We start from the raw sequence: 72,089 nt of genomic DNA on the forward strand, positions 1-72,089 counted from the left end.
AATAGTGTGAATGCCTACAGCATTCACACAATAAAGAATAAAGAGAAACAGGATCTCAATAGTGTGAATGCCTACAGCATTCACACAATAAAGAATAAAGGAAACAGGATCTCAATTATGTGAATGCCTACAGCATTCACACAATAAAGAATAAAGAGAAACAGGATCTCAATAGTGTGAATGCCTACAGCATTCACACAATAAAGAGAAACAGAAAAACAATAAGTGGGAATGCATAAGCATTCACACTTGATAATAATCAAGTGGGAATGCTTATGCATTCCCACTTATTGTTGTTCACTTTAAATTTTTCTGACTCTAACTAGTCCCGCAGTTTTCAACCGATTTCAACAATTTTGGTATCAAAACGTTCAGCTCGTTCAGGAGAATTCTGCTATGTCTTTTGGTAAAGATATTTTCTGTAGTTTTCGCGTTATTCAGCTTTTTCTGCGTTTTTTTTGTCCCATATAAATGCATGTAGAATTCTTAGATTTCAGCATAATTCAGCTAAACCTTCATCATCTTTGACCTTTAACTACTTCAGCATACTTTCAGCTAGAAACACCATTCAACTATTAAAATGTTTCCGTATCTTTCTGCTATTACTGTTTAACTCGGCTTTCTGCTAAGTTTTACAGTTTTGCTTCAGTGAAGCTTCAAACCTTAAAAGAAATTTTTAAGATTTTCAGATTTATAATGGAAGTCTATGGACGGAATTCTTCAACTGCTAGAGTGCGTGCTCTAGCTTTTGAGCTGTTCTGTTTTTTCCGAACAAATTCTTCTCAGTCCCTCATTTTTAACTCAATTGAAATAAATTATACATCAAAACGTAGGGATTTTTGTCAGGATTCAGGAAATATAACCCTCATCTGTGTGGCATTTACGGTTTTCCGACAGTTTGGCCCAGACCATGAAGAAGTCCACACTTCCCCAATAGAAATCCAATAAGAGATTTTCCAAAAATCACAGACAAAATCCAAAACGATACATATTTTCGTATCGCTCCCATTTCTTAACTATTTGATGTACTAACATGAAACTTGGTATACAACATCTTCAAAACCTTCTAGCACTCACCTTGAATGAATTTCTTCAATATCATTTATGGTTTAGCTTTTTAGCTGACTTGTTCGGGCATAGGAAAACGCTGATTCTGAGAAAAATCCTCAAACTCAGAAAATGCAAATTTTTACATTGTCACCGTGGCCAAATAGTTTTTAGTAGAAACATGAAAGTTGGCACATTCGAAGCCGAAGGATGGCTGACGCCAACGGTGAAAGAATTTTTTGAATACCTTTTACGGTTTTGGCTCACCACTCGTTTGTTCGCAGGGAAAGTTTTGCTTTTGAGCGTTCTGCTCTACCATTGAGCTGCATGTTATTTAATGAGACCAGCAGGATTTATAAACCTTTATATTTCTCCTTCCCATTAAGGCTGAGAATGAGCTACAGCCATGAAAGTTACCCCAATTGGAGACAAAGGATAGCTGTCGCTTAGACTGAAAGAATTTTTTAGATACCATTTACGGTTTGTCTTCAGCAGTCTGATATTCTGATATTCCCATTCAAAAAAGCCTGAGAGGAAAGGAACGAAAGTGAAGCGCGTTTCTCTCTCTCACTGACAGGCTCGTTAAGCGTTGTCAAGGTAACCGAGCTTCAAAGGGATTTTACCTCTGCCACTTTAAACAGCACATTTTAATCTAATGGAGGGAGACAACACTGATTTAACATTAGGAAGTGGATACAATATGACTACTGGCCATGACCCTTCCCTTCACACGCAACCCTGATAGACTTTCAAAATAAGACTCCGGGGACCCTTCAAAATAAAAGCCCCTAAATTAAACTCATATTTTTTTCCCAGCATATGGCTCAACATTATGACCCAAACTCAACCAATTTTTTAAAAATGAGACTCTAGGGGGTTTTCAAAACACACCCCACAGAAAATTTCAAAATAAAAGCCTCCCATTGCCACTTTATCTACTGCCCTAATAACAAGGGAAAAGAGTGATTTAACGATGGGAAAATCATCAAGTATCACTGCTGGGTCTGAGCCTTTTCTCAACACACAACCCTGCTAGACTTTCAAAATAAGACTCCAGTGACCCTACACAATAAAAGCCTCTATATTATACTTGCGTATTAATTGATGGAAATGGCTCAGCATTATGACCCAAACTCTAGCAGCTTGTTTCTATTTGACTCTAGGGACCTTTTCAAAACATACCCCAGAGCAAATTTCACAATAAAAGTCTCCCATTTACGCTCTAATACAGCATCTATTCACCCAATAACATGGAAAACCAGTGATTTCATATTTAGAAATGGATTCTATATCACTGCTGGGCATGACCCTTCCCTTGACACACATCCATGATAGACTTCCGAAATAAGACTAAAGGGACTCTACAAAATAAAAGCCTCTTCCTTACGCACACTCATTCATTGTGCCGTATGGCTTGTAGCTATGACCCAAAGTCAACCAATTTCTTCAAATTACACTACCAAGGCCTGTTGACCACACACCTCAGTGCATATTTCTTAATCAGGATCTAAGATTTACACTGTAATAAAGCATCTGCTAACCTTGTAACATGCAGCCTAAGCCTGCCAACGGTGCTTTCATTACCACAGCGGCTCGTAACATGCAGGTTCAATTTTTTGATAAATTCAGCTCCTTAAGTGGTATTAGCTCTCTTTCTATAAGCTTCTCTCTCTGTCCTTCCTCTGCTTCTCATGGTCAGTCTTGCACATAGGTTTGTAGATTTTCAATCCTCTAAGGATGACACTGTTTTCTTTATGCTGATCAACCAACACATTTTAAATCATTTCAAATTGTTTTGCCAAGTCTTGACATTTCCACAATTTCAAAATTTTGATACTTATTCAATACCATCTTCCTCAACATTTTACTTCCCATCCTTGAGCTACTCATATTTTCTTCAACCAGATAAGATTCAATTTTTTCTTTTTAATTTCTTCTCTGATTCAGCTAATTTAATATTTTTCAGCCTATGCTGTGAACCTTGGCTTAATTTTGCTCTTTTTCTGGACAGGAATTAAGCTTTTCTGTTTGCTGCTAATTCATAACATGCCTGACATGTTTCTGGGCAGTAGGTGGCCCCCCTTCAAAATTTCTTTAGAAATTTTTCTAGAAACTTGATAGACATTATATTAAGACCCTTCTAGTACACATATTAAAGACATTTTTTGATATTATGCATAGTTTTGCTGTGCAGCTTTTAAGATGAGTTTGTTTCTGCCATTTTACTGCCAAATGATTCTACCCTACAGAATCTTCAGATGATTCAATTGTTTTCTGCAGTTTGAAGCTTCTTATGACTTCCTTTCACATTTTCATATGTTCCTCAGCTAATTTGTGCTTCTTTTCCTTCTCACAGTTTCTTAAACAAATTTTTCTCTTTTCATTCAGCAGAAAAAAGCATTCCCACTTTGCTGTTTCTGCGAAACAGCTTTTTCTAGTAATAATAATAATAATAAAGAGAAACAGAAAAACAATAAGTGGGAATGCATAAGCATTCCCACTTGACTACGCAGGAGATAAAAAGTAACTCCTAGAAGTCTGCTTACGCACTGGCATGAGAGGAAAGGGAAACAAAACAAAACGGAAGAAAACAAAACACAACCAAATATTAAAGTAGCATCAAGAGCAGCGACTATGCGATTCAGTATGTACCCAGTCAGTACATGTGCATTGAAAGCAGAACCTTGATTACATAAAATTATTCAGGGTTGTATATATCTGAAGCTACAACTTAGTATTTAGTATAAGTGTCTATCTATGAACACCTGGAACCAAACATCTGTGCACAAGCTTGCTCATACTGTAGAGGAAGGGTTCCTAAAGCTTCTTCAGAATGGAAAATATGCTCAATAAAAGGAGTGGATGGCCACAGATTTGCCCTGGAGGGCCCTTGACTAGGGGTTTAGACATCTAAAGGAACTCTGTATTCACAGGCCCGCAGGAAGAGCAGACAGAGTTGCTTCTCTGGTGAGCTTTAGTGGGTTTACACTAAAGCTTTCATTGTGTTCAATGACACCATGCAAACTCAAATTATATCCAGTTAACTGGATCAATGTGAACTTGACACCTAGACAGTTGGAGGGTATTAACAAATATGCCATCACTCTTTATACACCTGATCTCTTCAGTGCTGGATAGCATCAATGCCATAGTTTGTCAAGTCATCTAATTTGTTCACTGCTTAAACAAATTGTGACTGCAAACTTGATAGCAGGTGTGGTGCAAGTTCAAGATAAGGTAAATAAGTTCCAACTTGTAAATTCCAGTCTTTGAACCAAGTGGACTTACTGGCTCGCAGCAATTATGTTAATCAAAAGTGGTGATGAAAAATTGTTCTTGAACAATGGATGTGTCTTGCATAATCCTCTCAAACACATGCTGAATTGCATCAATCACTCTGCACTGTCATTCTAGCACGGACTGTAAAATGTATTTGTTCTTTCTGACCTCCTGTCATTGACAAAGTTTAATTGACTGTTAACGCTTGAGTCTGCCTCGCCATCCTCTGCAACTCCAAACCTAATTTTTGTCCTCTGGCGATTGATAGATTTTACTTTGTTTTTTCCCCCCAAAGTGAATGGAGTTGACTTTGTTATCTTGTCTGCCTACCTGTCAGATCCATTAATAATGTTTACGAATTCTGCCAAAAGTCCACACGTAATAAATGCACATATGATCAGTTTTATGTAAAATCACGACCACTATCCATGCACATTTTGAATGTTCTGATTGTAGATTTAATACTATGAGACCCTAAACATGAGTGGAGGCTCATTTTCTGCACTTGTGGTTTGCTTTATAGGTGCCTATAGATTATCTCCTCCTCAAGTGTGGACCTGTTTTTAAAGTGGAAAAAGGTGTATATGAGAGCACAGAAGCAGGACCAAACCTGAGTAAGAGAGAATCTATAGGTGCATAAAAAGCAAACCAAGAGCCATGGTCCTCTATTTGCGCATGTATCATGTTAAACATGCACGTGATGAGTAGTTTATGAGTGTCTGTTTCAAGGGCGTAGGTTTGATTTGAACTTTGGTAGGGACACTATTGGTCGGGTGTCATTGGTGCTATGCAATATTCATGCCCTTTTTTATGCTCGATGTGAGCATCCGTACTGATAAGAGGAATTCATTGTTAAAAGAGAAAAGCATCATTTTGCTAAATTAATAACATTTTTAAAAGCACTACACTCATTAGATGCTGTTTATTAATGTTTGAAGTATCACCAGCTCTGATGAATGTGGAATTAGGACTGTTTTCCACTTTGAAAATCTTTTCATTTGAACGACTAAGAGAGAAGGTAAATACAGGATTATCCTTTGAAGATATAGAATTGTGCAGAGGTAAACCCCACTCTTATATTTTACCTACTATGCTCTTTCTGTATCAAGCAAAAATAATACATTCATTAAAATATTAACTTCACTATAAAAGTTGAACATCTGGGCTGTAGTTACTCTGTGTAGCCCATTTCATGTATTTTATCCTGGGCTGAAAAAAATTAAATATATTATTGATTATTTCAATAATCGTCAACTAATTTAGTATGTAATTTATTTCATTAACTGGAGTATAGAGACTTTAAAACATACAGTAATATAAATGTAAAATGTGCCTTTCCCCGACAGAGTAACCCACTTAGATCAGTAATTATACCAAAATTGTAAAAATACAATATATATATATGTATGTATATATATATACACACATATATATACATATATATGTATATATATGTATATATGTGTATGTATATGATTTAAAGCCGTAGAATAAGTGTATTCAAATATAAAATCACGTTTAACAATTATAAAAGACAATATAACAATATCTTATCTGTAATTTAATAATATACAAAATAAACAGCCAGATTCAAGCATTTTTACCAGACATTATTGTTTGTACTAATTTACTTATAGAATGTGTGGAAATCTATGTAAGATGAAATAAATATTAATATTCTTCTTCTGTTTGTTCTTGTCTTTACTCCTGGCTGACTCAGAATATTTCGTTTTATAACAGGAAAAAAAAAGGTTTTTGTTTTTTAGTGTACATGATATTCATTTTTTTTTAATTGGGACTAGTTTTGTAGCCTAATATTAATTGTAGTAACCGCAGAATTCTAGTGTGAATAAATTTTCAATGTTGTGCTCCAAGCACAAGCAGACTAGAAAACAGCCAATCAGAGAGAGGGAAGGCGGAACTTAAGGCAGAACAACCAATGAGAGTTGAGTTAAACAGCGCAGCACAGCTCCATGCGCTGCTACATGAAAGGGACAGGAGAGACCAGGCAGAGGAGCTGCGAGAGGAAAAGAAGCCACTGCTGCAACAACTACTGCTGTAAATTATAAACATGTTGCTCACATCCAATTATTGGTAGGGACAATTAAGTCGGTTCAAAATTTTGGTAGGGACATGTCCCTATGGTCCCTATGCAAACCTACGCCCATGGTCTGTTTACAGTAAAGCTGCTTGTAGGATTATTTATTGTGTCTCCCCACTTTTGTCAGACTTTTGTCACTGTACATTAAAATGCTGCTGGACTGATCCATAGTCTGGCTAAAACAGACCTGGGGTCTATCAGTCGTAGCTATACAAGCCCCCCTTGCAGAAATCGGGTCGTGTGTGTTCATCCCCATTTACTCTAAAAAGTGCTAAAGTCACTACCTCATGAAATGATCAGAATCAGAATCAAAAATTCTGATTCTGATTCTGAGTAAAGGCGCCACTTAGTTTTTGAATGGACTTTGGACTACTTCACTTAAAGTAGTAGTACTTTTGGGGTCCCTTTGGACGTCCGGGGCTTTGGGTCCCCCGGCGCTTGCCTCTGTGCTCTAGAGGCCACATCTTCGGCTCTTCACAACCACTATTGAGCCCTTTTCATTTGGATAAGCTTTACATGCATAAGTACACTCTCAGAAACAACTACAGGTTCTTGGTTCCAGGTACTTAGAGATTCACTTCCATACAGAAAGCCCATATTCTGATCTTCAGGTAACACAGTCTACATGTCAGATTAAATAATATGACTTATACTTCAGCGATGGTATCAAGGTGTTACTTTATTGTATCTCTTATATTATTTCCGTTTGTTTTGCTGTTCTTTTTACATCTCTTTGCAGGTGATGAAGCAGACTGAAGATGTTTTATCGTTATCTACCTTTTATCTCCTCTTTCTTTTTTTCATCTGTTCTCCTTTTTTTCCTGTTTCTCCTTTCCTGTCTATTTACATTGCAGTGTCCATATAATCTGTAATACTCCCTGCATGAATTATAATAGAGGTATTTATATGCATAAAACATGTGGAACACTATGACGATAGCCCTACTGCTCCACTTGTGAAAGCAAAATCTGTTGGGCTCTTTTTGCCATCAAGACAAATATTCTTATTGCCAAATAGCCAGACAGGATACTTAAAAAAAAAAAAAAAAAAAAAAGAAAACTAAATGGTTCTTCTGGAATTTTCAAGTTAGGTCATCTTTGATGACATTTTAGTTATCACAGTTTATTGATAAGTTCATATTTTCGACAAAATGTTTGCATTCACGTTAAAAAGCCAAGATAGTTATTGCTCTCCATTAGGGCTCCATACAGTCTGTCTGTGTGTCTGTCTGTGTGTCTGTCTGTGTGTCTGTCTGTGTGTCTGTCTGTCTGTCTGTCTGTCTGTCCATCTGTCCGTCTGTCCGTCCATCCGTCCGTCCTCTTTAGAAATATCCTCTACTTTGTTTTGGCCTGTCAAATATTCTGGTTGGAACACTGCCTGCCTTCCTCCTTCTGGATCACGAACTGGTAAAGCTTCACAATCTGTCTTACCATCCCCTGCAGCCTGCCTTCTTCTCTCTAACTCAGCACACTCCTGAGTAAACTGTGTTCAAATGTCACTGATCTGTCTTGGTTGTATTTACGTCCAGCCTTTGTTTCCTACACAGGGAGCTACAAAATGCCTCACAGTAATTTGTCATTTTTGGTGACAACCAGTCTAGACAAAATTTCATATTTTGAAAACAGCATAAAGACACAACCAACAAAGATAAGAGAATATTTATGTGTAGAAGATGCCAAAATATTTTTAGACTTCTGTTACAATCCAGTAATCCATTAACTGACACAAAGTTAAAATGTCAAACTGGTAAAAAACATTGAACTTTAAGGGGGAAATAAAAGTGTAAGGGGCTTTTGTGTCCTGATAAAAGTTGTTCCTCCACTCTCTTGATCCCCTGTGTTTTATGAGACTTATCTTTCCTTATCTGTGTTAATCTTATTAATTAATTTATGATCAGTTAATAAACTCAGCTAAATCAAACAAATAAAACTTTACATCCCAGAGATAAGAAATGAAGTTCAAAAGCCAAAGGAAGAAACTGGTCGGGTTTCCCTGCCTGGTCGCATTTGTGAGGAATTTTCATTTTCTTACAGTTTCAGTGGTTAGACAAATGAGTTAATCAACTTTGTGAATCAACTCCTATATCATGTAGTCATGTCTTGGGTCCTAAGAGACTCCACCAATGTGCTGCAGACAAGCAGTTCTGAAGGAAGCACATAACTTTTACAGGGCTGAGCTCAGCGAGACAGTGCGTGACAGAGTGAGACATGTTAGAGTAATTAACATTATGAAGTGCTGCTGTGACCCAGTTCACCCATTAAATGAGCATAATGGATCAAAGAACTGCTGGGCCTGGTTCCGAATTAGTCTTTTTGTTGTTTCCAGTTTTTGTCCCTCTCAATTTAAAAAAAGACTAACATGTTGGAGTATGAGATGAGAATATATCTCAAGTTTAATGCTTGCATATTGAAGCGAAATTTGTTGGTGAATAATGATGCAGGTTTCTGTGAAGATTCTCATTATCATCAAGGTCATGGTCAAGCTTAAAGAGTTCAGTTTAGGCAACTGGACATGAAGTTTTCTAGAAGATGCTTAGCCTCTCATCCAAGAGGCTTCTTCTAGTGGTGGGTACCACTGAGATTATTATACTCTAGATGTAACAGTAATTAGGGTAAACAAAAGGTAGCTCTGATCCTTCCCACTGGATTGGAAATGGAGGTCACCTGGGGGGATGTAAATGGTCGACCATTAATATCCCCCAGGTAAGCTACAATATATATTGGTGACCTCCAATATAGAAACTACTCTCTCACCCAGTCCTTGCCTGGGTAAGCGAGACTAATGTTCCATTAGTCTAAACGGGCCATTCATTCTGAACCTGGAGAACAAAAAAAGAAAGGGAAACCCAAACCCTGTTTTTCCATGAGCATGTGTGTTACTGAAATGCATTTCAGGAGTGGATATCAAGAATGGGGAAAAGGTATTTAAATCCTGATATATATTATAGCATAGAAAACATGACAGCGTTCCCCTTGAAATACATTATATCTACATATTAAATATTTATGATTATCTCAACTTTAATTAGTAGTCATAAATGGAGTTGTTATGGACATTAAGAAAAAAAACCTCACTGAAATTAGATCTTTGCTAAAAAATTATGGAAGTTTAAAAAAAAAAAAACTAAATCCCTTTACATAATCTTTCAGGCAACAATTTTTTACAAGCAAACTATTCTCAACCTGGTCCTTGGGTACCGCTGTCCTTTATGTTTTAGATGTGTCTCTTGTCAAGCACACTCATTTCAGATTATTGTATTACCTCCTTGGCAGCCATCAAATGCTGCAAAAGCCTGTTAAACATCTCTTTTTCAGCTCAGGTGTGTGGAGGCAGGGAAACACCTAAAACATGAAGGACGCCGGGCCCTGAGGACTGGGGTTAAAACCCTGTCTTACAGAATAAGAAACCAGTTTTTAACAATTTAAATTCAGAACTTCACTGCAATTTATAATACAGACAGGGCACTTTCCTCAGAGGTATGATGAAGATATTACCCCTTACAAACAGATATCAAGAGTAAAGGACCTTCAAAAGTAAAACCTATCAAGAGGAATAGAGCAAGACCATTGTTGCCATGACAACTAATCAAAAAGCATCAGAAGAAAACATCTTTATTTCAGCCCTCCATTAGTTTTACTCTCATGCCATCTCATGGTTAAAATATTTTACTTCCAAAACTTATATGTAAAAATTCACAGTTTGTATAACTAAAAAGCATTCAATGGACTTATTTCACGAAGGAAAACACAGTAGGTCAACAAAGGTAAGCTAGTCTTCAGCTGTGAGGAACAGGGTATAACCCAAAAATCTATCAAATCCCCCTGTCTCAATTTGTTAGAAATTAATTAGCATTTTATTACATGATATACAGTAGATATATGATGCTGTACTGATGACTGGCTTAATTACTAATTCTATTCACCTGTCTAACTCTGCCTCTTTGCTCTTTACCTCTCATCTGATCCACCTGATCCTGCCTCTATTTAAGGTGCTTGAATCCAGTCCTCAGGGCCAGATGATCTTGTGGTCTCTAGCCAGTGGTGAGATTGTTTTTAGAGTTCCTTGGTGTTTCTGATTTCCTGATCCTGACCTGTTCTGCTTCTTAACCACTGACCTGCCTGTTCCCATCTGATTTCAGTGGTGAGAGTGTTTTTAGCATTACCTTAGTGTTTCTGATTACCTGATCCTGACCTGTTCTGCCTCTCATTCTGTTCCCATTTGAACGGTGCCTGAGCTGTCTTTGAACTCCTGGACCTCTGAGCCTGCTGTTCCTGTTCTGATCCTTTTGCCTGACCTTGCTTCAGACTCCTGCATGTTCTACGGGGCTGCAGCATTTGGGACACTCTGGGCAGTGCCACCGGCTGGATCCTACCTCGTTCTCTGAATATGAACTGAACTGTTAAACCAGAGGTTAATGCCCTACATGCCTTAGCCACTGTAAATCTGCCTGTTTTTAATAAATGCTTTTTAAAGTGCTACTGTCTGTGTTGCCTTGAATACTGGGTCCTCTGTTGTAAGCCATGACATGTACGTTTGGAAAAGAAGCTAAATGTTTGGTACAGAAATAACCACTTCCTGTGGTTCTTGATTAGGTTTGCACACACTCCAAGGAAATTTTGGACCACATTGCTGTACAATTTCCGATCCTTCTGGTTTTCTGTGCTGTGACTGGGTAGAACTGACTATTAGTTGCCTCAAAAGATTTTCAAACTGGGTTCAGGTCTAGACACTGGCTAGACCACTCAAAGGCCTTGAGATGCCTATTACAGAGCAGTTCCTTAGTTGCCCTGGCAGTGTGCTTTGGATTGCCATGCTGGAGGACCCAGCCAAGACTCATCCAGGGGTGATGCTGAGAAACTAGTCCATGTATTTGTTACTTCAAGGCAAGACTATTGTAAAATCTTTACAATCAAGAAGTCCACAAGCTGTAGTTAAAAGCCTTCCGCTGATCCAAAAGGCTGCAGCAAGAAAATTAAAAAGAGTGATCATATTTTTGCTGGTCTAACTTTGCTTCATTTGCTTCCTGTTAAATCCAGAATGGAATTTAAAATCTTCTTTCTTACATATAAAGCCTTAAGTGGCCAATCTCTATCTTAAATTAGAGATCCGATTGTACCCTCTGTTCGTGAGAGAGCGCTTCGCTCTCAATCTGCAGGTTTACTAGTGGTTCCTAGAACTTCTAAAAGAAGAATGGGAGCCAGATCTTTTAGTTATCAGGCTCCTCTCCTGTCAAACCAACTAGTTTTGATTAGGGCAGATACCCTGTCTTTGAGATTAGGCTTAAAACTTTCCTTTTTGATGAAGCTTATAGTTAGAGTGGCTAAGGTTATCCTGAGCTTTGCTTATAGTTATGATGCTATAGACTTAGACTGTGGCAGGACAAAAGGAAACCTTTTTATAATTCTTCCTCATTTTATCTCTATTCTCTTGTTCTGCAGTATTTATCAGTTCCATCTCTAATAGTATGCTCTCTCTGCTTTTTCTCATCATAGTAGCTTCAATTGGTCTGCTCCTGTCCGGCTGTGACACCATCCTGGAGAGAAATATCAGCTATGCTGCTGCCATCAACACCTTGGTTTAAGAACGCTGAAGTTGGCCTGTTTTTAATTCTAATCCTGTTTCTCTTACTGTAGCTAACTGTATTCTCTCTCTTCCATCCTTGTCTGCCTGGCTGTGTCTTTCCTGTATGGGACCACATGTGGAACTGATTGACAGTTACCTTTTAAATCTCTGCTTCTTTCTGTTTTTCTGATTCAGTATCCTTGATCCTCAGTCGGCCTCGGCAGATGGTCGCTCACACCAAACCTGATAGAGGTTATTTCCATTTAAAAGGGAATTTTCCTCTCCATTGTCACTACAGGCATACTTGTTGTGAGAGATTGCTGTCCAGTCAATGCAATCAACTGGTATTCCTTAGGAAACTTTGAACCAATCTGACTGGATGATCTGGTTGAATTGTCTCTGTAAAGTGCCTTGAGATGACGTGTTGTGAATTTTAGCTGTATAAATAAACTGAATTGAAAGGAATTGTAACAACAGCCAACAGGTGCCTTCTCACAGAGCTGGTTTCCTATTTTCATGTAGCTCATCTCAGCCTTGTGCAGGTTTGTATTACTGCATACCTGATGTTCTTACACATTTCTCTGGTCTGGGTCATTGCATAAAGGTTTGCAAAAGATTGCAGATCACCTCTTAGATATGATACGATAAGAGGTGTTGTAACTTAATGTTATTTAATATTCATTCAAATACCTTTTGGGCTGACGTGTTGCTCTGTGAAGACATGTCAAAGTGGCTGTGCCTTAGAGCAACAGAACAAAATTCAGATTAAAGCTCAAATCATGGTCATTTAACTCTGCATACTTATAGAATTGATGTACATAAAGAAGAGAGAAGGCAAATGGAAATATTTAAAAACCATTACTAATAAAATTATGCAAAATCATGTTTCTGCAGGGACCAATGAAGCTTTCCCCTTAAAAAATAGAATTATTGGACTCTCTTCTCTTCTCTTCTCTTCTCTTCTCTTCTCTTCTCTTCTCTTCTCTTCTCTTCTCTTCTCTTCTCTTCTCTTCTTAATTATTACTGTAAACCAAAGAAAGAATAATAACTGCTATCCAATGGTTCCATCTAGTGGTCATTGTACAAACACCTGATTTAAACTTCAATGCCTCTATGATCGATAGGTGGTTATTTTTGCGTTACACTACCTAAAGACCAAAAACACACAAGTATATATAACTAGAAAATATTGTTTCACAGATTTGGATTAAGATTAAATGGATCAACCAAGAGTTTTTTTTTTTTTTTTTTGGACAAAGAGGTCTCTAAGAATGTATTCAACAATGTAAACAGAGAATCTTTAGAAAATCCTATATTTCTTAAATTGCTTAAAAAAACAGTAAAGTATTTGTTTCCCTATTTCTTTCAAAGGGGAATGCTTTCTTCACAAGCTAACAAACCCAACACTTACCAGCTTTCTGCATGTTTTATCTAGTGGTGAGCTCTAAAGCTTTGAGATTGGAAGGTCTACCTGCCACCGCCCTAATCTTGATTCTCCATCAGATTCAAGTCAGTCTTGTTAAGAAATGTTAAATTAAAAAACTAATTATTACTAAAAACTAATTAGAACATTAGGCTATACCTAAATCTTCCGGAGATGTGAACAATTCTTGGCTAATGTCTGCACTCATTTTTCTTTTTCAAGAATTATGATGTCATTACACTGTCATAAGTACAGAGAAACAAAATGACCTCTCTGCATTTAAGCCGTCCCCTTAGGGAGCAGTGTGCTGCCATTGTGCAGTGCCCGGGAAGCAGTGTGGGGCTAAGTGTCTTGCTCAGGGACCCAGAGTGGCAGTCTGTGAGAGTGGGGCTTGAACTCAGAATGTCATGGTCTTGGTTCTGCTGTTCTTTACTTTGCTCCTTGTTTTCCAGATTTATTGGTTTAATTCCAGTTTTGTTGTAATTTCTATGTTAGTTCTCATGTTTTTCTGTTGTCCTCTGTTGCCCTCTTGTGTAGGCCTATGTACAGGTGCTGGTCATAAAATTAGAATATCATGAAAAAGTAGATTGATTTCAGTAATTCCATTTAAAAAGTGAAACTTTTATATTATATTCATACATTACATACAAACTCATATATTTCAGATGTTTATTTTGTTTAATTTTGATGATTACAAATGACAACAAATGAAAATCTCAAATTCATCATATCAGAAAATTAGAATATTGTGAAAAGGTTCAAAATTGATGGCCCCTGGTGCCACACTCTAATCAGCTAATTAACTCAAACCACCTGCAAAAGCCTTTAAATGGTCTTTCAGTCTAGTTCTATAGGCTACACAATCATGGGGAAGACTGCTGACTTGACAGTTGTCCAAAAGACGACCATCGACACCTTGCACAAGGAGGGCAAGACACAAAAGGTCATCGCTAAAGAGGCTGGCTGTTCACAGAGCTCAGTGTCCAAGCACATTAATAGAGAGGCGAAGGGAAGGAAAAGATGTGGTCGAAAAAAGTGTACAAGCAAGAGAGATAACCGCACCCTGGAGAGGATTGTGAAACAAAACCCCTTCAAAAATGTGGGGGAGATTCACAAAGAGTGGACTGCAGCTGGAGTGAGTGCTTCAAGAACCACCACACACAGACGTATGAAAGACATGGGTTTCTGCTGTCGCATTCCTTGTGTCAAGCCACTCTTGAACCACAGACAGCGTCAGAAGCGTCTTGCCTGGGCTAAAGAGAAACAGGACTGGACTGCTGGTGAGTGGTCCAAAGTCATGTTCTCTGATGAAAGTAAATTTTGCATTTCCTTTGGAAATCAAGGTCCCAGAGTCTGGAGGAAAAGAAGAGAGGCACTTCATCCACGTTGCTTGAAGTCCAGTGTAAAGTTTCCACAGTCAGTGATGGTTTGGGGTGCCATGTCATCTGCTGGTGTTGGTCCATTGTGTTTTCTGAGGTCCAGGGTCAACGCAGCCACATACCAGGAAGTTTTAGAGCACTTCATGCTTCCTGCAGCTGACCAACTTTTTGGAGATGCAGATTTCATTTTCCAACAGGACTTGGCACCTGCACACAGTGCCAAAGCTACCAGTACCTGGTTGAAGGACCATGGTATCCCTGTTCTTAATTGGCCAGCAAACTCTCCTGACCTTAACCCCATAGAAAATCTATGGGGTATTGTGAAGAAGAAGATGCAGTACACCAGACCCAACAATTCAGAAGAGCTAAAAGCCACTATTAGAGCAACCTGGGCTATCATAACACCTGAGCAGTGCCACAGACTGATCGACTCCATGCCACGCCGCATTGCTGCAGTAATACAGGCCAAAGGAGGCCCAACTAAATACTGAGTGCTGTACATGCTCATACTTTTCATGTTCATACTTTTCAGTTGGCCAACATTTCTATAAATCCTTTGTTTTTATTGGTCTTCAGTAATATTCTAATTTTCTGATATGATGAATTTGAGATTTTCATTTGTTGTCATTTGTAATCATCAAAATTAAACAAAATAAACATCTGAAATATATGAGTTTGTATGTAATGTATGAATATAATATACAAGTTTCACTTTTTAAATGGAATTACTGAAATCAATCTACTTTTTCATGATATTCTAATTTTATGACCAGCACCTGTATGTTCCTTTCCCCTTGGCTCCCTCGTTGTCTCCTCTCACACCCAGAGGCGCACCTTGTCAACAGGCAAACCAAGCAACTGCTTGGAGCCCCGAGCCGCTGGGGGGCCCCCGAGAGCCAGCTACTGTACACCCGGTAGATAAACAGCAACAGGCGAGCATGAAGTGGCAACGCTATAGTAACTGAGGAGATGCACAACTGCATATAAAAATTCAGATTGGATGGAATGTTGATTGACATTGGCTTTGCCCAGTCAAAATCCAGCCCAGCCCAGGTGGATGACTTCCCTTAATGAAAATGAACGTGGCCTAGCGAATGGGTGACGTTGTAGGCCTATCGTTCAGTAAATTGGAAAGCAATTACCGTAAATTCTCTAATATTGGCCTGTATTCCATTAGCGGCCGGGACTCTAACATTGGCCGGTCTCGCTGTCAGAGGAGGTAAATAATGGCAGGTCTCTAATACAGGCCGGGGCTATAAACGTTTTTTCTGGGCATACCTCAACATTATACTTGTGGTAGTAAGTAACATACAAGTACCACAGCCCTGCGCTGCTGGACGACAGACCCTGACTGCTGCCCGTCCGTGCGAGGAAGAGAACAGACACGCAGCAGAACATGAGGAGGAGCGCGAGTGATGAGGAGATTAAAGGGAGAGATGAAGAGGAGGAGGAAACTGAGGAGGAGGATTATACAGAATTGAAGAATTTTTTTTTCTTTTTTACTTCAAACCAAGCGAGACATGGTAACTGTAGGCTACTTTTTCAATAAATGAACCTAGTGTTTTATAGGTTCAAATAGACACAAAATCTCATTTTTATTCATTCCACTGGTAGTCTGTTTTGCTCAAATAGCAATAGAGGCCTGTCTCTAATTCTGGCCTCTTTCCAATAAAGGCCTGGACAGCGATGCACTTGAGTGAAATAAAGGCCCGGGCCTATATTTGAGGATTTACGGTATGTAACTAAGCTGAAGGCAAATGATTCATTTTCCATGTCTCAAGAGAGACTTTCAGGACTGGCGCTTATTTCCATAGAGTATAGTGTGTGAAGGTCTTTGGATCTGGAGGACTTATGTCTGCATTTGCACAAGCCAAGGCCCGTAAGCAGCAATTCTGGAAGCAGTATAGGACCCTAATAATTTCACTACACTTACTATAGCTACTTTATATTTTGTACAAAGTTTATATTGGGTTTTTAAAGTAATTTACTGTTTTTTTTTTATTTTATTATACATTTATTTTAATTTATTAGTTTATTCTTTACTTTTATTCTTTTATATTTTCCAAAATAACAAGGTTGTTCATGTTTAGAACATTTGGAAAAAAAAAGGTTTTATTTAATACATTTTTCATTGGTGTCAGATTATTTATAGCCTAACATAATGGTGATGAACACTGGTCAGAAGGGCCTCCTAGGATTTTTTGCTTGGGGCCCCCACAGACTCTAGAATCGCCTCTGCTCACACCTGCTCCTTATCAGCTCGTTAGCCCTCCCTTTGTCTCTCTCTGCTATATATGCTCTCCCTCTGCTCTCACTCTTTGTTGGTTCCTTGTCTTTGCTGTCTTCCCATGCTGTGGTCTACGTTCCTCGTCTCTCCCTGGCTCCTCGTGTTTTGTTTCCCCAGATGTCTCCATAGTTCTGGTTTGCTTTATATTTTTCATGTTTGACTTTGGATTTTTGGATTCCCGCCTCTGTTTCCTGAGTTTATTTCATTAAAGCTGCAAGAAATCTCCTCAGCCACTGCCTCTGCATTTGGGTCCTCAAACCTCAACCAACCCTGACACAGAAACTCAGGACTCCAAGCTCTATGCCCGGAACCAATTGGCCGCCACTCCCCCATATTTAAAATTTGTCTGAAGGGAATTAGTTGTCTCTAAACATGACCTTCCCAAATCGATGAAAGGAAATGTAAATTTAAAATCCAATTATGCCTGTCTGGCAATGTGGCAATAACAATAATTGTCTTGATGCTAAAAAAGAGCCCAACAGGTTTTACTTTTACAAGTGGAGCAGTATGGCTATCGCCATAGTATTCCGCTTGAATTATGCATTTAAATAGCTTTATTATAATTTATAAAGGGAGTACTACAGATTATATGGACACTGCAATGTAAGTAGAACAGGAAAGGAAAAACAGGAAAAAGGAGAACAGATGAAAGAAAGAGGTGATAAAAGGGAGACAATGGTAAAACGTCTTCTGTCTGCTTCATCACCTGGATAGAGTGATGTAAAAGAACAGCACAACCAATGGATATAGTATAAGAGATATAATAAAGTCGCACCTTGATACTATCGCTGAAGTATAAGTAGTATTATTTAATCTGAGATGTATACTGTGGAAGCTGATGATCAGAATATGGGCTTTCTGTATGGACGTGAATCTCTAAGTACCTGGAAACAAGCACCTGTGGTTGTTTTTGAGGGTGCATTTGTGCATGTAAAGTTTATCCAAAGGAAAGATGCTCAATAGTGGTTGTGAAGAGCCAAAGACCTGCCCCTTCCCGAGTGCTGGAGCACCCCAGATGCCCACATGGACCCCCAAAGTAAACGTGCCCAAGAGGGGCCAACCCAATAAATCATTTTCTTTTTTAAATGTATTACATTTTTCACATGTAATGTAAAACCTGCAAATTGAAAATTACAGGTTGAGCAGGTGGGTAACCATTTAAGTCACTTTATATAGTAGATTCATAATTGTAAAAAATATCACAGAAAACCTATAAACAATTACTGAAAATGGGAGCTAGATCAGCAAAGTGAAAATTTTTAGCACACATTATTCTGGATAAAAGTAATGAGGTGGTAAGATTAAATTGTCTACTGCGATTAATTATTCAATATAGATGAGAATACTACAGATCTTTGCTTTGTTCACTCAGCACTTACTTCATTACCACCGAAAAATTCTTGGTAATGCACACAATGTTTGAAACCCTGGAAGAAAAAAAAAGATTTCAGTTTCTGACATTGCAACCAGTTTGAAAAAAGCGTTGAGCTTAGATATAAAAAAAAAAAGGATTAGAAGAGTAAAAACACAGCGAAACAAATAGGGGAGGGTCTGCTGAGCTAAATGTGCAGATGAAGGTAAAACAAATAGGCTAAACCAAAGAGACACGAAGGAATTAAAAGCCCCTGTGTGTGTGTGTGTGTGTGTGGGTGTGTACAGTAGGTGTAGCCATTTCTTTAATACCTGGTGGGGACAATTTCCTAGGAATATGCTACATTTTGGGGACTCATAGGTACTTGTGGGGACCAACAACTGGTCCCCATAAGGAAAGTTTCTCTTCTTGGGGTGGGGGTTAGGTTTAGGACTAAGGTGTGAATTGAGTTTAGGTTAGGTTTAGGGATAGGTATGTGTCGGTAATGGTAAGGGTTAGGGCAAGGGTCATGGTTAGGCCATATAAATTAGTGGGAAATGAATGGAAGTCAATGGAAGGTCCCCACAAGGATATTGTGACACAACATGTGTGTGCATATGTGTGTGTGTGTGGGTTTGTGTGTGTGTGTGAATGAGAATTCTTAGTGCGCCCTGTTTTTCCCAGTCTTGTCACGCAACACTCCTTGAAGCTCCTCCTTTCTTCTTTAACCAGACTTGCTGAGTTTAAACCATCCTAATAACTTATATATAACTTTTGCAGTGTTAAAGTTTACATTCCGAGTGAATCTGGTCCCACTTTGAATAGTGGTCAAATTAACTCCCTACACAGTGTGTATCTTATTCCAGTTATTGTAATAACTCTAAAGGAATCAATGTACTTTGACTCTCTCTCTCATATATATATATATATATATATATATATATATATATATATATATATATATATATATATATATATATATATATATATATATATATATATATATATATATATATATATATATATATATATATATAAATAATTTTTTAATTTGTAAGTTGGAAACTGAGCAGAACCACAGAGGTGCCAGTGATGATGGTGTAAAAGACAGTTGTAGTTTAGCTTGAAAGGGAGTGAGAGAGGGCATGGAGTCCAATCAAGGCCCCTGACTAACTTGATAAAGAATCTGTGTAGATGGCTGAATATTTGGCAGGGAGGGAAGCAAACATTTTTTTCCTCCCCATTTTTGTTTCAAACGTATCTGCACTTTTAACATTATTCTATTAACGCAGTTCCGTGGCACATTTCCCATTAGAAACAGATATCTTAGATAAATGGGGGTTATCTGAAATCCAGTTCTTTAACGGTTATGAATAGTTTTAGACTTTATTGCATTGGAGATAAACAAAAGTTGGCATCTTTTATGCCTTTCATGTCTGTTCAAAATATTTGCAGCGTTAAAGAATGAGATATATATTTCATATGCAGTTTAGAGCAATAATACAAGACTTTCAAACTCCCAATTGACAAGGAAATTATCAAATCCTCACAGGGTGGGCATATCTGCACACTGATCGAGGTTATTTTTTATGTCTGCTCCTCCGCTGATGCTACTGGCCTGCAGTCCCCTACCATCGCATGTCATTTTCAAGCGATCGGTCACCGCCTGCATGAACCAAATACGTGAGATAAGGTGATCAGTAAAGGAAACCTAAGCGGTTGATTACAGTCTCTGTGGGAAGTTTGAATAAAGCGGCTTTAGGACTGAGGAGGTGAAACTCACATGGTTCACTTTGATGGATTCTGTTGGTTGGAAGCAGATTTGTAGCTGCGGTCAAACTGCGGTGTAGCGGATCAGATTTACTGTTGGAAAAAAAAAAATATATATATATATAAATAAAAAAATAACCCAAATCATATTGTCGATGTTTGTATGAAAGGGGAATGACTGGAAAGCGATCTAGAAACAAGTAAATATTTCTTAAATTAAGTGTATTTACTCTTAATTTGAGTAGGCCTAGGTAAATGAGATAGTTTGCCAATGGGATGAGCATTTTCACTTTTAGAATAAGATAATTAGATAATATGCGCTTGAAATAAGACAAAGCATTTTTTTTTATTTTAAATGTAAATTTCCTCATTCCATTGGCAAAATGTCTCACTTTCCCCCTCAACTCAAGAAAAAATGCACTTATTTTAAGAAGAACTTACTTATTTAGACTTAATTTTTTTTTGCAGTGTATTTATTTGTTTATAAATTTTTTACAAAATATATTGTATTTTTTAAAGCAGCAAAAAAGCCTTATTGTGCAACAACAATTAAAAACCAGTAAAACTAAATATGATTTAGATAATAAATTAAAAAAAACTAACTAAAAGTTAGTACTACTAAAAGCAACCGGTTTAACAAAAAATATAAATTTACTGATGGTATTTTCCTGTTGTTTTGCTATTTCCTCCTTTAGCCAAGACCATTTGACATAAAGTGGTTGCGGTTATCAAGCTTCCACGTCTTAAATAAGATCATAAAAAGTGTATTATTTTAGAGCCTAATGAAAAAGCTAATAAAAACAGCAGTGTGTCATGTGTAGGCTACTGATAATTTCCCGCATCGTTTGCATCATCATTAAATAAAGTAAGCTTATGATTTGTAATAATATATATTGATCGAACGCGTTTGTCTGTTTACAGCTGTTTTAAAAGCAATTTTTTTTATTGCAGCTTAATTCATAGCTTCCTGAACAAACTAAAAACAATCCATTGTAGATCATGCAACCTTTATTGGAGTGTCTTACAGTGAATTTTTTGTGTGGATTTTATATTAAAAAAAAAAACAACTAACGGTAGGAAAAGTGCAAGTCAAATGGCGCATGCATGTGCAGCCTTGAACAATTCAGAGTGAAACCAAAGCAGGTCAGAAAAACCCTAAGAGCTTCCTATAACTTACTGCTGAGCGTCAGGTCGGCTAGAAAGGAGAGACGTCTCTGCTTTTTTTCAGTCCCTTTGTACTGATCTGATGGGTGAGTCCTGACAGAGGTTAACTTAGCGTGAAGGGGTTAAACAAACGTACAGTCCAGTTAGAAATCCTCCTAGAGTCAAGCAATTAAAAATAACAAACAAAAAAGGGGTCTTAAAGTTCACATCCTCGGAAAAACCTTGAAGGTCGAAGCATTGAAGCATTAAGCATTAGTTTTCCTGATGAATACGTCATACATAGGAATAAATAAATCCCTTGGGGTGGGTGGCAATGGAGCTTTATATTAGTAAAGGCTCCCCTGAAAAAGTTAAATACATACTTGCCATGATGCTGAACAGAACAATGGGAAATAAGAGAGAGAAAAAAGTAAATCTAGTTAATAAAGTATCAAGTGCTTTCAACAAGCATTTTTTGAGAGTTCACTAACGCCATGTAGATTAATTAACATTAATTAAATACGGCAAATAAAGAAGCTACCAGAAATTTCCTGAAGGAGTAATCCCAAGGGATAAATAAAGTTGAGTCTAAATCTAAAGAACAGCTGAACTGATCTATTCCATAGATGGAGAATAAAAAAATAGTTATAATCAATTTAAAGCAGGCATCTTCATCTTCACATGTTCTGCCATTATTTATTATTTATTTTTCTATGATTAATAGCTTTAAAAATATTTGGGGTATTTAACAACTTCACATCCTAACATCCCAGCCTTGTGTCACACTAATTGATTTAGCCAAATAAGTTTCAATCATTGCGTCTCAGATACATTGTTATTTTTAAATCACTGAATGTAATAAAAAGCTCATTTGACAATTAAGGTTAGCAGTAAGTAATATAAAATTCGACGGCTGAATTGGGCGTCTTTTCATTCTTAATACGGGAAACATAAATGTGATTAAACTAATCGGGTAGGAGTTTAGAGATGACCGCATTCATTTATTTTTTTCTTCTTCTTTATATTTCAAGTCTTTAAATATACTGGAAGTGTAAAGACGTTATGGTCAGGTTATGATATGCCTTACACTTGCAGAAGGCCTACAATAAAATCACCCAAATTGAGTATTTATAGTTTGTAGTTCAAATAAATCACCTCCCAGCATTGTTAGATAGTGAGGCTGAAGCTCATAGTGTCTGACTGAGTTCTGGCGTTCAGAGATGCTGTTGACTCGCACCAAGCGGAAAGAGAACGACAGATTATGGGCAATTAAAGCGCACTTTATGCTGGTCCTCTGGCGTCACCCAGTCTGGCCAAGAGAGCTCACCTCTGCTAATATCAATGGGGGGGAAAACTCTGCAGCATCAACTTATTTGCACAGTGAATTATTAATGCACAAGCACGCATTGCAGGGTTTGTCAGTAATAATAATAATAATGGCGCGATAATATTCTAGAATAAAGTGAAATGATTTATGTGGTCATAGTTCACTTATGTGAGTCTAGAAGTGGGAAAACTCATGCTGGCAAAGTCAGGAAATCTAACATTTTTCATTTTCTTTCATTTATCTCATGGAGAACTCCCAAGAAAAAAGACAGCTTAGGAAGTAACATACATTTCTTTATAAATATTACTAAATGACTGCTGTCATGAAGCTCTTTGATACTTTTTAAAACAAAAAATATCGATCTGCAGTTCTCTGAATGATTCTACAAAGGTGCAGTACACACTGTTAACCAGTAGAGGGAGCCATTTAAACTAGGATTAATTTTCTCTCGATTTTAAATCTTGCAAATCTGAAAAACAGGCGTTATAAATATTAACTTATTTTCTTGTAGGTCTACCACAAAAGTGCACATTTTGAGAAATTAATTGTCCGCTATATTAGGCCTTATATATGTTAGAATGTTCATATGTGCGCATGTTTGTGCGTCACCGCACGCGTTAGTTGAGATCTCCATATAGACTGAGTCACAATATCATTGTGTAATAAAAAGCTGTTTAATGTCCCAGAGGAGACCATGTGTCACTGCTTGCCTGTCTCACTGCCCCTGGCAGAGAATAACTAGGTCAAGCTGTCTCAGCTTTAGACAGAGAGAGTAGTGAGCACTATAGACAAGAGAGAGCAGGGGAGAGGGGAAAAAACAACTCTAAGGTTAAACTAATTCTTTAACATAATAATTAGATAGTAAGTGTACCACATTTGGAAAATATTGTCCTACAGATGATGTTGTGTTTGCAACTCTGGTATGAATATGTAAAATAAAAGAAACAAAAGAATACTTAAACTAAATAAATTAAACCTTTATTGCAATAGTATATATTTTTCTAAAAAAAAAAAAACATCTTTTAAAACTTTGCCATGTTTTGTAGAAGGGGAAAACCATCCTATAGAATAAAAATAATTGTCTCTAACAAATAAAAATCAATAGTGCTCAGCTAATGAGCACCCTGGTCGGTCCTTTTAACATAAATGGAATTAAAGTACGTTTTCTTCTAATCTATACTTTAAATTAGCAGAATTAACAATGTTTCTGTTAAGATATAGACATTTAATAAGAAGTCAAAGAATTTCTGTTTCTAGATGAGTAAATATAACTGACAAACAGATTCACCACATTTGTGATATTTATCCATATCGGTCCATAATTAATTTGCCTCACTGCCCAGTAGTAATAGGATTAATAGGAAGGTAAAAAAAATAAAAATAAATCCCTAAAGCTCACTGAGAGCTGTGGCATATGCTATTATCTGTGCATATTCCCACTTGGGACTTAGGCCAAAAAAATGTTTTTTCTGTTCTGCTGTGGCAATATCACAACACCTGCTGCAAACACATTAATGACACTTACTTACAATCATACAAAACGAATGCAAAGCATATATACAATATCTGTTCTATAATGTAGTGCCATATGACCTGTTTTTCAAAATACCTTAAAGATAATGAGCGGATTGAAGTTTGATTTATTAATATTAACATTATTGTGAATGGATGTATTATTCTAGCCCTGGTCATGAAGCAATTTACTGAAGACTGAGGACCCTCACAATCAGGGCTCCATCTCCAAATTCTTCAAGCAAGTCTTCTCTGATAACCCAACCCTGACTAAATGAGACCATGGAAGAGATTTCAAGACTGGATAATCTAAAGCAATTGTGCTAAAGCAAATCCTTAGAAATGTCCTCCCTGACTTGCATAGATGAGCTATGCAAGAAGTTCTTGATTTACGGGTTGCTCTATGTTCCTACCCTCACCTATGGTCATGAAACCTGTGTCATGGCTGAAAGAATGAAATCCTGGATACAAACAGCCCAAATTAGCTTCCCTGAGAGTCATGTCTGGACACTCCCTTAGATGGGCTTGAAATAGAACCAATGCTCTTCTACATTGAGAGGAGTCAGCTGAGCTGGCTGAGACATCTGTTATGGTTATATTCCTATTGAGGTGTCCCACGCAGGTCTTACTGGGAGGAGACCCCGGGGATGGCCCAGAACACATTAGAAGTACTATGTCCCTTGACTTGGCCTGCAACACCTGGAGCTCCCCTTAGAGGAGTTAAAGAAGGTATCTGGTGAAACTGAAGTCTGGGTGTCTCTATTAAGACCACTGCCTTCGCAAACTGGTCCCTAATAGGCGAAAGACGCTAAGTATTAAGTATGCAAGAGTAGACAGTAGGGGTACAGCAATCATCCTTATATATGGTTTGGTAAATAAAAACAAAAAAACTAAACATAAACAAAAACAATATATGTACTATAGATAAAAGATTACATACTGCAATAGATGTAGAATGTAACGTTAACTTATCCATGGTGGCAATAAATGTGGCTGATTGTGTGTAAAAAGATGAAAGATGAAAATTTTCTATTAGTGCTAGTTATGTTGCTCCCCATTATTTTTCTTGAAAACCATTCATCTAGCTTTGTCCACATACTATGATCGACTTCTCCTCTCGGGCAAAAAGGGACACAGATTGCAAGGATGGACATTCTTTAGGCCTTTACAGCACATAGAAGTGGGCAGGATCACATTCATCACCATCAAGTGGAGAAACATGTTCAATTTGAAGCAGCCTCCGGGAGCAAATGTTAATGATCTGATTTTTGTGTGGTGCAACCTTGTTTCTGCTGTAGTCTGGAGCAGAGGGATAAATGAGGTAAAAGTAGGAGGAGGATGAGGGTCATGGCATCAGAGCAGGCCTTTTTTTATGAAGCAAAGGGCACGCCAGGCTGGATGAGGATCAGAGCAGGATGGAGAGAGGAGAGGCGAGTGAGGTGGAGAAGTGAGAGCGAGCCGCGGGGTTCTGGACTGTTGGTCTCTAAAGCAGCCGGAGTGCCACAGTGATCAAACAGTATGCTGTACACAAAGAAACCTGATCTAATGTTGGGTTTAAACTCAACCTGGCAAATTTATTTATTTTCAACAAAAATAGACATCATAGAACGCAAAGAGCAGTTTTAGAATTATTATAGAAATGAAAGTTATCTGTGACCCAAATAAAAAATAGTTAAAGCAGCTTTAGTCAAGACCACTTTTACAGCTTTGCTACGCAAAGAAAATAAATATCATGCCTCTCTTAGAACTTATAAATAAGCTTATTTAATAGCCTAAAGAACAAATGTGAGGGACGATATTAAAGCTGTGATTTAAAAGTAACACCTACAACCTAAAGAACATAAGAGACAATTTGTTGGGTTTTTATTGTTGTTTTTTTAAATCAAATTTTGAGAAGTAAAACTAAAATATTTCATTGTTTATTATAATAGAACATGCCCTGTGATACAAATATATACTTTTTCCACCCTTTCATCTCTTCTTTAAGGATGATATAGTAGTTTTTCAAACTCTAAAATGTTCTAAAAAGATTGTCTGACATTTACGACATTTGTGGACATCTAAGACAGCTAATGAAGACATATTCTACATACTATGGTTACATCTGAGCCATAGAGTGCTAGTTTCAGATATTGTAAACATACTGCCCACCCAGGGGTGCAGCACATGAGAAACAGATTTTTTTTTCTTTTTTTTTTTTACAATTTTCCATTTATTTTAAGTTTTTTAATAACTTAAAATGTGTTTATCATCTTTAAGACTAATTAAAGAAATAATATCTGATTAGTCAAATCTAAAGCCTTTGGGTCCCTTTAAACCTCCCCTTTCATAAACTGCATGTTTTTGCGCACTTTATATGTTCTTCCATACGTCCGTCCATCTAAGGAACAAACTTCTTGGCTGAGTGAAAGCAACATTAAATCTAAATCTTCCACCAAATATAGCTTGACTTTACACATATATGTAGAAGCACACACAGACTAGGAACAACTAAAAACAATTCATAAACCCAAACATTTCAAGTTAATTGCAAATTAAGAAAGTTATGCTAGCCTGCATTTCGCACTTGGGACAGGGTAATGAAAAACAAAATAAACTAGTTTGTGTTAAGTAATTTTCCGGCAGTCAACATAAAAAGACAGGTGCATAGACTGAGTTCTGCAAAGCATAGCTTATGTTCTGTTGACTGCACTGAGTGTTATGTTGAGGAGCAGCATTACCACTGATCCTCTGTCAAAGGGTAAGTCTGCCCTAAGGGAGGGAGAGACAGAGACACACAGAGAGAGTTTGGAGTTTAAAGGTCAGCACCACTGACTCCATTGAGGGAAGTAAAAGCTCAAATGTCTTGCCATTTTGTCGAAAAGGGTAAAGACGCCCGTCAGCATTCATTTACATGTTTCAGATCACCTTATAATGATACACTTATCTATGATAATGGATTCTACTTATTTGAAAAACTGTACTTAAATCAGAAGTCGGCGAAAATTGCAATGCCCCCTGAGCGGGATGTTATGTTGGCCACAAAGTCCAGCCATGCTTATTGCCCTACAGCAACCAAAGCTCAACACCTTTCTATAACTATAATTATTTACTTCACATTGTTTTTACGAATCAAATTGTTAAGTCAGGGTTTTTTTTCCTACAATCTTTCACAAATTTGATCCAGTAGCTGCTTCACACTGAAAAAAGTCACATGACATTCCAGTTGTTCGTTCAGGATGTGTTTTGCAATTGTTTTCACTAAAGAAATTAAAATGTCCTGTACAATGTAAACAATACAAATAGAGAAGTGGACCCATATGGAAAAGTTCAGTACCTAAAGGAACATTTTCTCATTGAGTCAATTACAATGTCTACATGTAAAGTATTGCAGTACAAATTGTAATTTAGGCCGTTGTTAATCTTATCAACGTAGGAATGCATTGGTTCACTGTAAACTAATAGTTAGGAAGGAGCAGTCCCTTATACTTAGTAGGCTCACAAGCAAAGAGAAGATGTACATTGTTGATAGAATGTAATTCAATAAAAAATGGAGCACAAAATGAAAAATAAAAATAGTCCATCAGGAAAATACTGATTTGAGATTTTGTTTATGAGAAGCCAAACAGTCTTTAGGGGTCATGCTATGTCATGCTTTGAGTTGGTGGTTCTTTTATGAATGCAACTTTGCACTCTAGGAATAGATTGATTGGAAAAACAATCAATTTGGTGAGATCAACTAATATATTGGTCCGAACCTGACCAAGCCAGTGGTTTCGGATCAACCAATTAATTGGTTAAACAAACAACAAAGACAGGTGGTAACAGGTGGTTTTCCGTACAGGTACAACATGCTAATTTTGGCATCAATCTTGGTTGTATACATTAGTATTAAGTATTATAATATTGAAAGAAATAATAGCCTTGACAGTGGCGCTGGGTGTATGAGCTTGCTGTTCAATTGAAGAATTGTTAGTTCAAGCTGTCAAAGTTGCTATATCTAACCGATACTTTGGTTAAAGTGACCAATATGTACAAGTTTTCCCTTTTTCCTTTTTTTTTTTTATTTTTTTTATACAGTGTCCTGTCTGGCAGTGTGGCAATAAGAATAATTGTCATGATGCCACAAAGAGCCCAACGTATTTTACTTTCACAAGTGGAGCAGTATGGCAATTACTGCTCCACTTGTTTCATGCATATAAATTGCTTTATTATAATTATACAGGGAGTTTTACAGTTTATATGGACACTGCAATGTAAATAGAGCAGAAAAACAGAAGAAGAAAAGGAAAAAAAAAAAGAGAAAAGATGAAACATGACAAAACATTTTCAGTTTGCTTCATCACCTGTAATGAGATGAAAAAAGAACAGCACAACCGAAAGACATGGTACGAGACATACAATAAAGCAACACCTTGAACTATCACTAAAGTAATATTTTCCCTTTTTCCCATATAAATTGATTGAAACACAACCAAATTAGATTGGTTGCTTTAAACAAAGTTGGACACATAACTACCAACCAGATTGGTAAAATTCAATCAATATTTTGGTTGCATTGACCAATCTGTATTAGAGTGTGGGAGATATTAGTCACTGAAATTGTGAGAAAAGTCCCACTTAAAGTATTTTAATTTTGACGTTATTTTGTCTCTATGCCTCATGCTAGGGTTGGACAGTCATGTGTTGGCCTAGGTCTAATTTTGTATGTAAAAGATATGTTGACATTTCAGGGACAGTATTGTAAAACTATTATATTTAATCCCTAATTAAAGTTCGAAATCCAAACAGGTATCAAGACAATTTGTTTTGGCAGTAAAGGACCGTTTAAAGGCTCTAGGCATATTTTTTGCATTATAGATCCCACGCTAGCTGGTCTTGACTTATCAAGTCAATATTAGCAATCTATCATCTATCTATCTATCTATCTATATATATATATATATATATATATATATATATATATATATATATATATATATATATATATATATATATATATATATATCTATCTATCTATCTATCTATCTATCTATCTATCTATCTATCTATCTATCTATCTATCTATCTATCTATCTATCTATCTATCTATCTATCTATCTATCTATCTATCTATCTATCTATCTATCTATCTATATATATATATATATATATAACGCCAGTGCGCTTATAGCCTTGGCTCCAAACTTGTTTGCTACCCAGATATCCTATCATTTTTACCATAACTGACCTAAATAAAATAGTGCTTCGATCGGACAGAAAGGATTCCTCTTCTCTGCGTGGCCTGGAGGGACGGGTCTGCACATGAACACACTCACGCACGCACGAGACAGTAGTTCTCCTCTCTGCAGAAAGCCTCATTCGTCGCCGCGCTCCTCCAATCGCTGGATGAGTCACTATTCACAGGACTTGACGTGTTTCCGTGTGATGCTGCTTCCATCCCCGTCTCTCGCTCACCCCGAGCGAGGAGGAGATCCCCGCCTGGACCGCGAATGAGGAGCAAATGAAGAGACGCCTGAAATGGACGCTTGAACTTCCGATAATGCTCGATCCGAAGGAACCCCTGGCACTTTGCGTAACAGCTCAGTGACATCAGAGAAAGCATGCAAGGCAGGCTAGCGGACGACTGGGTTCCCTCTCCTCCGAAAGGGACTTCATTTTTCATCGAGAATCTGCTGAGCGAGGGGAGAAGGGAATCGGTTTGGGCCGGAGTGGCGCATCACACCGATAACAGAACCTCTGTGCCGAACCGCTGCAGCGCCACAGCCCTCTGCTCTGATAGACACCTGCCGCTGCATTTGAGCTGCAGCGGGACAGTGATGAGCATTAGAGCTTTGGGACCATGCAGTAAGTAAAAATAAGATCAATATAATTAAATAAATCTGAATTTTATTACTAGATATGTGCTGCGTAAAGGTGTAAAACCAAAGCTTTTCAATAACACATAGATATCTAACATAATACCTTTATTTATGAAAAGGGCATTTATATTCCTATAGTTTTATGCTTAATGCTTGTCTTTTAAATGTAAAATTCTTCTTTGCAGATTTTGTCTAAAATCTGCGTAATAGGCCAATAATTTGATATTGCATGTTTTATTGCACGTCCTTCACATAAAATATTTTCAGCTTCCTGATTTTCTCTCACCGTGTTTGCCTTAGCAGCTTTAAAACTTAACATTCTCTCGGTTTTAACAATACAAAAAAAATGTATTAAAAAAATTTAAGCGGAAACAGTTTTTCTTTTACAAATCGCCCTGTTCCCAGCTGATACTCCTCTTGAGAATTATTATTTTTTTTAAATCAGAGGATTACATGAGTGGATTACGCATTGCAACCTTAGATAACCGCCCGGCAATGTGACACTCTTACGCACATTGGGTGACATTTGTGCCACTGGCATCATCACATCACAACTCAGCGTCCCTCCCTCTGATGTGCCCATGCAGTGACTTTGACACAATTACTAGCTTCACACTTATGTCATCTCACTCGTGCATATTTAAAAATCAACAAATAAAATCATATTTAATTGGAATACTATCGCACTAAACTGAAGGCCTGCCTGTCCATCTGTATCCATCAGCATCAAATATGCGACCAAGGTGTTGGTTTGTGCTCTGTTGTTGTCATGTCTGTACAACATAAGGAGCCTTGGGCTGCAGGAATTCTCCAGAGGAAAGATCGTAAAACTTGACCTCCTCCCATTTACTTTCCTTCACAATTTAAAAGTATTAGTTTCGGTCAGTTTATTAGACACGTTCATGTTCTCAATGGAGCCGCTCGACAGCGTGTCTTTAGGCGGCCATGTGTCAGTTTGTGCCACCAGGGGGACGCAGTTTAGAGTGCCCTCTTTAAATAGTGAAAATATCGCACTTTAATATTACTTACTAGACTTATCTTACTGCGTATACATACAACATTGTTTTTGATGTTTTAAAATAAGTACATGCTTATATCAGTATGCTGTACATTGTGTTTTTTTTTACCTTTGCAACATTTAAGAAATATTTTGTAATAGTAATAATCACTCATTTAAATGTGTGTGAGCGAAATTAGTAGAAACAGCAAGTTTAAAAAACATGTTTCTTGTATTCTCTTCCTTTTTTGGACTTACACTGCAAAAGGGATCTAAAATGAGCAAAGATGTCTTTAATTAAGTGTATTTTCCATTAATTTGAGCAGGTAAATAAGATAATTTGCCAATGGAATTAATATTTTTGTGTCTTAAAATAAAATAATTAAATAATATGCACTTGAAATAAGACAATGCAATTGTGTTTTCTTATTTTAAATGGAAATTGTCTTATTTCGTGTCTCAATTACCTCCTCAATTCAAGAAAAACGTATTTAGATTTACATTTTTTTTGCAGTGTACTGTATTGGGTTTAAATCGTCAAAGGCCTGCAGGTATAGTTTTAGGTGTGTGGATGTAGGGATTTCTAGAAATACATATGCACATAACATCAATCTATTGTAGTTTCCATATGTAGAAATAACTTTTGGTCAGGGACCAACACTCTCTGATGCCCACAAAAAAAAAATATAATAATAATAATAAAAATTGTAACCAGCCCCTTCCTTGACAGCTTCTTCGCTATTTCTCTTTCAGGCCCGACTTCAGAGGAGCCTTGCTGTGCATCATCGATCAGCGACAGGGCTTCCCCTGTCGTTTCAGAACCGATAACTGAGAGCAGCGATCATATCGACCATAAGACGGCCGACTGCAGCCCCACGGACGACACCGAGGACGCGTCAAATGTACTGGACGCACGGCAAGACCCTGACGCACCGTCCGGTTCATACTCCGGCCGTAAGAAAAAGACTCGGACTGTGTTTAGCCGCAGCCAGGTGTTCCAGTTGGAGTCCACATTTGACTTAAAGCGCTACCTGAGCAGCTCAGAGAGAGCGGGCCTGGCTGCGTCCCTCCACCTGACCGAGACGCAGGTGAAAATCTGGTTTCAGAATAGAAGGAATAAATGGAAAAGGCAGCTGGCGGCGGACCTGGAGGCCGTCAACATCCCGAACCCAACCCAGCGGATAGTCAGGGTGCCGATCCTGTATCACGAAGGACAAACTCCCACCGGTGTTTTTGGTTTTTGCATAAACGGACATTCAGTTTCTCCTTCCTGGGCCGTCAGTCATCCTTTGTCGCCCTTTTCTCATCCTGTGAACATGCTAAGCTCGCAGATGACTGCTTTGGTTTAAGACACCGCAAACTCACTCAGACTCACTCAGTTGATATCAATGTGCAATAAACCAAAAACACTGCAGGGAATCTGTTTTCTGGCTCCAAATATACGAAGCAAAGAATTTCAACTCTTAAGAAATTCTATATTTCTCTTCCTGAGACTCTATAGCGTGTGCTGCAATCAGATAAGCTGGCAACAGCAGGCTGGATTTTCTGTGTGTTTAGATACACGTATTTTTGCAAAGTTTTATAGCCTATTTAAAGTCACACTTTTTTTTTTTAATCTTTGTCAATTTTTCACATAAAAATAAAAGAATATGTATATTGCAAAACTGTCCTTTGTTTTTATTGTGTTCTCATGATCCTAACCTAAAAACCCAGTGTAGCATTTAAAAATAAACTTCAAGAAAACATATGCCTTAAAGTTATTTAGTTTATTAGTTTAATTCCTTAAAGGGGCTCTGTCTCGACACCTTAGATGACCCGTTTCGCATGTGACAACACCTGAAGCAGCTGTCTGGAGGCAAAAAACCAAATATATATATATATATATATATATATATATATATATATATATATATATATATATATATATATATATAGCTAGAAAAAAAGGGCTTTTTCTTAAAGAAACTTAAAGGCTAATCTTTCTTTCTTTCTTTCACTTAAACGCTTAGAGACGATAACTAATACAGTTTATATATATATATATATATATATATATATATATATATATATATATATATATATATATATATATATATATATATATATATATATATATATATATATATACTAACACATAATAAAAGAACATCATAAAATAAAAATGACACTATAACTGGGAGTTTAGATCATGTCAACAAAAAAATCCAACTAAATGAAAGTACAGGGGTGTCAGGAAAATTCACGATAGTATACCGTTAATGTTTATTTAGAGTAATTGAATGAGCATTTGTTTTATCTTTAGTGGCTCTTTGAGCATCAGCTCTAGGAAAACGTCAGATGAACAGCAAACCTGCGCTCCCATCTAATCACGCTCTCTGATTGGTTCATATTACTAATTCTCTGAGCCAATCAGGGGGGACCAAGAGCTCTCTCCGGTGAGAGCGCTAACAGCGCCTGCAGAGCTCAGCAGTGACTGCTTAGAGGCTGCTGCTATGCTGCGAGGACAGTCCCACCGCCAGCGGAGAGAATAACGTCCCGAACCAGAGTGTAGAGAGACAGTCTGAGGTGGAGGGTGAATTAAAGTTTCACAAAGGAGAATATGAACAAAGCAGAAGGACCATGTCGACCCACCGCTCCTCTAAAGTTCACTATTGACAACATCCTAAACCTGAAGACGAACTGTGGCAGCTGTCAGGATGAACCAGTCCCAGAGCAAAGGCCGGATCCGGGAAGCAGGCTGAGGCAAAGTGGTAAGAGATTTTACACAATATATCATGATTTTACAATCTGAGTGACAGGGAAACTAGAAGGGCTTGTTTAAGTGAGTTTTACTGAATTTCTAGAACTGGTGAGTAGCTGCAGTGGAGCAGCAGACTGCGGGAACCAGGGAAAGACGCGCTTTGACAGCGGAGACAGCAGCTGCGAGGACAGCGGCTCCATCACCACCACCGCCACGGTACCGGAGGCTTCTCTGGAGCTCCATAGAGGAGGGAGCCCCAATAAAAAGAGCAAAATAGTAACGAAAAAGAAGACGCGTACGATTTTTTCAAAGAGACAGATTTTCCAGTTGGAGTCTACCTTCGACATGAAGCGCTACCTGAGCAGCGCAGAGCGCGCGTGCCTGGCCAGCTCCCTACAGCTGACAGAGACCCAGGTGAAAATCTGGTTCCAGAACCGCAGGAATAAACTGAAGCGCCAGATCTCTACCGAGATCGACGGACCGGTCAGAGATTTCCCCGAGGCAGGGAAACCCGCAGCGGGGGGGACTCTACCCGCCTTGTATAAAGAGAACAACCTGCTGGGAAGATGTCTGCTGCCAATGCCTCTGCCGCTGGTTTACCCAGGGAGCAGCGCACCTTACCTCTGCTTCTCTAGCGCCAGCAAGTACCTGAGTCTGTACGATGGGGATGTATGACAGCTTTTTCGCTGCTCCCTGACTAAACGAGACAATCTTCTTGGTGACTTTCTCGCCAAGTCTTTTGAGCGTCTGAGACATTTTGTGGCCAAAACATTTTTTAATGCAATTGTCGTTATTTTTTATGAAGACTGCAAGTCTAAAGACAGCAAATTAGTTTCTTATCATGTACTTAAAGCATGTTCAGCATTATTTATGTCCAGTTGAAGAAAGTACCTCTGGTACAAAACAAGTTACATAGCTCAGAAGACCTAAAACACATTATTGTTTACCGCATACTAGTATTTTGTAATTATTTTATCATCAACTGCAGCCTAAGCCACCAAAGAAATTATTACTATAGCCTATCTGCATGCGTTTTCTGTCATGATTTTTAATGCTACAGCTATGTATTTAAATGAATGTAATTAACATTTTATTTAGTTTTACGCACGTGTTTTATTTTCCTTCTTAAAATATATTCTTTCTTTATTCCACTTTGCCAAGGGTTAATTCTGTTTTTTTTTTCTTTTACTTAAAATTAAACGGTTCGAGAAACAATGGAAATGAGTAATGTGAACTAAGTTGTATTTTAACACACATATATATATTTTATGTTATGGCTGTGAAGAAAATGCAACTAAGCGAACCCAAGTCTCAAAAAGTAAAAAAGATAAAAAAAAAAATAATATTTATAAAATCATTCATTTTATTTAAAAAAATAAAAAAATTGACAGTGTCAATAGTAGTAATCAAAAAACTGAAACTTGTTCAGAAATATCATTTTCAAATCAGAATATATTAGTCTAAATACTACTTTATTTGCTAATATTTAAAAGTATCATAAAGCAGTTATAAATATGAGGAGATGCTTGGATATGAGTAAGAATAAAAATGTAAAAGTAGCACACAACGATTAGATAGTCTTATTTAATTAAACACAGATGTATTCCTGTTAAATCCAAAGTCACCAGTACAACTTCAGATGGTGATCACATGGAGACAAGAGGTCTGGAACGCACGCCTGCCTACATTTGTGTGTGAATGCACTGCATCTGTATTAATTATGCAATGTGCAATATGTTAGATGAGTAGTTTGATGATGACTCTTTGCCTTACTTAGACAGTAAATAGGGGAAGTTGCTGATCTAGGGAATGGTTGATGCAGAAAAAAAGGCTGAGGTTTATGTTGTTACTTGGAAGTACATCTAATCCATGTCTCACCAGCAGGTCAGCCTGTGAAAAACATAATTAAAGCAATTTCTCCACATAGTCACTATAGGTTTATATTTTAACAAAAGATAACTGTACTTTCTATAATTACTATACTTTATAAGGCATAAAACAAACTCTATCCATAAAAATAAAATCTTAATCAAGATATTAAACACAAACAGAGAGTAAAAAGGAGAGAAAATTTAATTAATCAGGATAAAAGTTTAGTAAAGCGCTTAATATAAAAAGATCAATGTGCAAAAATGAGAAACATATTTTATTTAACATTAAGAACTGAAAATGACACAGATGTATTACGAACATAAAGAAAAAAGGTGATTTTTAAGTATTACTATTGTTATTATTGTTGGGTATTTGAATGTTTACAACAAGATATTATAAATATACAATATTATTATAGTAATAATAATAATAAGAAAAATAACAACAGGAAGAACACAAGATCAGCATAATAAGTTTAGACAAATGTGAGAAATAGTTATTATATATAAATGAATACCTCTGAATCTGAAAGAACATTTTCTTAGAAACAAATGTTTGTTTTTCCTTTAAAATGCAAAAAGTTTTAAGCATTTTAGATAAATTCTTGCATCTTATATTTAGTTTTAGAATTTCACTTGTTTCTTTATTTGTTATCTTTTGCTGTTTTTTTTGTTAAATTCTGTAGCATATCTTCTGACTTAAGATATTTATTTGAACCTCATGCACTCATACAGTCAGAAAATAAATGCAATCTTTATATGCATAACAAACAAAAAGAAAATAAGCTTAGCAAGCAGTTTTTCATTAATAATTTATAAATATTTTTACATTTTGTATTAAAATGTTTAAACTGATTGGCTTAATCAGAATTAACCTTCCAACCTAACCTTGTTTTTCACACCTCACTTAATCCTTACATGTAAGATCTTAGGGCATAAAAATGTAACAAACAAAACAGAAAAAAGGACTTTAATCTTTCCTGCTTTATTTCTATTTGAATGAATAGAGTGTAGCCAAATGTTTTTTAGAGATAAGAGGCAAATTACAAATATGTGGCTGTCTTGTGTTCTCAATCCTCAGTTCTCCTTTCTACCCACAATCCTCTGCATCTACTCACATGTACAAGATGTGGCACACTCCTGTATTAACAACCATTACCTTTTACTTGTTGGAGAAGATAACACCATCTTTAAAGCATCAATTTTCAATGCTTAATATGCTTAAAAGTGCGAAAAGTCATTTAAAACATTTGATTTATTTAATTTTGCACATTAACTCAATGCTCTATAACTTGTAAGTAGAGCTAATTGCTTCAGCCATTCAGATCTTGTCGTTTTATCACCCCACTATCCCTCTCCTACTCTCACTGTGCTTCCCTCTCGCCTCCTGCCTTGCCATAGCTCATTATTGTAATCTGTGCACTCAAGCCCGACTGTGTTGATTATGTCTGAATGAAAAAGGGGCCGAGGAGGGAAATTGTGCTACAAGGGAGGGAGTGGGAAGAAAGGAAGAAAACCGCTTGATGAGTGTGTGTTTGTGTTGGAAAAACTATGGTCCTGTTTGTATTGCTGCATGGGTCTTTGCTCTGCTGTAGCCGAGGGTCCCCATTGTTTCCCAAAAAGAAAATGAGGTGGAAAGAAACTCCAAGTGTGTCTCAGTGTAAACCTTGCTGGCGGACCTTTTTTGCATGACTTGCTGGGGGCCCCTTGGTTGGTTTCACCCATTTCTTTAACCTCTCTTAACCTCTCTCGGTCATCTGACAGAGGTCATTGACCAAGAGGATGGGATAGAGCGTCTGGATTCACACAAGTCAAAGCAAAGAAAAGAAAGGTTAAGTTCTTCAAGACCTACAGCTGTCTAGTAAATAACTAAAAAAACCTTCAGACATGGTTGTGCCAGCTTTGTCTGACACTGACCTGTTCTCTGTGCAGATTCACCAGGGTGTCCCAAAGCAGTGTAGGGAAACCCTAGATCAAAATTACTTGATGCAGCATCCTGTTCAGTAAACGAGGCAATCAGTTAGACATGGAAACTTGAAATGCAATGCCTTTTCATGTTAGTCTTAAGGGGTGCTAGATGGCCTATTGATCTACAGATTTAGCAACCCCCCCCAAACACACACACACACACACACACACACACACACACACACACACACACACACACACACACACACACACACACACACACACACACACACATATCAACACCACTATCCATAAATGCAAATTGCCAGAGGAAATTGACAAAAAAATGCCAGTGGGGATGGATCCGATAAAAGAGAGTGATGCAGACTAAGAGGGTAGCATAAAAGTGTAAGGATGAGAAAAGATGAGACCCAGCTGGAACCTGTCCAAACGTTAATTGTAAGGATAGCTGTGTGGAAGTAAAAGTGCATAACTAATTTGTACAACATAAGTGATAAGTGATATTGCAAGTGCATGGAATTAAACGTTAGTTTTTTAATACTTTTCTTTGGTTTTTAAAAATATCTTCCTATTTTTAATGTAGCAACAGGTTTGCATTAAATTTCATACGATTGTATAGAAATAAAGACAAAAAGTTAAAGTCCCAAGATTGTCTTGAAGTAATAGTGTCTTTATTTGTAAGATACTGGTAATTACAAAAGGACAATCTGATTTCTGCTTAAGTTTTATGTAAAATGTAGTCTAGACTGTCCAACAACAATTTTACATATGTTGCCTTTTTTTTTTTTTTGCTTTAGCTTGGATTTTGGAAAAACACTTAGTTAAAACAAGACCATAACTCATTATTCATAATGATTTATATGCATTTAGAGGTTTCCTTAATAATAATAAAAATAGGATTTTTCTTTCATTACCAGTCTTAAAAACATCACACTTAGAAAACTTTGGCACACAAACACAGACTGTGAACCAATTAAACAGCATCATCTCTAACACTCTCCCTCACGTCCTGTCCCTTCAGACACCCTCGTTAGGATAATGTGCCATTAATCTGCTGCTAAAAACACATTATTAGTTCAATCAATAGGTAAGATGGAGGGATAAAGGCTGGGGAAAGAGGATGTAGAGGTAGCGGACGGATGCTCTAAGTCTGAAGGGATGCGTTTGAGCGAAGGCGGGGGTATCGACATGTATCCATAACACCAGAGAAAGCTACAGTGTTTGCAGACAAGGAATACTCACTGTGGTTTCATTCTAGTAGTCAATAAACATCCATTAGCAACAGAAAGAGTTATCAGATGATGTTGAGTCTTTATATCCCCATACTATACACATCGTTTAAAATTATATACAATTTTAATACTATCCGAAATTTGGCAATGTTACTGTGCTTTTGGAAATTGAGAAAAATATATATTTGTGGTCAATTGCAGACATCTGGACACATCGCAACATGACTAAATGCAAACATGTTACGTAGACAATCACGGAATTGAAAAATTGCATTCGGTGTAAATTGCCACCTGTGGAAGCCATACAGTACGTCCCTATAAGCTTTCCACTAGCTTCTTAGAATCAATTTACAGTTAAAAAAAGGATATTAAATTCCTGATAGTACAAGATATGTGAGGATTTTCTCCTTACTTGTTCTCTCAATAGCAGCCAAACAACCCTTGAGTCACCATTGTCTGAAATATAAAAAACATATTTAAAGACAGTATGATAGACACAATTCTTGCCATTGTCTGATATCAGATGAAACATTTCTTAATTAGGCCACAGATTGATTTCTTTTTGCCTGAGATGAAGAAGAAAAAAAACTTGAACTCACTACCTCCTTTTTGTAATATGAGACCAAAATAAACCAGTTAAATAACAGGTAGAGAAATTTGGACCTCTAAATTTTAAAAATTTGGAACAATCACTCAGCAAACTCTTTTACAGTTCATGGGGTCCATTCAATTACCACTAATTGATAATGACTAAAGCCAAAGTGGAAGTGTGTCAGCACTTGCCACAATAAGTGCTGTCAGTAAGGAAGGAGGTGGGAAAACAAAGTTGGATGCTACCTTCTAATAGTTCATTTAGCACAGGGAACTCTTAACATTCCCATCATGTGCTTGGGAGCTATACAGACTCCCATACCCTTTGCTTGAAAAGGATGTATAGGCACTGCCTATATTATATACATTATTTCATCACGTGCACCCTGTGTGACAGGGAAATGTATGCATCTTCTTAAGTTTTAGATCTCATTAAAAAAAGAGAGATATTAAGTTATTCCTTACATTTGTGTAACTTTTTTTGCATTTTTATGTTTTAATGTTTTGAAAGGCTGCAGTTCCAATTTGACAAGCATCCTCCCCGTGCATAGTGATGTCCAGAAGGATAAAGGCTGTCCGAATTCGGCTCAGCCATCCAGAGTTAATTTCCTGTCCACAAGTGTGTCCTTCCCGATGGTATAAATATTTTGTGGGGTCAGGGTGGGGTAATAGGTGAAAGGAACAGTCGCTATCAGCTATAAATTGATGTAGTTGGAATGGAAGATATTTTCATTTTTCCTGAAGCAAACTTTTAGGTTTCACGAGGGGACAAGTTGATCTACCAATCTGACTCAATTACATAATTTCAATCAGGAAGAACAGGTCAAAATTCCATCAATAAAGCGTAAGTGAAAATTCAATCTGGAAGACTCTTCCCAGCTTCACCTGAACCACCTGCAATATCCCTTGTTCAGCTCTAGCCACTAAAATCGGGGCCACATTTTCTCTGAAGCCAGTCATCTTTCAAGATCCCCTTCTTTAGCTCCAGGCTTATAGCTTCTCTCTCTAAATACAGAGCTATGCTTATAGCTCGGCTCTCTGTTTAACACAACAGGCCGGTGTAACATCCACATTATAGCAGCAGTCACACCTATCTGTCTATGTATCTCCCACTACATTTTCCACTTACTCGTGTACAGGACCACAAAATACTTGAACTCCTCCACTTGACGTGGTGGAGGGGTTTCAGTGCATGAATGATCCCAGAGGCTATGTTGTCTGGGGCTTAAAAGGCAAGGCAAGGCAAATTTATTTGTATAGTTCAATTCAGTACAAAGACAATGCAAAGTGTTTTACATGATTAAAATATAGGAAAATAAAACAGAATTAAAGCAAGTAGGAAAAAATGAATAAATAAATAAAAATGGCATGTGACGTTACCAGGTACAGAGGAGCCGGGACCCCACCATGGAGCCAGGCATGGGGTAAGAGTTTGTCGGCAAGTGTCTTGTGGTTAGGTTCTTCCTCGCGGGACACGGCCATGTCAAGACATGAGGAGTGACGGACGGCCATCCAGTGGTCTTGCCACCTGAAGGGGGAACCATGAGGGACTGCTGTAGAAACGATTGAGCAGCAAACAGTTAATTAATATAACTATTAATATTTACAAACTATGCCCAAGATCTACATGAGCAAATCCTTCTTTTCAAGTTTAAAGATAAATGTTTTCTAAAGCCGAGCATACACTATGCAATATTTTCAATCGTATGCAGCTACAGATCAAACTGTATTATGGAACCGCAGGGTTCAAAAGTTCACTGCCCACGATGGATGTTCTCACACTGTGTGGCCCGATGCCCAACTGAATTTCAAACATGTTTGATTTTCTCCTAACCTTACGATTCCTGATCAGGTGGTGGTCGTGAGAGGCTAATCGCCCCTCATTACCCCCTGTATGCTACACGACGCATGTTCAGGCCTTATCTAAAAATTCTTGCACGACTAGAGAATCGGCCCAAAAGGGGCAAAAAATTGTACAGTGTATGTACAAGGTACTTAAGGTACTCTCTGAATAGCAGCATTATGAGTGGAATACAGTTTGGTTGGTAAAAAGGAATGTCAGTAAGAAAAAAGGGAAATGCTGTTTCTGATATAATCATTATAATTATACAGTATCTTAGTAGCAAGAGAATAACAGCGGTAAAGTAACTTAAATAAGACATTTAAAAGTGTTAAGGTTTAGAGATACATTTGGTTTTAATAATAAAACCACAGCTGGCATGAAGGGTAGTACGCTTATCTTCACAGCTCCTTCATAAGTCATTAGGCTCTTTTACATAAATGTTCCACTGCCTTTCAGAGTGATGGGAACAGTAGTCCCAAATCCCTCTGGATTCTGCCTGGGTAAAGCAAGATGGCCTCTAATAAATGTCATGGTCTTGGTTCTGCTCAAGTTTTATCTTTGAGTTTTCATTGGTCTTATTTCCATTCTTGTGTTCTAGTTATTTTTTATTATATTAAAGTTCTTAGATATTTCTTATTTGCCCTCTTGTGTCCGTCTCCTTTTCCCTAGCTCCCTTCTTGCCTCTGCTCACACCTGCTCTTAATCTGCTAATTAGCCTGGTCTTTGTTTCTCTCTGTCATATGTTCTCCTCCTGTTCAGTCACTCTTTGTCACTCATTACTGGTTGGTGGCGGTAATGCACCTCTTAGTTGTTTGCCAACCGCCATAAAAAAACAAGAAGAAGAAGAAGTCACTCTTTGCTGGTTTGTCGTCATTTCTTTGCCCCCTTGTTGTGAGTATTCCTGGTCTTTGGAATTTTTGGAGGTTTGTGGATTTATGCTTTTGGATTTTTGCTTCTGTTACCCTTTTTGTTATTAAACCTTCAAGTAACCATCTCAAGCTTTTGTGTCTGGATTTGGTTTCTGTCAAACCTCCACGGTGACAATAAATAGCTGTTAAATGTTGCCATCTGGCTTTCTGATAGTTAAGGGATACTGCTAGCTGATGACACCAATGTCTGTTTATGACTGGTCATCGCACCCAGTGCAGGAATATTATTAAGGCTCATAAAGTACTATCAAAAAAATATCAGGATGGAAACTTTGTGTATCTTACCTTATTTTATCTAGATCAAATGTTTTTTTGGTATTATTTGTAGGATTTCTTTGGGAAGATTTACACCAAATGGCATTATGGTAAATTTTCCTCTTGCTATTGATCCCTTGATATTCTGCCTCTCTCTCATTTGCAATTTGCCCAAACACCATGGCGACCTTCTAGCTAGCTTGTGCTACTGGGTCATTAAATATAAGATAGCTTATTGGAACTTGTTATCTGAAAGATTAAAATTGGTGGACCTTGGTTATACCAAATGAGTTATATTTCTTTATGTGAAATATAGTAGAAAGCCAAAGTTCCTCCAGTTGCAATCTCCTACTTCTTTCCAATTTGTATTATTTGCTATTATCTCCCTCCTACAGGTACTGTTTGAACTTTTACTTTGGAAAACTGCATGAACATTTAGGTATGAACATTCATTAGCGCTTTTGTGTCGCTTTTATTATTATGTTTATGCTCTGTTTTCTCAACCTCCCAATGAAGTGGATAGTTAATATCAAGCAAGGTTCTGCTAGGTTCTGCTTCTCTCTAGGTGTTTTTTCTAATGTTGTTTTGATTTGGCTGGTACAATGGCCAGGTCTCTTTTGTAAATCTGAATCTCAGCGAGACTTCCTGGTGAAATGATGGTTAAAAAAAAAAAAAGCCAATGACTCAATGAAAGCGCCCATTCACTGTCGCTATATGTATCCAAGAGAAGTTCATTCAACAAGTCCATTACTATAGTAGATATAATTTACTGGGTTAGAACAGTTTTTAACAGATCTGTTTATATGATTTGATTGACTATACTAATAAGGTACCTTGAAATGACATGTAAATTTGTGCTCTATGAGCACAGTGATTAGAATGTGCGGTACATAGTATGAACAAGTTCAGAGTTCTTTAAATACTATTTTACTGTTTTTCACATTGCAGAAATTAACAGTGCACCAAAGAAAACAAAAGATACAATTTTCCTTTTTAGGGTGGTATGCATTAGTTTCTAGCACATTTGAGGCAAACATTTTAGAAGCATCTTGTGTTGTAGTTTCAGGTTCATTTCTTTCAAAGATGTCTGTACATCAAAGTCATTTGATCAATGCAGAGTTTTAATTAAAAATATTTTGTGACACCAAGGGGCAACAAGCTTTATTTTTTCAAACTTTAAAACCAGGAATAATTTCCCTTTCATATCAGTTCGATAATTTTTTTGTAATAAAATATACTTAAGTCTGTAGTTGTAGTATGATAAATCTTTCAAAAAGCCTACTGTTTGCTTTCAGGAAGGCACTATGTGATGATTTGAATAAGGAAAACTAAAGTTTTAATTTCATACATATCAAAACTGAATCTACAAAGCTGCATTTTTATTGCATTTCGCCAGATAATCTGATTTCACCTGATTTTACCTGATTATCCAAAACATTACCAAAGTTTTTCAGTGAAAACTCCAACAAAACAGGATAAAAATATTCTATTTCAGATCTTTCAGTCAACATTTATATTCACAATTATTTTTGTGACATCTCTGATATGGTTTCAAAAAAGCACATGCACACACTTCCTAATAGTAAAGAGTGCCTCTCTTGAGGCCTATGTTCCCCTCTGGCCAGTTCGAGGGAAGCTCTAAGTGCTCTGTAATAGCTAGCAATCAGCACAGAATGGATAGAAACCTATGTCTTGCCCTCAGGAAAGAAATATAAATAAATAAGATGAATAAATAAAAGCCCTGTATACTCACCACCGCATATTGCATTCAGCATGTGTTTTATAATGAATATAGATTGGTGATTGAAATATTTATAGTGCAGGCATGGTGGGATGTAGGTGGGTTTGTGGGGGGTTGTAGAAGGGTGGGAGTTAATGGTGTGAAATCTCATCCCGAATGCAGGAAAAGACACCCCTAGGAAGATGTCCTTTTTATGTTTTCTTTATTTATTTATTTAAGCCTGTAAAAGTATCAATAACTATTATGTTGCATAGAATATTTTCACATCTTTTGATGTTACAGCCACAATCTTTAAAGCATTTTGTTAGGATTTTTTTTGATTTACTAAAGAAATTAGCACAAATAAAGCAGATGCAATGAATATTTATGGACATGAGTTTTTACATTTAAACTGAGAAGTGTAATATACTGATTTATACTAAAAGCCTTTGGTCACATTATTAGCCACCTTTTACTTTGTCATTATAATACGTGTGTATGATAAACAGTGTGCATGATAAACGGTGTGTAATGATAAGTTGTGTTATTATTATAAAACTGTTTCAATAATACATTTTAGCACAATCCTTGAAAAATTTGATAGTGCACAGAATATGTTCTCACTTGGGGTTTCTACATAAATAAAATTAAACTACTTTTCTTACCCTAGAAAAGAAAAAAACTAAACGATCGATAAAGGCTGTTAACTTCCATTAACTTAAGTCAGGTTCTTCATATTTTAGTAATTTGCTTTAAATAAGCCTGTTGCCATCTGCTATAACCCCCTACAGTTTTCTTTATCTTTATAATTGTACAGTCTGGGTCATTGCATTGTTATTTCCATTTCACCATGCTGTGCTTATATGATGTTTACATAGTATATTAAGAGGAAATATTTGATGAAATGTTTCTCATGTGAAAATGTAAAAGATTTATCTTCCTTATGTGAAAGAAACTAAACTATCTTAGACCTCATACTGTTTTTTTTTTATACCAGATTTAAATCAAGTGTAAAAGGGGAAGTGTGAGAATATGTGTCAAAGATGTGTCAGTGTTGTGAAAACACAAATACAGACACATGGAGGGATGGGATCTGAGTGCCAGAAGACCAGGAACTTATAAAGACAGACACTAGAAACTAGGATGAGCTTCATATTGATATATATATTTTTTGTAGCTAGTGTCAGTGTTTTTTTTGTTTGTGAAACCGGATGTTGTGTTTCTGTTTCTTCCTAGCCCAAACTATAGCGTATATGTATCTGAAATTAGAAACTCATCCTAAATTAGGAGCAGCGTTGTGTATCTACGTGCGCAAAATGGGTGTTGAACAACCCTATTACATGTCTGGTGTAATTCCTTTTACTGTTAAAAACAGAAAGCTCTGACATGAGTAGCGCATGCATGCCGCATTGCTGAGGTTACCCACTGCTTCGCATCTGATGAATTTACCCGTTTAAGAGTGTATGGATGAGATTGCCACTAGTTGCATGATCTTACCTTGATATGTCTCTGCATTAATTACATCCAAAGGTGTTGTAATGACTGGCTGTTTTTCTTATTGAGTGCAGCTTCACACAGTAACATTGCCTGCAACAAATTCTGTTTGGGATTAGCAGAGAGGATTTTGCCATTTTCATGGGTTGCAACTTACACACTGAGGCTCAAAAAGCAATTGTATATGTCAAGGGAATGTAGAATAGACATAATTACATAAGATCTATTTATTGTATTGCCAAGACTTATTCAGTTCAAACAAATAAAATGCGATTAGTCTTATTGCAATGATTCAGTTTACTCAAAATTCAAACCTCATCAACTACTTTAAGTCAGTTTCAATATCAACCAATTATATAGTACATTGTAGATCTAATTACATAGACTTCTATTGAAATAATAATATATAGGAGCAAAAGTGGCATAGGATGCTGCAACCAGAGGGTTGCTGGTTTGAATGCCAGCTTCATCCGTTTTAGTATTTGTTTCCTTGGGCAAGACACTTCACCCACATAGCTTACTGATACTGGTTAGAGGGCCTAGTGGCACCTGTGTACAGCAGCTTTGCTTCTATCAGTGTAACCCAAGCCAAAGGTTTACCCAGTAGTTACAGCATAGCTTGCCATATACAGTGTTGGAATGAATTAATTAAGTAATGAATGAATGAATTAATGAAATGTAAAGTTCTTTTTTAATCTTCTGATTAAAAATAAGCTGTATACATACATGCCAAATGTTGTTATTTATTCAAGGATAACCCTTAGGCCTTACCAGGAGAATGGGCTATTCCTCCTGGGGTCCTGGGGGCCCCGGACTACTTGTAGTAGACATGCTGGTCTACTACACTTATTTGTGGTAATAAGTGCCGTAAAACCTGATGTTATCCAATGAAACTTTTCAATGCTATCAAATGAACACGAACGTGAGCTATGTGTGTTGCACATTATTCTTAGAGTGAATGGCGTTCTCGTTCACATTCATTACTTCAAAACTGATCTGTTCAGTACACCGTTCACTAAAAATATTAACGTATTCACTGAAAGATGTTCATTGAACGTGTTCATGCACAAAACTGTTTAGTAGTGTATTTTACATAAAACTGCTCACTTATCACATATGTACAAAAATGCTGTACAGCACCAGGTCGAGGCAACTGCCTTGCAGAATTTCATAGGTTAGGTTTAAAGTGTCAGAAAGTGAACAACTGAAAGCAGTGTATTGTTTTCTGTTGGAGAAATTTACCTCTGCATTTAGCCCCTCCCCTTGGGGTGCAGTGGGCGCCTGGGGAGCAATGTAGAATGTAGAAGCTACCTAAGAAGCATAAAGCTGGTCTTTCAAATTAATATGCTGATACTTTACCTAGTAGAAGTGTAGTGTGATTGCTGTGCTATATCCATAGTCTTCTTTATCGGAATGTTAAAAGTCATAAAATGAAATAATTGACTTAAAAAAAAATCTGTGTCTGTTTCAACCTTACCCTCTCCATCAGTTTACTCAGGACATGTAAAATACCTATGGGTCTGCTTTTACCCAAATCAATAGAATACAAATTTGGTTAATTATTTTTTGCCAGTTGATAAAAGGTGACCTATTTATAGAAGCTGAGCCTTCTTTATTAGGTCATTGACTTTGCAGCAGTCCCTCACCCTAAGAAAAGCATATTTGGATGTGATGTTATCTTTAATTTTAGGCAGCCAAAGATACAGATGTCATTAACTGCATGTTAATGCACACTTAGAATTGGACAGTATGAAGACCTGTGGTCTATTCTGCGCTCCAGTTTAATCATCTGATTTGAGCAGAGCAGACAAGCGAGAGCAGTGTGCCCTAGAGTCATGTAAAATGCAAAGGATTATACTACTCTATTAATACCTCCTGATAGAGCAGACAAGAAACACACATGTACTCAGAATTTCACATGCACTCTGATTTTTGTAGAGAAATTTTAAAACTCTCATGATTAGGAAAGCTCTGTCCAATAGCACCGTGATTATGAATAGATTACTATTATATGATGTAAATTTCAACCTATTAGTAGAAACTAGTAGAATGAAAGCCTTTTTTGTTTCATCTGAGTTGGGTAAACAGACCAAGGGATTTGTTTACTCTTAGTTGACAAAAAGAAAAAAATTGTTTCTTCAACCAACACAGAACTGACCCAGATTCAAAGCAGCAGTTTGTTAACCATTTATCTGGCACCTCCTGGTCCCAACTTGTCATCTGGTATCTCTTCCACAACATTTCTGAGTGCACTCCTAAGTGTACTTAACTCTGGCAAGACCACATGTTCTTGTTACATTATTAAATCCTCCCAAAAGACTATCAAGTTTTTACTCTATTTTCTGCTTTAAGTTGTTTTTTTTATGTTCTTCCATCTAGGCTGAGCCAACCCCCAACCTAAAGTATGTTTTATATTGTTCACATAAGCTCCTTATCAACTATACCTATATGTTTATTCTTAAGAGGGCTTGGTTTTCTGTCAAATAAGGATGTAATGCTTTGTAAGGGAAAAAAATTGGTGTCCGTGGTGGATCTCTCTTAAGCATCTTTAACGTCAATACATGAGGAGATTTTTATGGGGCTTTTCAGGCACGATACAATGTCAACTCCAGTCATCTGCTAATCTGCTGTCTGTTTTTCTAATTTGCTTGCTGTGTTGTAATTAATGAGTGAGCGTTGAGCATGGTGTTTCCCTCTTCTTTGTCAGCCAGAGTTTAAACCAGCCAGAGGTTATTACACTGCTTTCGAATCTTTCATTTCTCTTCTCTTATTGTCTAAGCACCCAATGCCCTACAAGTTTGCAAACAAGGGAATTAAAACATTCAAAGTAGATCTAAGGTAGCAGCATGGAAGAAGTGCTGTTAATCCACAAGTTTTCTTGGGATCTCAGTGAACCTATTTTTGGACTCTGTGTTCAACCAGGACCATCTTTGAGTTCTACTTTTCTCCCTTTCTCTCCCACATACTTCTCTAAAATGCTCGCTCAACCCCAGCCTCTTGTTTATCAGTCTAATGTTTGTTCCTGTCAGGGACAATATGTTTTCTCTCTGTAGCAGTCCACTCAGTTATTTTTCATCTAGCCCTTAGGCTGTTACAAGTCATCCTCTGTCCTTAAAACACCTCAATCTCTGACCAGCGGAGGGTTTTTTAGTATTTTTGGCTGTTAAAGGTATGCTTTGTACAGCCAGAGGAAATCACCAATATGTGAAATGAAACAGTATTTGTATAAATGCTAAACAAAAGCAGATGCAACTTTAGGAAATCAGAAGTATACTTAAGTCCAGAAAAATGTTGTTACTTTTCAAAAAATGTACCCCAGTTCAAAAATAATGTACAATTAAAGAATAATATTGCAATAACATAAACAAAAAAATGAATAAGAACAGCAACTTGGAAAAGCATTTAAATAAAATTTAAATAAAAATATTTTGCTGGGATTTCTTGTGACATTGCAATACATAATAGTAAATATGTCAAATGATGGAAAATTATGAATGGATTTAAAAGTGTGGTTCACTTCTCCATTTACCGTAGTCTTAATATAAAACCCTCTGAACCCTCTCTTAACTTTGTAGAACTCTCGTTTGCTGGAATTACATCTGGAGGCCTATTGAGTTATGTCTTAGGAATACAGTTTACTCCTGCAGTTTACTACTCTGGGGTTCCGGCAGAACTCCTTTGTACCCACTCAGGCTTCTCATTACATACAGCAACATGAGGCTGGACTGCAACCACCAACTGAAGCCATGCAGATTTGGGGAACCTGTCTGCTACCTGAATACAGAGGGAGATGAGTAAGCTTGCATTGTCTCTTACTCTTCACCGCCCCTATGAGTACACTATTGATCTTCTCCTTTGTGTTTGATCATATAACCTGTCCAACTCTAAGCACAATTCTATGAAGAAATATATATAAAAAATTCACTAACATTGTTGGCATTATCTGGTACTACTAGACCATCCTCATGTTCAGTAGGAACAGGGTTTTTGTTTGTTTAGAAAAGAGAATGTCCTTTAGACATTGTATTGACTATCACGGCCCAACTCTTTGTCACAAGTACTCTTTGCCTCTTCTCACATCAGCCTTCGATTCAGTCCATGGGAATTATGTGTTCTTTTAACTAGATGTGAGCAATGGGTACCATCTTATCAGGATAAGAGAAAGCAAATATTTGACGATGGCCTTTAAAACTCCTATTGGGCATTTTAATATTTCCTAGTGATGCCTTTCAGATTCTTTAATCCCCCAGCAATCCACAAAGCCTTGATGAACAATGGAGCACTTTACTTCATCAATGTATTTGTTTTTGGCTATCTAGATCACATACTGTTCTTCTCCAATGTTCTCAATGAATACAGAACCCATGTGGATCCTTCTGACACTGGGATGGGTGCCGTCCTGTCACAGGTGTCCCAAGGCAATGGTAATCTCCAACCCTGTGCATTTTTTCTCTAAACGATTCTCTCCCTATGGAGAATAATTGTGATGTTGGAAATTGGGAACTGGAGGAAAGGTGCTGCTGGCCAGAATTTTTGCACCCCCATTTTGGGTTATTGGTGTAGTCCCTGAGACCTGATAGAGCTTATCCGGCAAGCCCAGCAGGATAGCCTGACCCTTTAGGGGGACCCCTGGGGGTTTTTATGTCCCATTGTCTGCTCGCAAACGAGTCATACCTTGGGGTCACTTCTCAAGTTCTCTAGCCACCCTGGTACTAGTCGCAGCATCAGCCTTCTATGACATTTTTGGTGGGCCTTGCTCAAAAAAGATGACCAACAGTATGTATCTACACATCCTACCTGTGCCATATGTCTTCTCCAGCTTTTGCTTTTTGTTAGTTGTTTCTGTTTTTACACTGACCGTGGCCCTCAGTTTGTCTCATAGGTTTGGCAAGGCCTTTACCTGCGCTAGGAACCAAGTCACCTCTTTCTTCTGGTTTCCACTGCCAGACAAATGGCCTGGGTGAATAAATTAATCAAGAACTTGAGAATGCTCTCTGCTGTCTTTGCCTGGACAATCCTTTTTCCTGGAGTCAACACCTTGCTTGGTAGGAGTATGGACATAAATAACACATCTCAACAGCCTCAGGTTTGTCCCCTTTTGAAGCCTCATTGAGCTATTAGCCATCTCTCCTCCTAGCATCTTTTTTTCTAGGTCCGGTATTTCTTTTAGTAAGAACTCACCTGCTTCATTGTTGATGGTCCTGGGACCACATCAAGGCGGCCGTTCAACATACATCCACTCATACTAAGAGTTATGCTGAAAGTAAAAAGGTTAGTGCTCCTGTTCCTAGTGTCTTAACTGAGTGTTATAAAAATCTAGGCCATGTGTTTCTATTCTTTCCATCTTCTCTGTAGGGTGTGAGTTTGCAGGTGTGACTCCAAAGCTATTTTCCACCTAGCCCTCAACATTGGAGCTTTATTAGGAGCTGGAGCCATGAAGAAGGCATAAGATACAGGTGCTGGTCATAAAATTAGAATATCATGAAAAAGTAGATTGATTTCAGTAATTCCATTTAAAAAGTGAAACTTGTATATTATATTCATACATTACATACAAACTCATATATTTCAGATGTTTATTTTGTTTAATTTTGATGATTACAAATGACAACAAATGAAAATCTCAAATTCATCATATCAGAAAATTAGAATATTGTGAAAAGGTTCAAAATTGATGGCCCCTGGTGCCACACTCTAATCAGCTAATTAACTCAAACCACCTGCAAAAGCCTTTAAATGGTCTTTCAGTCTAGTTCTATAGGCTACACAATCATGGGGAAGACTGCTGACTTGACAGTTGTCCAAAAGACGACCATCAACACCTTGCACAAGGAGGGCAAGACACAAAAGGTCATCGCTAAAGAGGCTGGCTGTTCACAGAGCTCAGTGTCCAAGCACATTAATAGAGAGGCGAAGGGAAGGAAAAGATGTGGTCGAAAAAAGTGTACAAGCAAGAGAGATAACCGCACCCTGGAGAGGATTGTGAAACAAAACCCTTTCAAAAATGTGGGGGAGATTCACAGAGTGGACTGCAGCTGGAGTGAGTGCTTCAAGAACCACCACACACAGACGTATGAAAGACATGGGTTTCTGCTGTCGCATTCCTTGTGTCAAGCCACTCTTGAACCACAGACAGCGTCAGAAGCGTCTTGCCTGGGCTAAAGAGAAACAGGACTGGACTGCTGGTGAGTGGTCCAAAGTCATGTTCTCTGATGAAAGTAAATTTTGTATTTCCTTTGGAAATCAAGGTCCCAGAGTCTGGAGGAAAAGAAGAGAGGCACTTCATCCACGTTGCTTGAAGTCCAGTGTAAAGTTTCCACAGTCAGTGATGGTTTGGGGTGCCATGTCATCTGCTGGTGTTGGTCCATTGTGTTTTCTGAGGTCCAGGGTCAACGCAGCCACATACCAGGAAGTTTTAGAGCACTTCATGCTTCCTGCAGCTGACCAACTTTTTGGAGATGCAGATTTCATTTTCCAACAGGACTTGGCACCTGCACACAGTGCCAAAGCTACCAGTACCTGGTTGAAGGACCATGGTATCCCTGTTCTTAATTGGCCAGCAAACTCTCCTGACCTTAACCCCATAGAAAATCTATGGGGTATTGTGAAGAAGAAGATGCAATACACCAGACCCAACAATTCAGAAGAGCTAAAAGCCACTATTAGAGCAATCTGGGCTATCATAACACCTGAGCAGTGCCACAGACTGATCGACTCAATGCCACGCCGCATTGCTGCAGTAATACAGGCCAAAGGAGGCCCAACTAAATACTGAGTGCTGTACATGCTCATACTTTTCATGTTCATACTTTTCAGTTGGCCAACATTTCTATAAATCCTTTGTTTTTATTGGTCTTCAGTAATATTCTAATTTTCTGATATGATGAATTTGAGATTTTCATTTGTTGTCATTTGTAATCATCAAAATTAAACAAAATAAACATCTGAAATATATGAGTTTTTATGTAATGTATGAATATAATATACAAGTTTCACTTTTTAAATGGAATTACTGAAATCAATCTACTTTTTCATGATATTCTAATTTTATGACCAGCACCTGTAGTTAACTTTCCCTGCCTGATAAACCTAACTTTGTGGCCCTGTTCTTACAATTTCTGTCTCCTATGTCCTCAGATGTCCTGAAGCCATTCTGGATTCACTGTTCTCTGGAATTCTTTTCCATTGTCTCCTGTAGAAATCTGTGAACAGGCTCTGCTGTAGCCTCTCTTTAACCTCCAAATAACAGCTCTCGTGGAATCTGGTCCTCCTCGGCTTCACTGGCTACAACAGTAAAACCCAAGGGATTCAGTCGACAGACTCTTCTGCTTAATATTAGTGCAAGATTTCTCCCAGAGACTTGCCTGTGGATCTGAGCCATAAGTCCCATATAATCCTATTGCCTGGTTAATTTCTCCCATGATGCCAAAAACTCACTTATCTCTACAGTCCAACTCCTTCATTTCAATAAACTCTTAATGTAAGAGCCAATTTGAGACAAATTTATTTATAGTTTTAAAAAGGGTTAAAATACAAGATTGATAATTTTGTTTGTTGTTAAGATTATAATTTAAGTTTAAAAACTCTATTATAACCATAGAATATTGAAATGCAATTTGAAATGCATATTTTTGGGCTTCCTGCATGCTGTTATTTTATACGTCTATTTTTTGTTTGCTTTTACGTACTGTACGTAAGGACTGAGGGCAAAACAGACATGCTGGAAGCAACACAGTTTTAGACCGAGTTTATTTTATATGAAAGTGGATGTTCTCTTATTTTTGTTTTCTTTTAATAAACATCACAAGTTGAAGAACATTATCTGGAATTGCTCGCGTTTCAATACTAGTTGCTGGACTGTTTTTCCATGCGGTACAGAAGAAACCAAAGGAGCTGGAGTGCCGCTACACTTAAGTTACTCTCTGTCTCCGTGATTGTTGCCCATTTTAGAGCTCATTTAAGTTAAAACCGTTACTTAGTCACATAATCTTTACTATAAATAATTGTATCAATCATTATACCTGTGTTTGTGTATAATCCTCTTCTTCTAATGTCTTAATGTTTTATTCCCTTTAAATTTTTGTGTTTTCTCTATGCCACTGCAATCTACTTTTTTCCCCCTCACCTTAAGACTCTAACAGTCTTGCCACTGAAACATACTAAAGAAATAAACTAGCCTTTCCTTGAAATAATCTTTGTTTATAAAAAGGAATTATTAAACCTTTCCTAGCTTATAAAAAAAAAAAAAAGGCGATCCATCTTGCTAGTTTTGTCTTTACTCATCAGTAAACACATGAAATGATCAAAATTATCAAAAGAAAAGTCCAATAAGGAATTTAGGTGCCAGTAACTTGAAATAAATATTTATTTTACCATATTATTCGGGAAAAGTTATCAACATTTAAAAACTTTTAAATGCTTGAGTGACCTATCTAGGACAGTTTAACGAAATTAGACCAAATCATTATTATTTAATTACACTTGCAGTATTAGGTTCAAACAACTTAATTCAAATCATTGACAATGTTGATCAAAACTTACCTTTGCTTTATAAACAACCACTATAACTTCAGTTTCTAGTTTAATCAAAAAGAAGTCTGATGTATGTAGTACTGAATGTTTTAAGAATGTTGTGCCACTTCACCAGAAGATTATGAATGTATTAAATAACTAGAACTAGAAGCTAGTTAATTAATAGGTCATTCAAATCAAGGGTAAAGCTAGTTATTAAATTATCAGTTGAATGATTATAACTGTAATTTGCTTACTGACCAAGGTTTTAGCCCCTTTCCTAAAAGGGTTAAACTCCTGAATCCGGCTGTTAAAAATACAGTTGTCTTTCACCAATTTAGTAATTTAGGCTATGGTTTTTAGCAAAGTAATTAATTTCCAACCAAATAAATGTGCCTCTGTTCATTCGGATGCTACTGAAAAATAAAATAAAATCCAACCTGAGTGATTAATCGTTCACTGTGTAAAATGAATACAAAAGACCACTGGTTAAAAAAAAACTATTTTACCTTTATAAGCTACAATCACACAGTATTATATCTAATGACTAAAAAAATAAAAGGGGAAGAGGGGTTTAAGAGTTTGTTCAAAGTCTGTGATGTTCAAAGTGTAAGGCTTAATGCATTTGAAAGTGTCCTTTATAATAGCAGCAGATAAAGTGTAAATAAATCCTGACACAGAGATGTTAACTGTAGTCCAAACAGTGAATTTTCATTCAGTTTACGGTGGAAGGCCTTCAGCTCGGTCTGGTTTCTGCAGGCCCATGTTCGGTCCGGTCCATTCGTCCAACTGCAACTCAAAGAGATTTGGATCAATCCGATGCAATAATAGGAGGCAATTTGCAAGGGGGTTAATTTTATAACTCACGGTAGCATGCGGGACGTCTCCCTTTTAGCTACGGTGGTTAGCGCGTAGCCGCGGCCTGTAGCACTTCTGCGGCGCTGCTCAGTCCCTCCGTCTCGCAGGCGGTCACGGTCCTGTGGCTTCCAATGGCTTCTTTGGCAAACAACGATAGGGGCCCCCATCGTTCTGCAGTTAGCAGAGCTGGATAAGCTGTGGTCTGTCTCTGCTGCAGCAGGTGTTAGAGTACATTGCGTTCGCTCAGTTTGAATTGCAGGAAGGATAAAAACACTGTGTTCAGCTCCTTCTTTCTCTATCGCAGGAAAAATAAAAACACTGAGTTCATCTCCTTCTGAATCGCAGAAAAAAGGCAGTCTGACTCAGTCCTGTGAGCGCAGACTTCTCCGGAGGGGTTTTCAGCTGGAGCGTTTCTTCTAGCCATTAGCAGCGCTTAGCCACCTGCAAAATAGGATGCTAATATGGGGAGCTAGGGTTTTTCAAACCTACGCTTGTGGGGTGTGTCTTCAAAGCAGCATACTTCTGGTGACATCAGGAAGAATGTATCGCAGCGATAAGTGGGTATCGAACTTACCACATGTTGGTAATGTGTTGGAAATGTTAAAGAGTATGATTTATAAAAAAATATTTTTTTTTTTTGAAAACACAAGAGAGAGACCATTTGTATTGAGTCAACTTCATTCTAAGAACCCTTAATAAAATCAAGTTTAATATCTCACCTTCAGAAGCATATATAAATACATATACATATATTTTACGATAATTGTGATAAAAACAATTAGCAATTTGGGTTATCAATTAAAACATTTTAAATCAGCGTAGTTTGGTTGTGTCTGCCACAGTGCAGTTCAGTTGCGTTCCATTTACACTCAACAGCATTCTCGGTTACCGTGCTTGGACTCTTCTTGGCATGGTTTCAATAGGGTAGTGTAAATGGGGCTTATGGGTATGTTGGATTTCAGCGGCTGCATCCTCCAAGGACCCGGTCTACCTGGAGTGGGTATTTGGAGGGTTGTGTAAATAAGGCGGAGAGTTCAGCTATGGATTCAACAGGTCCAGCCTTCTCCGGCCTCCACCACCCCTCACTTAGCGTACACCCAGCAATATAACAGTTGACAAACAAAGCAGGCAAAAAATGGATGCCAAACTTCTCATTTTTGTTTTGTGTGCTAGTTAAATTTTTGAGAAGTTTCAGTTGCAGTACCATCGTCTTAGATATCAGATTGTTGTCCCCACACTGCTCTTCCAACCACTCTCCCGAATCAGAAGAAGATGGTGCTGCCTTCTTAGCTTTTCAACTGTCTGTCTCTAAAAATTAAGTGAAGAGTTAACTAGAGAGACTGAATCACAATACGTCACCAGGTCCTGATGGTGTCAGCCCCTGAGTCCTGAAGACATGTGCTGAATAGCTCTGCTGGATTCTGCAGCATTTCTTCAACCTTAGCCTTAAAGATGATATGGTTCCAGTGATGTCGAAGACCTTCTGCCTTTTTCCAGCAATACGAAAACTCAGCAAACAGTCCTCAATAACTATAAACCTTTTGACCATGCAGATGAGGGACATGTGTCACCTTTGCAGTGTGTCTGTGTTTGTTTGTGTGTATGGCCAATTTTTTGTTACCTTGTTTGTAGGGACAGTGTAAGCCCAATTTCGCAGGAATATGTTACTTTGTGGGGACCAGCCGATTGGTCCCCATGAGGAAAGGTTCCCTTCTTGGGTTGGGGGTTGAATTTAGGACTAAGGTTAAAATTGAGTTTAGTTTAGGTTTATGTTGTGTGTGTATAAAATTAAATCATAAGCTTCTTATGAGACTGTTTAGATAAATGTTCAGTTCTTTTTAGTTACATAAGCTTGAGTATGTTACAAAATGGGCTTTTTGTGACTTTTCTCTCCCTGTCATTTACAACATGTCCTTTTTATTTATTGAAATGATCTCTTAAGTTCCATACAATCCAGCATGTTTCTTTGTGCAATAAATAATTACATGTCTGCTTTCTGATTTATGATGCTGTATTGGAAATCAATATGGCTCTTCTAGGTCCTTTGGATGCTGTGATTGATACTTGGGGTGGTCAGCATATGGACTTGGAATCCGAGCTGTAGTTCTGACCGTTCCCATATGGGTAATAGTATATGCAATGCAGTCATTGCATTTACTATTTGTGCTCAAGTGAATTAGCTGGAAACAAAATAGAAGAAAGCTAGAAATCAAATGGAAATATAAAGTTTAGCGATCACTGTTAATCCTTTTCATTCTGGGATTGTAAATATTTCTGTGTAATGGAGTAAAATATCTAAAATATATTTTTTCCAATCATTTTTCTGTTGCTATATTTAAGAATTTAGGCCATGTCATTATATGACAGCTCTTGTCTCTCGTTTATGTAAGTTGATTTGACAGCAGCGTTAGATCGAGATAAGGCGATACAGAGGCCTCTTTTTGGTCATCTGTCAACAGACAGAGACAACAAGCTCTCTCACTGACATACTTTACCTCCAGTAAGGGATGAGAGGAAGGACAGCGACCTTGATTGAGCCTTGATTAAATGTTGTTAACAATCCAGAGAACTGGTCGGCCTTTTTGAAAACTTGGCTGGTGCATGAGCAAACTGACCATGAACAAAAGCTACAAAGAGCTTCAGGGACACGAGGATTGCTTAACTGGCAGGAATGCTTGTGCTGAACTAAAATGTCATGCCTCTGTGTCAGGAGTATTTTTTGAAGAAAAAAATCTAATAACATTTAATGTTTTTTAAGTTTTAAAAAGCTTTTTGTAGAAAGCTAAAGTAACACATTTACTTTTTCAATCAATATATAAAAAAGTTAGGCTGCAGTTTCAGCCTTCATCTTACTTGTGTTAACAGCTTGTGAGACTGCTCTAAATTATTACTGAGGAATGTTTCATCCAGGGCGATGAAAGACAACAACTGCAATCATCTTAAAAGCTCCTGATGATCAAGTAAGATACTGAAATACCTGCATGGGGAATATAAACTATCTGCAATAGAAACACTAAAATATGAATTTCACTTTTTTTCGTTTTGTTGGGTTTTTTACTGACTAAATGACCATGTAAAGAACAGACTGTATGTGTTTGAGTTTAGAAAAGAAAGGATAGAAATTTAACTTTATTGATCTCACAATGGAGAAATTAACTCTGCATTTAACCCATCCCATTGGGAAACATTGGGCTGCCACTGTGCAGCACCCAGAGAGCAGTATGGGATAAAGGCTCTTGCTCAGAGACCCAGAGTGCAGCCTGTGGGGATAGAACGGGGTAGTTGCAACCTTCTTAGAGCACAAGTGCACTGTTCTAACCACTTGACCATCACTTCCCAACACTTTGTTGGTTCTTCATTATTTTTGGCCTTTTGAAATACTTGAATTAGTTCTTTATAGATATTCATGGAAAAGTTGATCCATTCTATTCAAGAAACAGGGTGTAATTTTCAGTGACATCTAACGGTCAAACTGCAGCAACATGAACTTTTGTCAAGTCTGCACTGCTGTAGTGCAAAGATTTCTGTCTCCATAATTTCTAAGGCAGCAATTTCTAAGGCAACGCAAACATAGAGATTGAGACTTTCAATTCGTAGATGATCAAAACTAACTTACTTACATATAACATACTTCATTTTCTGTCAGTAAATTCCTGTAATTACTACAGATGCTAGCTCTAATTAAAGTAATACAATAATATGAAAGAAATGCATGAAAAGTTATAATTTGTAATAAAATCTATCCAAAGCATTTAAATATACATTGTAATGAATACAATGTATATTGTAAAGCATTACTTTTAGACTGTTCCTTTTAGATACTTCTTCAAGAGACATAAAATTGATATAACAGAGTGATATCCTGTATAAAGGAACAGGTTGTTGCATTGAACTTTTGGATACCTTTGTAATGCTTCTGGGTTGGTGCTGTCATCAGTGCAAGCATAGGAGAAGCAGGAAAAAATGTTCATGGTGGAGAGAAAGGGCAGAATCGTCAACATGGAGAGTCAACCTGAGCAACAATAACACGGGGGCAGCTCACAGCTATGGTTCTGTACAAAGGAGGATTACTGTTTGTGAAATATTACAGAAAAGATTAAGATGCCTATTCAAAGTTAACCTTACAGTAAAGTCCAAGATTATACATAGCTCTTGCATGTACACAGACATTTTCGGTATGTATCTAGCAAAAATTACACTGCAAAATGTATGTATAAAATGATTAAAAAGTTCATTTTCCTAATGCAATCAATACAAAATTAATAAAAAAGGGTTTAAGTAACATTTATTTTTTTAACTAAATGAATAAGTACCACACAAAAACAGGCAGAACACGCCACATTTAACCTGATAAACATCACTCAACTGTTGTACAAGGCTTTGTATCAGACACTTGTTTAGGAACACATTATTCTTTAAATATTATTTAAGTTAGGATTGGAAGCTACCTTCTGGCCATGGGCTGAATATGAATATGGAATGCAATATAAACATCAACGGTACAAGAAATATAAACTGATAAATCCTTGTGTTTTTAGGATATTACCAAGGGAGGAGCTTTGGGGTCCTCCCTTTGTTCCCAATAGGCTAAGCCACACAAGGCAGATACAGCTGATTTAGTATTTCACCTTCTATCCAGAAGATGAAAGTCTTCAAACTTTAATCCAGTTAAGTATGGTCTGCCTTCCATGCAGTCAAACAACCAAAGCAAACGCCAGAAACTGGCTACTACCTTTCTTTGTCTGTTTTTTGCAGGATAGACTTGAAGCTTGAACTCAGCAACAGTGAATTAATGAAATCGACCTTTTTTTTTCATGATGCTGTCAATTACCAACAAAACTAAACTTTCCTGAACATTGGAAACTCATCTTCTTAAGAACAGGGAGAAATAGAGGTACCTATGTTGGCCTGACAGAAAATGTTGCTTCCAGCTAAACTATTTGGATCCTGTTACTTTTTATAATGTCTGACATGTTTTAACAGCCGACTTGAAAAACTAAAAATAATAGCAGTTTGCAGGTTTGCATTTTTGAATCAAATTTTAATGCGTTTTGAGTTTTATTTATCAAGAAAAAGGTACATTTAATCAGCAGTCGCATTTTTTAAAGTAAATTCTTATATTTTGAACCAAAGTTATTCTGAATTTACACTATATGTGTAGTTTACTGTTTGACAATGATTGCAGCTCAGTTCATTCTTTTATTTATTGTCTTAACACAAAAACCATTTGGGGATGTGTGGAACAAATATGACAATGTGTTTTTCTGATCAAAATTATATCACATAAATAGGCTTAAGGGCACAATGCTGGATATTTATCTGTAAAATAAGAAAAGGGAAAATAACAGAGCTTATTCATGTAGACAACAATGACAAAAAAATGTGGAGAAAGCAAGTAAAAATGTTAAGAACACTCTTATATCTATACAAAATTAATGAAGACAACTCTGGGACAGCATAGGATGAAGTTTTATCATTCTTGAAATAGTAACTAGAAACAAAGTGAAACAGACCAAAATGTAAAGGCTTAAAGAGTGATGTTTTATTGATTTCTTGAGCCTCTAACTACAACAAAAAACCTTTTTCAACTCAAACAAGCACAGACATGGTAATATCAAGTCTCAGAGTCCTGTATTTTTTTCTCACAGCTGCACTGATTGCAAAAAAAATTCTGTTGAGGTTGAGGACTTTGAAATTGAGTCTATGACCCGGGGGTTTAGAAGAAATAAGGGAAAGAGACAGAGAGACAGAAAATGAGGGTGAGAAAATTGTTAATGATATATCATGAAACACAAGACATAGAGTGAGACAAACAATGACATAAAATAAGACTTTGTTCGGCCCTTTTTGTGGACGCTAATTTGCACTTTTTATCTATCTGGCAACCACAGTCCTAATGAATGGCCTTGACACATTCACAACAGCTTGTGTTTTCCTGCTTGTGCAATTCAAGAAAGATGTATTCATGACTCGCTGTGCATAATCCAATCTGTGACTGATTTAGCTGTCTGCTGCCCAGGAGCCAGCAAGGCGCTACGGGATACCCCTATCCAACACTCTGCTTTCCCAACTCCGGGACACTGAGACATCAGGATACCCCCCCATGGGGCCCCTAACCAAGCCAGAGCAAGGCTGATCACCTTAGACTAAAGTGACGTGACTGTAGAACGCAGACACGCACACACTTAAGGTTGTGTGCGTGCCCATGACTTTCAGAGGCGATACTGCATTAAGTAAGGATGTGTGCTTTGGCCTGTGGTATAGAGTGTCGTCCCTGAAGGCCTTGAGAGGTGTGCGTGCGTTTGATCTGCCGTACGCGTTTAAATCTCAGAGGCTGCATGAGATTGAGTGTTGTATGTTTTGGCATGTTCACTTGAATGCAACACAGACAAAAAGAGTCCTAGAGAAATGTTTCACTGCATAGTAATGGCACATTGGAATAAACTAAAAGACATCCACAATCATACAAAATCCACACAGGAAATACTTGCTGGCATTAAACCTCAGGCAATGTATTAGAATAACCTTTCCCTCAACGTCTAGACAATAATCATCACAATGATTTTCAGTGCTGTCTTTCAAATCTTCACAGCTTTTGCCTCCGGCTCTTTTTCATCTTACATACAAATACTCCTTTCGTTGCTGAACTTATGGAAATAATCAAAGTATGAATATATACTGAGTGATTAATACCTTAATATATTCACCTGAGCAAAATTCCAAACTTGGAGTCTAATGAAGGAGAAATATTCTCAAAATAAGCTAAACCTCATACAAACAGTGCCCTGTGAAGGTAATGATACTTATTTAATAGCTTAATTTTGTATTACACAAATTACACAATTAAAAAAAAAACCCACAAACTTATTTAATCTAGCCTTTCTACCAGGATGTCCCACACACAAAATCTCTTTGACAATGGATACTTTCGCAAGAGGCCCACTGATACAGCACATAATCACATAATACAGATATAAGAATAGAGTTAAGAAAAAGAAATGGCATTCATGCATATAAGAAATTTATATATTTGAAAGGATTCAAGTAGGAGTAAATTTTAGATTTATAGACGGATCCAACCGTTCATCCTTCCATCATTCCAACATTGTCCTGTTTATGAAGAGATACACAGGAAAACTGCAACGGGTTGAGTGATTTTACCAAAACTCTAAATTGTGATTATTTTCTGATAAAACTGTAATTGCGATTTCATTTAAATTTTTCTTTGCATTAACGTCATGCATGAAAATGACCTTAAAAGCTTGCTTGTCCAAAGTACAGTGTTGCAGAACTTAACTGTAATCTTTGAGTAAAAGTGCTTAGTTCTGCTTGCATGCATGGATTTGCATGCCAGCAACAACTCTCTTTTCTTTCTGTGTGGTCGCAAACCCACATTAGGTGTAGTACCACTACCTAAGGGGCTGAAGTGAAAAAAAATTGTCTTACTCCTGCTAAACATAATGAGACCAAAATTGAGGATCTCTGTGATTTGAAAATTGTTATTATATTTTCATCCATCCCAAATCTATAGATTATCATATCTAAGGGTGATAACTTATTTTAAGATAAGATAGTTAAGATATTTTAAGTAACAAAAATATTTTTCAACATAGAGAAAAAAACTGTAGTCATATAGAACTCCCACATGTACAGGGAGTACTATATATGAACTATATGAAGTAATATATACTTCACCATATTGCAATTCCCTTAAGGGGTCCACCTGAGTGTTACTTAATCTCAGATTAAAATCAGATGTCTATATGAATGATATAAATGCCGCAGACATTTATTAGCAGAGATGGGGTCTGACTTAAGTCACCAGATTTGATTTACGACTTGCTGGATTAAAATTAACCAAATTTAAATGAACTTGACTTGCCCTTCCTGACCTGCGAATTGACTTTACTTGAGTCAGGTGACTTGCCAAGTCACTGCAGTCATGTTCATTGTACTATAATTATTAGCAAATAAATGATTAGATAATCATTACATTATTTTCTGCGAGTGCTCCTTACCTGCAGGATATCAGCAAACCCAATCTTCCACACCAAGTATGGAGAGGAATACCTGCATCGGTCTAAAGAATGATAAGTTAAGATGGAAGCCATTCTGACTGGCAACATCCTGAAAATTGTACAGTTACTCTACAAAGATCACACGACAACACAAAATAAAAAAGGAGCTACCTGTAAAATCCGCAATGTTAAGTTCACTGATTTACTGTGCAAGCAAAACATCACATTTCACCCGCCGTTTTAGGACAGTGCATAAAGAAAGGTGAGCTTTGTGCTGATTTGTTTTGGGGTTTTTTGCTACTTGGTTGTGCTACTGACAAGATACTACTAAACTAGCGTTATGATGTTGCTGGTGGTTTGTTTTACTTTGCTTAAATATACACATCTGTCTGAAATTGCAAATCTGGTGGTGAGAAGCTAGAGCTCGCTTGTTGTAACAAGAACTGACTACCCGTTAAATAGCTATGTATGCGTGCCTGTAATGAACTTAACTGCTATACTGCATCAAAACTTTTTTCAGATGTTATGACTACAGTCACGGTGCATTAGTTGGTAGGAAACATATATTACCAGTTTTGGTGTTAAAGCTGCCTAAAATGCCATGAAATTACAAGCATCATGATTCTTGACTGTAAAAGTATGGTAGTGTTTCAGATTTTCCAAAAATATGTTTAATGTGGATGTTTCCAAACCATGGTCTTGTGACTTTCTTTTCTCATTGTGCACGTCCCCGAAGGGCCTTCTCCTAACCTGCTAAACATCTCAGTTCGTGCTCGCTGTACAATGCACTTCACTTTACCTTTCAATCATTTAGAACTTTGACATTGAAACTGTTGAAAGACAAGCTAAAGTGCTATCAAATACAAAGAGTATATGGGAAGTTATTCAGACTTCACATAATTTAAGGACAGGATGGAAAGGAAAACAACTGCTATGCATTTGCCCGTTGCATATCTTATTATCTTTTTTATTTTTTGTATTATTTGTAAAGTGACCTTGAGTGTCTAGAAAGGCGCTGTTAAATAAAATGTATTATTGTTATTATTATAACGCAATCAGAACTTTTTAAAGCAAAAAATGTGTTTGCATCCATGAGCTTAAACATCAGAACCAATTAAACGGCCTCCTGAATATCGATGCATGCATTCAATGAGTAATCAGAATAAGGAAATCTTTTATTACCAAGTACGATTTTACACATGCAATGATTTTTGTGTGTTTTTTTGTTGTTAGGGCATAATAAGCATTATCCAAATATAAAATATTAAGAAAATAAAAAAAATGGAATATAAAGATATCAATACACAGTATTTTCAAAGAATAAAAAGATAAGCACAGCTGCTGATGTGGATGAGAACCAATCAAATGTTCACAGTTGTAAGATACTTTAAAAATGCAAGTATACAAGCAGGAAAAGGATGTCCAAGCTGAGCTTAATGCATAGAGTGTTGGGATCCAAGGTTTGCCCTCCAGAGGGCGGTGTGGATCCCATTCTGTGGTTCCTTCTGGGAGCTGGTTCTCAGCACTCAGCTGATTCCAATCAGCTCTGCTGATTAACCTCTCACTATATAAACTGTTTGAAAGCTTCACTCTGAGCCGGATCGTGGGTCATTGTCCTTGTCCTTGCCATGGAAGCTAACCAGAGTCTCTTGCCTGTTTAATCCTGCCTATCTGAGTCTTCGAGCCTGTGAGTTTAAGTTTGTTTATTTGCCCCTTGAGTTTAACCTGTTCTCTGTCTCCTCTGCCTTCCAGGGCAGAACCCTGAGCTGTTCACAAATAAATATTGGACTTTATCCTGCCTCTGAGTCTGTGGAGTTCTGCATCCTTGGGCTAGCAAACCAACCACGCATCATGACAGAACGATCCGGCCAACAGTCTAGCCCAGCAGACTCCAGCCACGCTCACCTGGTGAGGCCCGCTCAGCGCCGTCCACTCCCTCCCGGGTGGGAGGCGCTGCGACGTCACTATGATGAATTAGTGGCTGCTTTTGCCCCTGAGTTAGCCCCGTGCCGTCCAGAGACCCCAGAGCTGGCCCCGTGCCGTCCAGAGACCTCAGAGCAGGTCGTGAGGGAGAGGTTGTGCCGACGTGTTATGGATTATGGGTTGAAGCAGGAGCGGCGTCGTCAAGAAGAGGAGTGGCGTCGACGTGTAGAGGAGATGGAGATGGAGCGGCGTCGACGTCGTGAGGAGTTGGGGCGCCAATGGGAGATGGAGCGGCGTCAACGTGAAGAGGAGTGGGAACGCAGAAGTCGGGAGATCTGGGGCCGTCCAAGGACCCCTGTTCCTGAGGTGGAACCGCTGGGGACGGCCTCCGGTGTTCCAGTGGAGCCACAGCCGATAAACTCCTCTGCCCCAGACGTTGAGCCGCAGTCCACGGCCTCCTCAGTTTCTGAAGCGGAAGCGGAGACAGAGTTTCTCCCGGTGCTTCCTGCTGAAGCGGAATCGACGACCTTCTCAGCTCCAGATTCGGATCCACAGTCGGTGGTTTCCGGTGCTTCCTCTGAGCCTCCTCCTGTGGAACCACAGTCAGTGGTTTCCCCAGCTCCTGATGCGGAGCCGCAATGGGCGGCTTCCTCTGTTCCTGACCTGGTGCCGCAATCGACGGGCTTCCCTGTTCCTGACCGGGAGCCGCAACCAGCGGGCTCCCCTGTTCCTGATGTGAAGCCGCAATGGGCGGCCTTTTCTGTTCCTGATCCGGAGCCGCAATCCGCAGCCTCCTGTGTTCCCGTGGAGCCGCGATCGGTGGTCTCCCCTGCTCCTGGGGTGGAGCTGCAGTCGGCGGCTTCCTCTGAGCCTCCCCCTGAGCTACAGTCGACGCTTTCCTCTGAGCCTTCCCCTGAGCCACAGTCGTCGGTTGCTGCTGAGCCTGTTGCTGTGTCGCTGAAGCTGAGACGGCGTCCTACTCGGAGCTTCCTGCAGCTGCAGAAACGGCGTCTTCCCCGGAGTTTACAGCGGCTGAGACGGCGTCCACCTCAACGCTCCCCGCAGCGGCTGAGACGGCGTCCACCTCGACGCTCTCCGCAGCGGCTGAGACGGCGTCCACCTCGACGCTCTCCGCAGCGGCTGAGACGGCGTCCACCTCGACGCTCCCCGCAGCAGCTGAGACAGCGTTCTCCTCGTTGCTCCCCGCAGAGGCAGAGACGGCGTCCAACTCGGAGCTTCCTACAGCAGCAGAAACAGCCTCCTCCTCCGCGCTTCCTGCTGCAGCAGAGAAGGCGCCCTCCTCCATGGCCCCTGCAGCTTCTGAGCTGCCGGTCACACGGCCGGCCACCTGAGACTCTGTCCTGCTGCCGGTCACACGGCCGGCCACCTGAGACTCTGTCCTGCTGCCGGTCACACGGCCGGCCACCTGAGACTCTGTCCTGCTGCCGGTCACACGGCCGGCCACCTGAGACTCTGTCCTGCTGCCGGTCACTCGGCCGGCCACCTGAGACTCTGTCCTGCTGCCGGTCACACGGCAGGCCACCTGAGATTTAGCCCTGCTACCGGCCCCTCGGCCGGTCACCTGAGACTTTCTCTGTCCTCGCCCACCCTAGGTGGGTTGTTTTGAGTTCTGGTTCCTGATCTGTTTTTTGTGCCTGGCCCTCCGTGCCTGTTTCCCCCCCTGTTCGCCCTAGGTGGGTTGTTTTTGTTTCTGGTTTTTTGTTTTTGGGCGTCTGGTATCCGCCCTTGAGGGGGGGGTACTGTTGGGATCCAAGGTTTGCCCTCCAGAGGACGGTGTGGATCCCATTCTGTGGTTCCTTCTGGGAGCTGGTTCTCAGCACTCAGCTGATTCCAATCAGCTCTGCTGATTAACCTCTCACTATATAAACTATTTGAAAGCTTCACTCTGAGCCGGATCGTGGGTCATTGTCCTTGTCCTTGCCATGGAAGCTAACCAGAGTCTCTTGCCTGTTTAATCCTGCCTATCTGAGTCTTCGAGCCTGTGAGTTTAAGTTTGTTTATTTGCCCCTTGAGTTTAACCTGTGCTCTGTCTCCTCTGCCTTCCAGGGCAGAACCCTGAGCTGTTCACAAATAAATATTGGACTTTATCCTGCCTCTGAGTCTGTGGAGTTCTGCATCCTTGGGCTAGCAAACCAACCACGCATCATGACATAGAGTGGTGGAAGCTGTTTGGATGAGACATCCAGTACCCCAGTTGGGTGTGTGTTTAGCCATGGTGGTATCATCATGAGACCCCATCAGTCACAACTCAGTGCAAAGGTTCTTTCCAATTTGATTTTTTGGAAGTGTAATTTTTAATGCTCACAACAAGATATTCTGATGCTCAATTAGGCACACATTGTTCTCTATCTTTCTCTCTCTTTCTGTCTCTGTCTCTCTCACACACACACCGCACACACCGCACACGCATACACTGTTCCCTTACCCTTAACTCACATCCTTCTCTTTCTCTGCCCCTCTCGTTTCTTTCCCACTCTTGTTGAATTAAGTGCCTTCCAACTCTTCATACTGTATGTTGTTGTTTCATATACACTATGAGATTGTAGCCATTGATACCTGACCACAAAATGAGAAAGTCAGTATTTCACTTTGTATGGACATTCAGCTCCAGTGCTTCAATCACTTGTTGAATTAAGCACATTCTAACTTTTACTGTGTTTCTTTTCAACATATGGTAATGTGATTGTTAACTCTATTTTTCAAATAAAGTGTATTTTTGATTCAAAATTCATTCATGTTGATCTAATTCATTACTTTATCAGCTTACATAAAAAAAATATTGACTGAAAAATGGGTTTAGTGTAAAACAGACATTTGAAAACAAAAAATTGACTTGACTTGTGACTTATTTGACTTGCTTAAATAAACCTCTGCCTGGACTTGACTTGCTTGATCCTTCTTCCAGATGACTTGGGATTTGCTTGAGACTTGAGTGCTCATACTTAGGACTTGTATGGGACTTACTCCCATCTCTAGAATAAAAAGCATGTAATAGGTCAGGGATAAAGATGGGAAAACCCAGACAGAATGGTATTGTTACTCTATAGATATCTTAGCCATTGAGCCTCTCATGGTGAACTGTTCATTCTGTCATCTAAATGGTAATAGCATGTTACAACTTCAAACCTATAAGCTAACAGACTCACAGTAACCCTAGAGGAGATTCAGAGCTCAATAGCTAAAGCGGAAAAAAAAATATTGACAGGAAAACTAGATCCCGTTCGCAAGTTTGGTTTAGAAGTAGAAATAGCACAGTGCATCCACAAAGTATTCACGGCACTGTTACAGCCTTATTTGTAAGTGTCAGGCTCAGACGTAAGGACCCAGTTTTCAAGGCACAGAGACAGTTAGGTTTCACAAAATGTTTATTAAAGACGGAATTTAGGAGAACAGTGTCGGCGACAAAGGCAGGAACCTCTGCAGGGGGAGAACACAGGTTAGTGACCACGTCTATCTGGTGGAGGATGTTAATGAACGTGTGAGTCATTAACAATTGCCCACAAGACATGACGGGAATTGCCAAGAGAGTCCCAGGTGCCGTAGCCCCAGAGGTCTGACAACAGGCAGGAGATCAGGACCGAGCAGAAGAAGGAAGGCAGGATAATCCAGAGGGAGAAGCCAAAGCAGGTATTGAAGAGTGCTCAGGAGTCAGAGCCAGGAGATCAGAGAATCGAAGAGGTACCCAAGGGAAATCTAAGACGATGTCAGAAATCAGTTCCAGGTTCGGTACACAGACAGGGAGAATCCAGCAGCAGTCCGAGGACAGGTCAGGCAAACAGATCAGAAGGGAGGACAGGCAGGCTCAGAAGTCCAGAGGCAGAACAGGTCAGGATCTGGCAATTAGAAACACTCAGGTGTGCTAGGGACGGTTGAAATAAGAAAAATGAACAGTGTTGGGCACGTTACTTTGAAAAAGTAATTAGTTATAGTTACTAGTTACTTCTCCCAAAAAGTAACTGAGTTACTAACTGAGTTACTCCACAATAAAAGTAACTAGTTACTAGTAAAAGTAACTATTGCGTTACTTTTGCGTTTCTCGCCCCCGTAAACCTCACCACCCAGCCCCCACCTTCTCGCCGTGTGTTTCCAAAGCCAGCTGAATAGAGAGAACGACAAAGACAAGAACCTGCAGACAGTTTAGCATTTATTGCAACTCAACGTAAATGACATCAGGGGGAACGCGATGTGAAGTTTTATAACAGGACATTCAGATCTGGTGAGTATATGAAATTAATAACTGGGGATGTCTAATTCTGAAATCCTGTGTGTTTGGGTTGTTATAGATACTGCAACATCTATCTATCTATCTATCTATCTATCTATCTATCTATCTATCTATCTATCTATCTATCTATCTATCTATCTATCTATCTAGATGTATACTCTGTGTGTGACATAAAATATGGATCTCCATCCCTGCCACAAAGGCCATCAAATAATGTTTAAAATAAAAAATACAGTAGGTTGAGAAGGCAGAGCATCCATCCATCCATCCATCCATCCATCCATCCATCCATCCATCCATCCATCCATCCATCCATCCATCCATCCATCCATCCATCCAGATTTCTCCCTTTCTCCATATAGGCTATCATTTCTGGCTGTTGTCAGGTTCATTTGATCGTTCACGCTCTCCATAGTTCTCCTGTGGCGCGAGCACAGAGCGACTGTTGCGCGCCTTTAGCGAGCATGCGCGTTTCCTGTCGCTTGCGCGGTGACTCGTGCCGCCTGCGCTGTGTGGAGATGCAGAGGAAACCGTTATGTGATGGGGAAACGCAGCTCTACGTAACACCGGTATTTCCATGTGGAAAACGCTGTTTTGCTGCTGGAGTCATCCTCACTCTCCATCTCTCTGTGTGTGCTGTACGTTAACACCCGCCAGCAGAAACACCCACCTATTCAACTGACAGACGGAATCTCGTCCTCCCCTCTCTCATGACAAGGCGAGCACCTCTGGATGACCTAAAATAAATCTTTAATATCTCTTAAACAAAAGTAGCACAAACAATATTTTTTTCTGCACAAATCTGCACTAACGTTGCACTAACCATTCAGTCTATTTGCAGAGTTTTTTGACGTGGGTGGGGTGTCAGCTTCACGCAGCTGCGCACGAGTCCTATCATGAAAAAAGGTTCATTGCGCGACCTAAGTACGCGCAGTAACGGGGTGCCTGCAATGGTAACTGCGTTATAGTTACAGTCAAAGTAATTAGTTAGATTACTCGTTACTAAAACAAGGTAACGGCGTTAGTAACGCCGTTACTTTCAACGCCGTTAGTCCCATCACTGAAAATGAATCATTTACTTTACCATTGAGTTACGTCCCAGTGTTCACTGGGATGGACATCTGTGTCTTCGGCAGGTGTAGAGCTAACAGAACTGGCAGCGTTGTGAGGCAGGGGCTCAAACATGTGCTGCTGTAAGCCTTCTACACCAAATGAAGCGCCTGCTGCCCTGGCGTCCTCTTCCACAACAACTTCGCCCCCACTTTCCTCTAAATAAAAAATGTATGACGTAGGAGACTCATCCACGACCTCCGACACAATCCTCTCCTCCTCTTGCATGTTTCTTCTGTCCATAGTGTTCCTTGACAGTGCCGTTGCTAAGTGCTACTTGGTACCAGTGTAATTTCCCAATGGAACATACAATCACTAAGTTGCTAACTGGTTATCAAGATGCTCCCGACAAACCGGCCACAACCAAAAAGCTTGCAAACCTTCTGCTAGAGCAATCCCTCCCACTTGATAAACGACCAATCACATTCACTTTATTCACTCGAACAGCCGTTTCCCTACGACTAAGTATTCACAGGCTGTCCCATAGATCTTCAAATTAGATTTAGCTGCTTACTGCATTCACCTGTCATACTTGAGATACTTCTACATCTTAAATGGAGTCTAGCTGTGTTGTATTGAGTTGGCTGGTCTTAATTAGGAAAGCGACACACCTGTCTCTATGAGGTCACACAGGTGATAGTGTATTTTATAGCACAAACAGCAAGGATGAAATCCAAGAAATTTACAGTAGAATATTGACAGAGGACTTTCTGGAGGCACTAAATCGGAAAGAATTATAGAAAAAAAAAGCTCTTTTAGACTCCCAATGAGTATGGTGACCTAATTAGTTTAAATGGAAGAAATATGAAACCACCAGATCTCTTAGAGCTGGCCATCCATCTAAATGAGCAATTTGGGGAGAGGGCTTATTCAAGGATATGACCAATAACCCAAAAATCTCTCTAAGAGTTCAAACTTTCCTTTTCTGACGAGAGGGGAACCTTCCAGAAAGACAGCCATCTTTGTAGCGAATCCATCAATTGAACTGCATGGTCAATTAGCCAGACAAAAGCCTCTCCTTAATCAGATGCACATAGATTACAAAATGTCAAAGGTTTGGCTTCAGAACCACAGAAATCTGTGAATGGCAGGAATGTCAAACTTACCGGTAAGTCCTCAGTGGCTGTTTTTCCTGCAACTTAACAACATTACCCTGGCTTAACAGACAATAATCAAACAGCTCAGTTACATCATCAGCCTAAGTCAAATTCTCCAGAGTCTGTCAAAGGACCTAATTACTTGATTCTGTTGTGTTAAAACAGAGACACATCTAAAAGGTGCAGGATAGCTGCCCTTGAGGGCTGGAGTCTCTATCCCTGTCCTAATTTACCAGGCCAGAGTCCAGACTTGAAAACCATTGAAAATTGAAGAGATCCAATTGAAACTGTTGGAGCTTGATATGTACTGCAAAAAGGTTTGGGTAAAACTAAAGATAGGTCTGCTAAGTTTGTGGCCGACCTATATAAAAACACTTGTGGCTGTAATTGCTGCCAGAGGTGGATGAGCAAGTTATTAGCCAAAGGCTGTGAAATCCCTCAATAATATGATTTCTTAGTTTTCTATTTGCTTTTAATTTACAACAGTCTAAAATAAACTTTTTTCAATTTTTTATAATATTGTATTGTGTATAGCATTTTGAGGAAAGAGAGTAACTGAGTACCGTTTGGAATAAGACAGAGACATAACTAAATGTGAAAAAAAGTGCAGCCATGTGAAAACTTTCAGGGAGCTCTGCACCCCAAAAACAAACAGCATCATATGGACACAGGGCTAAGTTTACACCAGTAATTATTTGTAAAAA

The 72,089-nt window shown here is 38.3% G+C and overlaps 2 protein-coding genes across 2 annotated transcripts; both read left to right on the top strand.

Annotated features, from left to right (window-relative positions):
* Positions 1–29,472: 29,472 nt before the first annotated feature.
* Positions 29,473–32,682, top strand: hmx1 (H6 family homeobox 1). The gene is made up of 2 exons (XM_038273475.1): positions 29,473–30,007; positions 31,772–32,682. The coding sequence occupies exons 1-2, from the start codon at positions 29,764–29,766 to the stop codon at positions 32,365–32,367; spliced, it is 840 nt and encodes a 279-aa protein (XP_038129403.1). The 5' UTR covers positions 29,473–29,763; the 3' UTR covers positions 32,368–32,682.
* A 782-nt stretch (positions 32,683–33,464) lies between these two features.
* LOC119775477 (homeobox protein HMX2-like) lies at positions 33,465–34,921 on the top strand. The gene is made up of 2 exons (XM_038273472.1): positions 33,465–33,768; positions 33,862–34,921. Exons 1-2 carry the CDS (start codon positions 33,618–33,620, stop codon positions 34,431–34,433), a joined length of 723 nt encoding a protein of 240 aa, XP_038129400.1. The 5' UTR covers positions 33,465–33,617; the 3' UTR covers positions 34,434–34,921.
* Positions 34,922–72,089: the final 37,168 nt, after the last annotated feature.

This window comes from Cyprinodon tularosa, unplaced genomic scaffold (genome assembly GCF_016077235.1).
Source record: "Cyprinodon tularosa strain WSP-4 unplaced genomic scaffold, ASM1607723v1 ctg873, whole genome shotgun sequence".
In the NCBI taxonomy this organism is placed as follows: domain Eukaryota; kingdom Metazoa; phylum Chordata; class Actinopteri; order Cyprinodontiformes; family Cyprinodontidae; genus Cyprinodon; species Cyprinodon tularosa.

Bases quoted from the DNA above. Each gene is read 5' to 3' on its own strand.
- hmx1 (XM_038273475.1), top strand. From the start codon at position 29,764: ATGCAAGGCAGGCTAGCGGACGACTGGGTTCCCTCTCCTCCGAAAGGG. The intron at 30,008-31,771 runs GTAAGTAAAAAT...TTTCTCTTTCAG, and splicing joins TAGAGCTTTGGGACCATGCA to GCCCGACTTCAGAGGAGCCT.
- LOC119775477 (XM_038273472.1), top strand. From the start codon at position 33,618: ATGAACAAAGCAGAAGGACCATGTCGACCCACCGCTCCTCTAAAGTTC. The intron at 33,769-33,861 runs GTAAGAGATTTT...CTGAATTTCTAG, and splicing joins AAGCAGGCTGAGGCAAAGTG to AACTGGTGAGTAGCTGCAGT.